Source organism: Pezoporus occidentalis, unplaced genomic scaffold (assembly GCF_034315485.1).
Source record: "Pezoporus occidentalis ecotype Australia unplaced genomic scaffold, CSIRO_AGI_Poc_V1 ctg124, whole genome shotgun sequence".
Lineage (NCBI taxonomy): Eukaryota > Metazoa > Chordata > Aves > Psittaciformes > Psittacidae > Pezoporus > Pezoporus occidentalis.
Genome location: NW_026913038.1, coordinates 758,634 through 830,722, shown reverse-complemented (window position 1 = coordinate 830,722; position 72,089 = coordinate 758,634). Strand labels below are relative to the sequence as shown.

At 42.4% G+C, this 72,089-nt stretch overlaps 1 long non-coding RNA gene across 1 annotated transcript; it reads right to left on the bottom strand.

Annotated features, from left to right (window-relative positions):
- Window positions 1–18,864: 18,864 nt before the first annotated feature.
- Window positions 18,865–69,884, bottom strand: LOC134157999 (uncharacterized). The gene is made up of 3 exons (XR_009962564.1): window positions 69,626–69,884; window positions 24,723–24,864; window positions 18,865–19,311 (listed from the first exon to the last, which is right to left on the bottom strand). It is a non-coding gene; the product is annotated as an uncharacterized LOC134157999 (long non-coding RNA).
- Between the last annotated feature and the right edge of the window lie 2,205 nt (window positions 69,885–72,089).

The following is a 72,089-nucleotide window of genomic DNA, read 5'->3' as shown; positions in this document are numbered from 1 at the left end:
GGCTGCCAGCGCCATCTAGCCGGGCACGGCCGCCTCCAGCCCCAAAACCAAGTCTCGCACCCAAAAGGCCGCTTTTTGACCTGCCTGCCTGCACTCCCGGCCAGCAGAACCCCCGGGCCGGCTGCTCTCCGGAAGGCTGAGCCCTCGGTTAAGGTGCATCACTCCGCAGCACTGCCACCGCGTCCCCCAGGACACGGGGGAATGGCAACGAGCCCATCTTCCAGCTCCAGCACCCGCGGGAGATACCTCACTGCAGGGACAGGTTTTGTGTTTGGTTGGTTGTTGTGATTGTCCTGGGCAGTTATAGGCACACAGGGGCCACCAGAGGGATCAGAGCTGTGGGGCTCAGTAGCTGGTTGTGACAAATGCCCAGTGTGTGTGCAGAGGAGGGATGGGCAGGAAATGTCAGAGTAGGCAAAAAAAACATTGCCTTTGCACAACGTTTTGCTCGGCTGCTGTTGTCCAGCAGATGAGCTGGACAATATGAGCTGGACAATATTCTATGAGAATAAGGAGATGAAGTGACTTGCAAATGATTTCAGACAAGAGCCAAACTGTCCCCCACTGAGGACGACAAGGTGGCTGTTCGCTGAGTTGGTGGGTGTTAGATTGGGCCTGCTGAGAATTCAACTGAATATTGCGTAATCCTTTTGCAGGATAATACGGGAGAATTTCATGGCAAGAAAGTTCAGGCCTCCTCAGGCTGCAGAGCCTGCTAAGCTTGGAGAAGAGCCACAGAAGGTCCGTCAGGTATTCCAAATACTCAATTGTTTCATAGACTTGCCTCAGAAATTAGAGCTACATTTAAAAGAAAAAAACAACCAGGAAACATTTGTGCAGGTAGTGCTATCCCCTTCATACTCCGGCTCTTCTTTTTGCCAATCATGCCAAGATGGGAGGTAGTACCTAAGCGCTGCAGTGAGAGGGCTGTGGAAGTGTCTTTGACATATGTTTGCCCACTGCCTTTCTTCCCTCATGACTGTAAGGTCTTAACATAGAAGCAGAGCAAGTTAGCTGGCCTGACCTCCCCTGCTCCAGGGAGCATTTATCAGGGATGCTGTCTCTAAGCTGGATATTAGCCACCAAAGACAGCTGATTCTAACATGCTTCTTGCATCATTTCTCACCCTAAATGAAGGAGTCTGGGGCAAAGATGATGTGGCCAGCACCCGTTTCCAAGCTTGTTACCACAGTACCAAGGTGGAAGTGATGGGTTGCCCACCTTGGAAGTGAGTATCTGCTCTGCCTGACTCCACTGTAAACCAGGTAACCCAACCAGTACACGTCAAGCCTGAAGAGGACATTTCACCATTGCTGGTCACACAAGAGAGGCACTGCATCTGAAGACAGCTGAAGCTCATGCTAAGTCTTGTGTGCTTCAGTCAACAGCACTGGATAAAAAGACCTTTCCAAAGTTCATCTTGACCCCTGGAAACTAAAGCTTCAGCAGCAGACTGAAAACTCATGCTTGCCTCGCCCCCTTCCCTTCTTGAAGAGCCCCAGTACAAAGTCCTCTGCTGAAAGAGTGCCTCTGAAGTTCTCTCCATCAGCTTCGGAAATAAAACACGCTCACTGTTTCTTTCCTGAGATGCCTGCTGACCTCTTCTCTCACGTAACATAAAACTTTCACACTTCAACTTCTCTGGGTTTCTTAAAGTAACACTTGGAAACACAAACCAGTCAACACCTTGGGGAGCCAGGGCACTTGGCTGAGGCACTGCACTGCTGCTGTTAAGGCAGAGCTCCACAACAGGAGCCAGATGACTGGGCAATGGAGAGTAGGGGTAAATGCAAATAAGGGATTCTTGCTAGGCAATACAACAAACCAGTGGTGCTGGCCATTGCTGCTTCTTCCAGACACCTTCCAGGTCACTGTAGTCAGGCCTTTTACCTCCTCTGCACATCTGATTCCTGTCTAACATTTTGCCTGCCTCTCTCCTCAGCTTGTGTCTTAAGCTGAAACACTGTAGTAACACCACTGGTAAGAGCTGCATATGACATTTGCTAAGCAGAGTATAACTGGAGAAGATGTTGGAATCTGAGTATCCTCACACAGTACTTGCTCACAGGGGAAATGTTGATTTCCATCTTAGCTGGGCTTGTGGTGAAAGCACCATTGCCCTAGAAATGGATGTGCCATGACAGATTCCTTTTGGTACATGGAAATTACCATCCACATTTAATTCTGGGGGAAACTGCAGTGAAAACATCCATTGCTCTGCATTTCTTCTTCCCAGCATATTCTGGGATACTTTTGGGGATACTGCTGTGTTCCTAGTGTTTAAGAGCTTGATAAAGCCATATATGCTCAGTGGAAAGAGGTTCCTTTCCACTTTGTACAGTGTGTGCTTGTTTGTGAGGGGCAGCTGGGGATGCTCTGGCTCTCCCGGCTTGCTGTGGTGTTTTGTGGATCACACACTGCAGCACAGGGGAGTGGTGGGCAGGTCAGGGAGCTGCCATCAGCACACACTCACAGCGTGCACACCAGGAGCTGAATATTGATTCCCAGCAAGTATTGCATCACCAGGCTCCGTTTTCTCCCACAAAGCCTGAACTGTAGCTCAAATCCCAGAATGCCCTTATCAGTATTTCTTATTACAGTGAAAGTGCAGTTTTGTTCTGAAAAGCTCTAGGAATGGTATTACGGGGTTCCACAGTTACTGTATCTTAGTGACTTCACACAAAATTGTCTTAGCTTGCACACAAAGGACTGCCGCCTTACTTGCAAATTAAATCTGAGATCTAAAAGGGACTTTGGGTTCTCTCCATTGCCACCAGGAATAAAGACTCTGTGACTGCAGCTTTGCTAATTGTTCTGTCAGTTACTGCAAGTTAATTTGCTTGTATTTATTTATCACGTTGCTATCGAAACTGAACTCAGAGCTCTGCAATACACCAATATAGACAGCCCTTGCTGGGGGAACCTCACAGCTTTATTTGTACTGGTTTGCTCAAGAAGTACTCTATGTGCTGAACTCACAAGGAAGGCAAAGCAGGTCAGGGTCTAATCCAGCATCTGCTGGGCTGGCATGAATGAGTGTTGGACCTGCTTACTGACAGGTGTTTGTTAGTTTAGCGTTAGTTTTTATATTATATTTATTTTGCTGTGGTCCCATCATGTGAAGCAGGCAGAAAACAGAATTATAAGCAACCTCCCTTCACTAAATGTGATTCTTCCTTTTACTGTAATTATGCAAGGACTGCTAGGTGAAGTCAGGTGAACAGTATATAAACCCAGTTAATATAATAATGACACATGTGATTGTGTGTAATGTGGCAGGCAATTGTACACTAAACAGGAGCATTAGTGGTCACTGCACATGATAAGTCACTGTGACACCTCTTATTTCCCACTGTATAGAAAGAAAGAAAACAGAATAATATCCTTCCCCATGGCTCCCCGTATTTTACAAAAAGCTTGTCATTAAAGAAGTGTAATTTTCTATTCCATTCTCTACAGACAGTTCTTTTGCATAAAATATTCTCCTGCTCTCTGCCCCTTACTCCCTAGAGCTCAGCTCCCAAAAGACATTAGTCCCCTTTACAAGAACCTCCATAGGAACAACACTTTCAACCTAAAATTCAGGGATATCGGGTCCAACAGCTCCTCCACGCTGAGGTCTCTGTGCTTTTCAGATTCCCAGCAGCTAACCTCTTCATTGAGAAATTCTAGTTGTTTTCAGATTAGAAAACTATCAGAATTTGTTAAGTAATACATTGCTATAGATATACTATAACACGTGTTTGTGCATAAATGAATCAGATATAAAATGTATAAAGCCTGCCAAATAAACATGCTATTATTTACAACTATAATCCTACAGATATCATTCATTTTACAGTGAAGAGCTGTTTCACAAAATATATCTAGTCCTTATGTTTTTCTAGACTGGTTGAAATAATTTGCACAAAATGCTCTTAATAATAAATAAAATCACCTTTTCTCCCTAAACAAAATTTGCCATTAAAAATTGTTAACTTAATTAACATAATCCTTTTTCCTTGGCATTCCCTCTGTCTGTTGCTGCTGATACTGTTATTACAGATTTGATCAGAATAATGTTTCAAATTCTTTTAAAATTCGTTTTCCAAATCCCATATTTTCCTCCTGGAAAGTCCTATAAAAAAAGGAAAGAGAAACTTGAAAAGGATTTTGGAAAAGGACTGGGGTTTTTTTGGAATATGTTGCAGAACATGTTGAAGTGTAAAATAACTGTACAAATCCAGGACTGGAATGAAGATGAAATCTTTTTATACTGTTTGCTTAAAATGGCTTCTTTAGTTTTGACCAGCTCTCTGCACTTCTGGATCTGGGGAAGGCATGATTTGTTAAAGCTTTTCGGATCAGCTATCACTTCATATGCTATTACATTTTACAATACCAAAGCTAGCTAGATTATCGCTGCCGAGAAAACACAAACACATTCATACAATATATGTATTTTAGTGCACATTATGGGTGTGCACATAGAAGAACATTCCATGGGAAATGTGCTCCCACAATATATAACTGTATAATCTGCTGTATATAAAGTAATGCTTACTCATAGATAATTGTACATAGGAACGATAGAGGCAAAAAACCTTCCTCTCTGTGCAATTTTGTTAGCGAAGGCTTTCCAAATGAAAGTTTAATATAGCCACCCTGGCTGAAGCACAGCACACATCTGAACTGCACAATTCTTATCTCACTGGTGGCTCTTGCAACGAAGATATGAAAGTCTCATTCTTTCATAAGAGGGCTGCGTGGAATTGAGGATTGTATGGTTCTGGGGAGACTTACTGTATAATATCAGAAATTGCTAGACATTTGAAGACAGAAATGTCTTTCTCCTTTGAGTATTGCATCCTAAGTGCCAGCCAGAAATGATTTATACATGCTCATCCTTATTATGGACTACACATAATAAGGGCATGATAGAAATCGTATCTGCATAGATTCAGGCAGTTCCAAGAGATCTGCTGCCAGTTTTGTTTGACAAGACACTCAATCAAGTGAAAAGGTTCAAAATATTTCAGGAGGAACCTTCTGCATTTTTAAGACCCAATATTTGTATCCACATAACAGAAATCCTAAATGAGAGTAACATTAGCCTATATTCGCCCTAAGTTGCATTTTGCAAAGAGGAAAATATTTTGAGCTTGGCTGCCAGAGTTTTAAAATAAACATTTATTCATTTCATCATTTCAATAAGATCCAACACATTCCTGTCCCTTTTTTCCCTCCTTGGAAGAATGTGGAACAGGATAACAATGTGCTGGAAAAAAAGGATCTCAGAACACATTTTGTATATTATTTTATTAATTGGGTTGAGGATATTCCATTATACTATTTAATGCCTCTACAGCTCTCTTCAAACCCTACCTGGTCTTTGAAATGCAAGTCGTTTTCCAAAGAATCAGATGCATAAAGAGAAACAGAGCACTTGAGAGAATTTTATACAGAGAGAAATTATAGTGAGGGAATTGAAATTCCTTGGAGTGCATCAGATTTTCCATGGAATGTTCCACTGCTCCCATCAAGGCCCAGTTCATCCAAACTTGAGCAGTCCCATTACAGTTAGTAAAACTACTCACGAGTAAAGCTTCACAGAGCTCACTTCTGATGGGCAAGGAAGGAGGGTAAGTCTTGTCCTAAAAAAAGACAAAAGCAGCCCCCCTCCTTTCCTCCCCACATCCTGAAAATCCATGGACAAGAAAGTAGTTAAACTGATCCTAGAAAAGCTCATTTTTCTAAGACAATGTCATGCAGCACAAACTGAGTCATGTGTAGGCCAAGAGGCTGTGCCATAGCAAAGCACTGAGGAGTAAAACAGTCACTCTTCCAGCACTTACTGCACTGACAGCTTGATAAAACGGTTCAAGGCATAATGTTCAAACAGAGGGAGAAAAAAATTAAAAATGTAATAATAAAGTTAAATGTAACTGTTTGAAAGTATAATTCTTTGGAGAGCTCAGTTTTATGTTGGGCCGGCATTTGAAGTAGTACTAGTCATTATTAACGGGAAGCACAGATAGAGGAGATTTAAATCACTAAAGTAATAAAATCTGAACGAGGGCTAGCACCTTGAAAGGCTCTTGGAGAGAAGATTGCATACAAATGCAATTAAAACGATGCTTATAAAATACTAAGATGTTAATTGGGTTTAGTCCCAGAAGCCCCAGCAGTACAGTATGTCAGAAGTTAGCTGGTTTGAAGTTTAAAAAGAGTGGTTTAATTTGTACACCTTGTCCTAATTACGAAGCTTTCTGCAGCCTGTGTATCGGCATGGTTTATTGTAGCTTAGAGCTTTGTAAAACAAACACACACCAGTTAATTGGGTTATTGCAATGGAAAATTGGGCTGCAGAACTGAAACCTTCCTTGCTAGTGTTTTTTTACAGCTTGTAATGAACGCTCCAGCAATGTCAGGATAGACTGATTTGTAAGGTGTGCAGTTTACAGCTTGGTTATACCGCTGGTCCGAAAAATAGGTGATACAGTGAAAACAAAGACCAGCACGACATAATGTTGCTGAGCTGGTGGGTTGAAGCCCCAGCTGGCTTATTTATATCTTGCAACCCCCCCAAATACTCCAGCAGGTCTGAACTCTGCATTCCCACATTTGAGAAAGGACCATAATAAGGCAAGGGGAGAATACCGTGGTTGTTCAAGGAGCCCATGGAGGCTCTGAGCACCTGCTGGGGGTCCTGTGAGGTCATGTGTTTTTTCTCATAATCAGTAAATAAATACTTAGAATAAGAACAGAGTAATGCAAGGAAAGGGGCATAACGGGAGACATTACTGTTCAAGTGCTGCTCAGGACCACTCTCCTTGGAGTTCATCTGTACCATTCAGCTGACACTTTATTCTTTGTATGAAGGAACACTTTCCAAAAGAAAATCTAGACTCTCCCCCCTGTCTTGCTTCAGTCTAGAATTCATTGAGGTGGGGGTCCCAGAACACGTCCCAGTGAAGTCCTTATCCACGTCATTAAACCTCTCCTATGTGGTTTGCTGTTATTTATTTGTTAAATAGGCTCTGATCCTGGCACCCCTTAAACTTGTACTATAGCAAATCAAAAGTTGCTTTGCTGAGGTCAGTGGATTCATCCTAATGGAAACCAGGAGATGAAATCTCAGTGGTGATCACAAAAACAGTGTGACCCAGACCTTCCCATTCCTGCCCCAGCTCTGCTGTTTGAGGACAGATACCAGGAAACAGCTTGGAAACTTCATGAACCCTCAAATGCTGCAGAGCATAGTGTGACAAATCGACGTGACTCTGATTTAGGTCCTTGATGTGGGGACTTCCTCCAACAAAGGGAATTTCTCCCCTGCCTCCCTGGGGAACTGCACTTTGTCAGTCACTCTGGGACAAGCTTCTGCTGAAAAGCAGCGAGCTGCACAGGCTCATGACTGCTTGGACCTGCCCCACTGTGGGTCAGATCTGTGTCTGTTTGGAGAAGCGTGGGAGCGCGCACGCCGGGAAAAGCTGGCTATACACTGGGAAAGTGGAAGGTTGAGTTTTCTGCATGTTTCTCAGAAGACTGACTGCTTCCAGGCCCCGGGCAGTGACTGCAACTGAGCCATGGCCAAAGTCTCTAGCTAAAATGCATGAATGATGCAGGGAGGGTCTAGAGAAACTGCACATCAAGGTACAAGTCAGAGCATAACAGAAATAATATGATGCTTGACCTGTCCTACAGTCAGCAGACTACAGGACAGAGGAAGGAATGCCCCTTTGCACATCATTATCTCCTTTGTATATATTATTTATGCTACTATGGGCACAGCTGACTAGTTAGGCACTACCAGATCACTTTAATTAGTCTTCAGGTAGTAAATAACTTTCTGATAGAGAGAAACGGTCATGCAGTACTAACTTTTTGCAGTCCAGGTGACATGACTAGCATCAATAGGTCATACACAACGGGTCTAACCTTCTGCAGTCTTGGCATACATCAGACACCTTAGAAATGTGTATGTACCTACGCAGATAAGTTCTTACTGTATATAAGAAATTGATGTTGATTTTGTAACTGGTTACATATGATGGGAAATACATGCTAAGAAAATCAGTGTGATCACTGGTAAATCCAGCTTTTCAGGTGGCCCCTTCCCACCTTCCCCAGTAAACAGCTGTCCACCCAGCTATCACCTCTCTCTGAAGGTCCACAAAGCCCTGCATTTCCCAGTCTTGAGTAGTTGCCACCCCAACTGCTGCATTTACATGCTACTTAAGATACATCAGGGCATAATCTCACCTCATTGAAGAGGGGATTTACATACATAGCTCCCATTAGCATTTATAGGCAATATGCATATAACTCACAGCCCAGCATAGAATGAAAATATAATTATCATAACCATTGCCACATTGCATGAGGTTGGAGCCATTCTGAGGCATAGGTCTAATTAGTTCTAAGCTGCAGAAGATTTGAGTGCAGTAGTTTCTTTTTGACTTACTGCTCGGTGCTTGGTCTGAATATTCAAATGTATGGTTTCTTTTTAAAGTAGCTCCTTCATGGTTCATTCTGTCACGTCAAAACTCCCTTATCTCAGTGACTTTTTGTAAAGGTCCCTGCAGGCACATTAAGATGCATTTTTAGCCTGTTCTGTTGATCTCTCTGTTCTGGCTTCATTGTTTATAAATGCAAAAGACCAATGCTGCACTGGTAACACTTGTATTTTTTATTCACCAGGATCTGCGAGCAGTGAAGTTATGCAACACTAAAAGGAGACTTACATGCACTGTTTCCAGATAAGTGTGTTTTGTGTGTGTTGAATTCACTTCAAAAGTTTATGATATTTGCAAAAATGGCAACTCGAGGCCATATCACATAGATCTGCCAGCTTTCATTGTGTGCAGTGTTCCCAAAGTTCGGAACAGTCGCTCTTGGCTTTCTGTGCAGGCAAAGAAGAGAGATGCTCCACAAGGAGACAACTGAGATTTTAGGGGGATTGAATGAAGCTCAAGTGGGTCTTATTTCTTTTTATTGAGATGAGAAATTTATCCCGCCTTATCCTAGGGACCTAGCTGACGTACCTAGAATCCCCTTTACGAAGTATTGATTTTAGGATGCTAGATCCATAACAATCCTAAGGTAAAAGGACAAGTCTATAAGAGCACATACCACAGAATTTCTTTTGAAGGATCTCCAAGAAAAAAGTGCCTGTAAACTTATTTCTTATAGGAGGCCAAGTCTCAAGATCCTGCTTTAGTTTCTACAGAATGAAGGTTTGCTTGGATACAGGATGAATAAGAAATAATGATGAAGATTTTCAAGGTCTGGTCCTTTCTCTACTAAAGGCCACCATGCGATTCTCAGCGGCTGCCTATATTCACTAGCTCAGCTCAAGTGGGCTGCACATTATGCTGAGTGTTCCCAATGCCACTTGAATTCTCCAGTGCATCTCCAACCACAAATACATCTGCCACCTCAAGAGCCTTCAAACAGGCTTAACTCCTGCGCTTGATGAGGGAGATCTTTGCTACTTCTAAGGGTGCATCTTCACATTACAGCCAAGTTGGTCAAACAGAAAGCCCCTACCAAAAGGGAGATCCCACCTCAGTCTCTATCTACAGCCACATGCCTCTGCTTCTCACTTCCTTGATGGATGTATTCAGCATATCATCACTGGGCAGCTCAGGCATCTGGTTGACTTGCAAAATAAATCAAGAATTTTCTGCTGGATCAGCCACTTGAATCAATTCATCCCGTAAGTCAGAATATGGCAGAAGTTAGTCTGCTTTTTGGGTGAAATCTCACTCTCAGGCTGGCAGGTCTGGGGCTAAAAAAAAGTAACAGGGAGGTGAAAAGGGGAGGTGACCTGCAGGTGCATACAATATTAATCATCACATTAATTTAGGGTTTCATGGGAGATACAAGTGGATGAAGAAATACTACCTTAATAGAATGGTATCAGGAACGGATTAGGTACAGACTGATGCTTAACTCTCTTCCATTCCACTGTTTAAGCATTCAGAAAGTCCCTCTGTGTGACATATGAGAAGTTTTGAGCAAAACACTAAGCAGTGCACGGCTTGCTTGTAATTTTGCATCACTTTTTGGCATCCAAGTCCAAATATTACTGAATTTTATTTCTATTTCCACGCAAAGTCCTCAGCTAAGAGTTCTGCTGGGCTATTGCAGCATCTTCAGGTGAATGGTACAGCTACAGAAACTTTCTGTATAATCACCCTTATTTCCAATTACCATCACATATTATTTCTGATGGTAAAAGACTGAAAAAATAGGTCTAACAAATGTTGGTTTTTTTTCATTCATCACTGTTTAGCAACATATTTTGCTTCTTCCATCACCACTGTTTTGGAAGGAACCATGCAAAAAGGCACATCAAATCTGAATTTAGAAATGAACTAGCTCCTAAAAGCTTCATCTCTTGGGCATTCAGTCATTCCATGAAAAACAGAGAACATACAAAAAGCAAATAATGTACATTTTTTTCCTAAAACTTTCTGTTCTGACCAGAAAGTTGACAGTTGGAGGGAACGTGCTGAGGGAGGGTTGAACGGAAAATTTTCAGCTCGCAGTTTCCTCAGCTGGCCCCTTCTTATAAGCGCATTGACAATTTGGAAACTGAAACCATCCATAAAGTCACAGGGCTGCCTTGCTGCTGAAGTTGCCCCCTCAGAGGTCCTGCTCCTCTCTCAGTTTGAGTTTCACCCTCAGGCCTGGTATCCAGCATGCAAGGGCAATGCTTTGAGGGCCAGGACCCGTCTCTGGAGAGAAAGAAAACATCAGCATCTCCTTTTCCTCCCTGGGAGTGTTGGTAAGCTCCATCACACCATCATGGTGTGAACTCATAAAGAAATCCCTCTGCCATGGCACCACTGCCATTTCAGTCTATGTCTGACTCCTTCAGAAAGGTGTCATGAGCCTGCTTTGTTCCACGCACTGTTCTGGAAGCAGGAGATAAGTGACATACTCCAACTTGCCAAGGGCTTTGGGAAAGTCATCTTGCTGGAGGAACTGTAGGAGAAATCTCCCTGGGAATAGCAGCTCATATTTAACCTCCCCTAGATCATGTCAATGTGAGTCTGGAGAGAACAGGTCTTTCATTTTTCTTCCTCTGTAAGCTACCATATGTACCTCATCCCCCACTTAAGCTAAGAGATTGATGGCTAAATTGCTTAACCCTGGTGTTTTTAATTAATTAGACCTACTTCGTAGAAGGTTTAATACAGTAGTTTAATTTAGACTTTGCTCAGTGCACGATATAAAATCCAGATTTATTACTATTTTTTATCAATTTTTATTTTTATATGATTCAGTTGTGTAAAAAGACTACTGTATGTTATAGACTTTAGAAAGTGATTCCCTGTAGGTATTGTAAAGTATAGGGTCTATTATATGACAGTGGTGTGTTTATAGCTAAGTTTTGGTGCATTGTTCAGGAATCCATTCAAAGATGGCATATAGAAAAGCCATTTATTCTGTAAAATAGTAAAGGAAAGTACCTGTTCCTTTTCAAGTATCATCTTACGGTGCTTTTACATAATATTGAAGTGTATGGGAGAACCACTGCTTTAAGAAACCCAATACTGAAAAGAAAATCGCTTTGAATCTTTAAAGAATAGAAAAGGCACAACATTCTGTTGATAGCTCTTTCGTAAAAGACCTGCAGAGCTGTGATCTGGTGAAATCCACTGCTACTCTTGGTTAACGAGCAATTTGTTAGTTAACAGATGTTGTTATTAACATGAGAGGTACCTGGTTTATAACAGCAATACTTAATCATGATGTGGGGTGGCAGAATCACTCATAAGAGCCAGCGCAGTGGCATTGTGGCAACTGTAAGTGCTGCCATGTGGGACCACAAGGTGAAGGGGTCGCATATCTATTCTGGTGCATGTGTTTGTGCTCTGGTTTGGGGGATTCTGGTTGCACTTTGCAAAATCCCAGCAAAAGTGGCTTCAGAAGAAATGCAAGCAAAGTCTGAGTGGAGACCATTTTAGACAGGGAATCAGCTATATTCCCTTGATTTTAATCAGATATATTCTGCCATGTAAATCCAGGCCCATAAACATGAAGTATAAAAGATTTCAAGGTACTGAGATGCCCCGGTGATGGAGGACACAAGGACCTTACCCAGCCAACAGACAAACTGACAGGCTCCTGTTTCTATAATGTGACACTGCCAGAGACTCTCAGAAAGTTTTGGGATATTTCTCTTCTATGGAGAACTCAGTTTCCAGACCCCATTTTTTTCAGACAGACAGTTTTTGCTAAGAGTCACACAGAAGTGGCCCAGGTTATTCAGGTATTTCAGCTACTAAAGGTATTTCAAGGTAAGAACCTAAAATCTTTATTCTCTTCTCTGAATTTTGACCCAAGGAGCCCAGGCACTTTGTTGCTTTCCTGAGGAAATGACAATAGCATATTGCTTGATTTTCCCTGAGTGCTAAAGAAATCAGGGGCGCTTATGACTCTTATGAAGGGATTGGAGGGAAATAGAAGAGAATGAAGACACTGAGGAACTTTCACAATGTCCCTCCTTCCCAGCTGCTGGCTCAAAGCAGTCTCTCAGACTGAGGTCTCTCACAGCACAAGGAAAATCGAGTAAACTGAAAACAGCAAAGCAAACAAGCAACTTCCAAATATGAACCTGACTCCCTAGATGAATATTTAGGTCTGGAAAGTAGGATTTTTTAGGCTAAGTTTAAACCTTTCTAGGTGTACAGCCACTCCAAAACACAAGTAGTAACTGTACTTCTTAAGAAAATAATGTCTTGACCCTGTGCCTGTAAGCCCAAATATAAAATGCTACCTAGGAAGACCCTAGGAAAGAAAACTGGGAAACTTCATATCACAAGATTTAACATCATAAAAAGTAGCAAAAAGAAAGGAAGGATACAGCTCCCCTTGTTGCCCTTTACTTCCAGTACAGCAGACATGTCCTCCTTCCTGTAAGGATTATCTGTCTGACCTGAACAGACCTTCACCCAGGTAGCCTTCATCCTTGAATCAATCCTCTTAGTCATTGCACAGGCTGTTCTAAAAGCAATGGGAGCTTAATGCAGGTTATTGCTAAGCTGAAGACATCAGAGCCCCTGGTATCATCAGCAAAGCACCTCACAGTACTGCAGCAGCAGTTGTGCAAAAGACAAGGAGGACTTGAAAAGGAGCAATTGCTCAGCACAACTCTCCTGGATTCCTCGAGGGAAAATGATGCAGCTGCCCAATGGTTAGTCCTTCCACCAAAGGCAGTGGATGATAAGGGTGTGAAAAGAGCTCCAGTTTTTCAAGTTAGCAGCTCAAGAATATCACTCTGTAGATTAAGAAGAGTGGGGAAAGATGTGCAGGTTTTATTTCCAACTCTTCCCTCAATAGTATTTCTCTTGCAAATGCATGCAGGGCAGTTGATAATAGAGGGACAACATGTGTTTTGAAAGAAAGCTCTATAAGAAGAAGGAACAAGAGCAGGTTAAAAGGTAAGCTTGCAGCTTAGATTGAAATCAGTGTATTGACTCAGCTTTACAGATCCCCAGCTCAAAATGAATTCCACACAGTAACTAAGCAGTTGCCTTCCAAAGGTGTTAAGCCTATTTGTGTTTTGTTTGTTTTGGAATGGCCAATAAAACAGCTTTAGATTATGTCAAACAGTGCTTAGGCTCACACAGAGGGAGACAGCTGCTCAGATAAATACTCAAACCCCAAACCATGTTCTGTTTTACAAGTCATCAAAAGCTCTTTGAAAATCCACTTGATATGTAGCTGGGAGCTAATGTGACTTCCTCACACCTGCCAAACCACTTTGGGCAGGTCAGAAGTAGGCAATAAGCCTGCCCACCAGTCTGAGCTTGTGCTATTATTTCTTTTCTGCTAGGAAAATTTTAGAGCATTCTCATACCATTCTGAATAGTAATCTCCATATGACACTGCAGTCCCTGAGACCAGGTGCTGCCACCGCATCTTGCAGCATAAAAGTGGCAGATATAGTCATGAGCATGTAAAACCAAAGGTGCCTGAAGGCACTTCCCATCATTTTACTGAAGACGATTGCTATTGCCAGGCAAGTTCCTCACACAGTTCTCTATACATTTATTCTTTTCTCCGTTGCTCCCTTCGACCTGTAACTTTAACCTCTCAGACTCAGAGTATGACAAATGTATACAGTACTTTTGGTATAATACATGAAAAGCACTACGTAAGCTCTGAAGAGAGAATCATTTGTGTGCTGAGGATGAGAGAAGACTCCAGTCCTTACCCATCAGTTCCACAAAAGCCAAGGAAATCACTAGAGCTAAGAGCTGAAGGTGCTCTGCGGTCTTACATTCAGCCCCAGTGACCATATGCAAAGCCAAGTGGTTAAGAAACTGCTAGTAAATCTATGTGCCAAGCAAAACACAGGAGGTGCTTTAGGGCCTAATAGCACTTACTTTTTTAATCCTGAGCCCTGGTTTAAAACCAGTCACTGTCAGAAATAGTAACTCAGAGGGACGTGTCCTGGTGTCCCATTTATCTCTGCTGTGAATCATAAAAAGGGAGGTAGGGCAAGAAGCACACTGCTGAATTGGTGTTATGTTTCAGACAGTCAGACAGGGCTGAGCCAGACTAATGTACCAACTATAGCAGTATTCTCCTGGGCACAGAAGGAAAAGCTGCTGAGAGATGTTTGAGAAAAAGTATCTGTGGGTGGGCTTTCTGCACATGCTTGATTCCAACACAGAAGCCAGAGACCTTCATAGGAAGACAAAGCAACGCTTCTGGGCATAACATACACAATCCTGATCCTAGAGTGCTCCATGTTGCTGGCTAGGAGGATGGGTGGTTAATGGAACTTTGTACAGTTTCATGTCTCTGCCTTCGCTTCAGGGGGCTTGAACAAATGCTTCAAATAAAACAGAAGCAGCAAAGAGGAAAAAATAAAAGGAAAAGACCGGTGCATCCTTTGTCTAAAGTGGTCTCTGTGCTATGACTTATCCAAAGTGTGGATCAGAACTGGTAGGATTCCTCAGAGTCACTGAAAACCAACACAGTGACTTCCTTCTGAAATGTTGATGAGGAGATGAAACTTTCAGAGAAGGTGAAAATTAAGGCAGATTGTTTGACGGCAATAATGGTTTCTTCAATGCAACGTGATCATTTGCTCTTTATAAAGAGGAAAGAATGGATAACATGGCCAACACCAATCGAACCATTTACAATGGCCAAAAGAGATGGAGCTGAGGCCTTCAAGTACTACAAAGAAGCCAAGTAGGGTAAGGAGAAAGATGACAAGAAGTTGGATACAAGTGCAAAATTATTTCCTTTCCATTCAACATAATAATAGACCTACAGCTGACCTTGAAACTTCCAAAAGGTGCCCTTGTATTGAGGCCTGGAAACAGTAGAAACAGCAGAGGGCTTCTGATCTCTAGGAACTTCACTCACTCACTGAACTTTTGAGCTGTCATTTCCAATAAACTTGGCTGCAGATGAACCAGAACTTTTTTTTTTAAAGGAAAACTATTCATAGTTTGAAAAAAGAATTGTGGGGATTTTTTCCCTTTGTCGTTCCATTTGACGTCCAAAAAAACTATAATATCCTTGTGGAGTAGAAAGCGAAATAGATGGAAGAGGAAAAGCTGCACGAATAATGTTACAATGAAACCACAAGCAACAGAAGAGGAAATGTTAAAGACCCCAAACCCAAAGAGAAAAATCAAGCTAAGAGCACGTCTTTAAAGCAAGTGAGACCCAAATGTGCTTAGGGAAATTAAGTGATTCCCTATATGAGCTACTTTCTCATTTTAAAGCGGGTTGATAATGATTAGCAACCAGCATATTAAATGAATCTCTCTTTCTACTATCAAAAGTTTTAACTCATCTTTACCAGACTTGACTCCTAAACCTGAGCAGTTCAGGAAGGTGACCTGAGATGACAGCCGAGGATGACACACTATTGACTACAGTGAAGAAGTAGGAGGACCAATTGTGCCTATCAATTATTAAACAGACAGAAAGAAAGGACCCAGAGAATAGCTAATACATGGAAGCATCCATCTCTATGCTCCAGGCAGACTTTGTAGCCTAGATTTATAAGAAGAGGAAGCTTTATTACAGGTAAAATTTAAGTTTAAAATGATCAAATGGTTTCTCTTTAATTAAACAGTTATTAAAAGCTTGTTTGTTGTCAATCTGATGTAAAGCAATGTAATCTTTGGGGTCCCCTACCTCATCCAGACTGAGGAGCACAGTGTCAGGCAGTGAGGAGCTGAGGACTAAATCCCTGAGTCACTGAAATCCTCCACAGAATGCTTGGTGGTACTGCTCATACAGCCAGTTAGGAAAACCTTGGCTGATGAATGGGAAGAGAAACAGTACAGCAATAAATTCCTATGTCTACTGTGCAGTCAATAGATTTGTCTTGTACTATATTCAAGCTGGGTGTTTTTCACCTTGTACAGAGAAACAATGCATTTAGGCTACATTTAAGTTTGAGTAAGCCAAAGCTTTCCAAAGCTTCCTGAGTACTTCCTAACTGTTCCCATGAGTTCCGAACATGGCTTTTCATTTTCTAGCAGAGAAGGATTTCAATTTTTAACTCATTCCAATCCTGCTTTCACTTCCTGTCATTCTGTGCCTGCTCTGCATCTTGTATATTGACCTTTCTGATGTAGCAGAGATTTACAAGCAAAACTACCTTGCTGAGGCCCTTTAGGTCCCAGAAATAGAAAGAACCTTGCCAGAGGTAGATGCATGCATGAAATGAGATAGCTTATCCTACATCTGATAAAGCTTCCTTGTCTTAACTGTCTGAAAATCATTACCTGTGTCTATTTCTGTAACCCATATTGATCAAAAAAGTGCATGCTTCTTACTGGCTCTCAAAACCCAAAAGTTTCAGCTAGATATGATCTGAACTGACATGTCTACGAAAATGGTGATGTGCTACAAGAAAGCCAAGGAAAAAACCTCCTTTAAACAATCCCTCTTAAAATAGAATAAACATCAAATGGCCCCAAATCTGTTTTCTTTAAATCCTAGAACTGCTTTAAGGAGTAAAAGTAGAATTTCCCTAATGACCTCTATAACAAGGAAGTGAAAAAAGACTTCCAGGCTTCATTACGATGGGATTAAGTCAGAACAAATCCACTGACTCCAGTAGCATTACCTCAGCCTTACACCACTGCATCCAGAACTCCCTCGGCATCAGCAGAGCCGCAGCAAGTTTCCTTTGCTGCCTTAGATCCAGATCCCACTATAAATCTCAGGTTTCATTTGGCTGGGAAGAAGGAAGTTTTATTTTTCAAGTCTACCATGAGTTGGCAGTGACAGTTTTTTAAAAAGGCTGTTGATGTTTGTATCCATCTTAGATCCATTGAAAACAATGGCTTTAGCGTGGGAAGGTCCAGATCTGTTCCAGACTTTTAGGAGGGAATTTTTTATCCAGAGCTCAATAGAATTAGAAAGAGAAGAACAACTGAAATCAGGGAACTTGAGATCAGAGGTTTTGCCTCTGACACATCCATGGTTACCAGTAACGTGGAGGGTCACCTTTGGCTGTACGAGATTGAACACAAAAGTTACCATTAACCTGCAACATACTGGGTGCTTCCAGTTGATTTTACACTTGGTGGGATGATGGCAGCTTGCAGAATCAGGCCCTGTGGGGGCCAGAGAAGAACCATAGCCCCTTCCAGCTCCTGCACAAGTAGGAGAGATCCTCAGCCACACCAGAAACCCTATGAAAGACTGAGCACAGGCAAGCTGGTGTTAAGTCATTGACGTACGGATGCTTCACAGAACAGTTGGGGTTTTAATAGGCTAGATATTGTCCCAGCATTTGGTGCTCATGGATAAGAATAGAATTAGATTTACTTAATGTATTTGCTATTTAGGCAGATGATTCATGTTAAGCCATCGGCATTCAGTGGCAAACATCATTAGTTCAAATTGTATGAGAAAAAGGCCCAGGAAGAGGAGTCACAATCTGGCCTCTATCATAAACAGCTGTGTTTTTAAATCCCCATTTTGAGGTTGTTTCCTGTAGTTGTTGGTATATACTGTACACTGAAAATTAGGCCTCAAAAACACTTATTAAAAATTTATACAGCTTATGACAGGCTCTTTCAGAAACATAACCCTTAACTAATTCATGTTCACTTACCCTGCAGTTTTCTATTTATAATACTTTACAATTTCTGTGTATTTGTACTATAAATTATTCAATGACATCAAGGTTTTTATTTTGATGAGAGAATTTTTGATGAATTTGACAGAGTAATTACTTCAAATCCTGTTCTGGATTGCTATGAAAATATTTAATTTTATTTACTCCAATAAATAATTAAAATGTGAGAGCAGCAAGCATACTCACAGTGCCTTATAGCCTGTGACTTCTGTTTGCTTCTCCCTAATTAAAATAGCAATGTTTATGTGTGCACTGATTTAAATTAATAATAAACTACCAATTGGGGAGAGGGACATCTAAAGAAGGAGGAAAAAGACTCTTGTAGCAACAAGCACAGTCTTAAATACCCAAAAGAAGTATTCTGAAGAAAGAGGAATTTATTGATCCTCTGACACTGTTAGAGGCACTCAGGACAGAATCTCAACACGGTGCATGTTACTTAAATATAGACTATTCCTTTTGTGGATTTAAAGTTTAAGAAAGGGCAGCTTTTTAGATGTTCCCAGCTGATTCAGCAACACTTTAAGCACATGCTTAACTTGAACCCATGAGTACTTCCACTTACTTCAAGAATGTTCATGCTCAGATTTAAATTAAAGTATTGAAGTACTGTTCTGGCAGCAACCTAAATCTTCTGCTAAATCAAAGATTAAAATCACAGTGTCTCTAAATGCTCTGTGATTTAATCCAAAACAGTCTTTGCCCCATTGAGGAAAGCTCAGTTCACACTGGTCACTGGTGTTCAAGCTGCAGCCCCCTATATTGCCCGAAGAATTTGCATAGAGTCAAATCTATTTCCAAGTCTCATACGTAATTTTACTGCCTTCAGATGAGAGGGCTCAAAGACAGAAAAACTCTATGTGTAAAAAACAAAGAAAGAAAGAAAAGCCAAAACCCTCAGAACCTCTTAATTGCTCTACAGGTCACAGAGAGGCACATACTCAAAGTTTTTAATTACATTGAAGCCATCAAGCATGCAAGTGCACAGTCATTATCATATAATAACTGGTTAATTACCTCATTAGTTGGCTTTTTCTTTTGACATTAAAACTTGCTCATTATTAGTAAGTACAGTGGTGATCTGGTTACCCATGGGCTGGTAACTGAGAAAAACTGACAGCTCTTGACAAAATGACTATTAGTATTTCACAGGGCTGGAGTGAAGCGGGGACGGGACATCGGTCAAACGGCTGCAAGGAAAAGGAGAAATAGTTTGCTGTTTTCTAAACTATTTGCTATGCCAAAAGAGGTAGATCGCAACAGATTCTTGCTTGCAGTGAACGACGGAGATTTTGGTGGTTTAGATGCAGGTAAGAAACCGGTAACAGTCGGCAAACTGTGGCTGAAAATCAGTGCCATCTGTCGGCAGTTTGCCGGATTATCTGAAAGCTGAACGGGTGATACCTCAGTGCAATTCCCGCTGGAAAGGTGTTCATATCTCCCCCAAAACACTAACAGCTTTGAAACAAATTGGCACTCTGGGTGGCAGCATCAGCAGAGAGGATGCAATGGGGATATTCAGAGGGCTGGGGAACTAAACAGCAAAGAATTTCAGACCCACCAGTATACCCAGTTACTCCCTAACCTCAACAGGCTCCGTCCGTGTAACTGAGATACAAATTGCACCCCTCTTTCATCCCCAAGTGCCTTCTAGTGACATAAATAGTTTACAGTCTAAGCACAATGGGAGGAGATTTTAACCCCAAGCACAGGACACACTGCAAAGGACGCGGTGCCACACCACAGGAACTCACTGCCAGACCCCATATAGCTCTGTCTCTGTCTCTCACAGTGATTGCACACAGACACACATGCACAAAATAACACATGCCCACAGACCCCACCATTTCATCATGAGCTCTGATGTGACTGGAAGTCATGACCAGTAATAAATCCTCACTGCTGGTATGGGGTTGGATTGCAGTTTGGTGGGTTAATCCAATAGCAGACCCTAATAAAACGACTTTCAGCTTGCTGCAAAAGCAATTTCTGTGCAACGTGCCATATTTCGATGGCAGTGCCTCAAGTTGCAATGAGTAACACGTTCTGTCACAGGCTGTTGTAAACACGCGGGCTGCTCGGCACGGACCGCGCGTGATTCGTCTGAGCGGAGACCTAAAATCTTACACCTGACTGTTTCACTCACTATCAAGCCAAAATAAAGCTTCAATGGCAGAAGCAAGCAGGGAACACAAACCAGCTGTGACTGGTGCTCAGAGCTGAACGCACAGGAGTAGGAGACATAGTGTTTGGCATTTTATTTGCTTTTTGTGGAGACTGTAGAGGTAGCAGCGTTAAGGGAGGATATAGCCCAGGGAGGGGCTGAGCACTAGTCAAGCACTTTCAGGCAATGGGAAAGGAAGAATTGGAGTTTGTCCTTTCTGGGACTAAAATCCAAATGTTTACTTGGCTACAGGTGCAGGTAAAATGTGATTCTGAGCTGAAGGAGGTCTGCTAGCTAAAAGGAGCGCAGAAAGACTATTTAACTTCTATTCTTGGTCCTCCTATTGATTTGTTTGTAACCTCAGGAGAGTCGTGTCTGGGCCAAAATGTCCTCAGATTGGAAGCCAAAAGTTAATTTAAGATAATGCATCTGTTAAATAAGCATTCTGATTTTCAGAGTTGATTATATTGAAGAATGGAAGAAGGGTGCAATACAACACTTTTCTTCTGTGACATTCTACTTGCACTCATTCGAAGACATGAGTCTATAGAACAGCAGCCTCTGTGACATGTAAAACCATGTTTGGCATCTGGTTTTCCCTTCATCTTTCCCCCTTTTATTTTTTTATTTGTGGTGCGTGCAGCTAACACTGAAGATTTTATTTTTCCTTTTTAATGGAGAGATTGTTATTGACTACCTGGTGCCTGTGCTCACAGGGTAGGAAAATAACCCAATAAAATCTACTGAGCCTAAAAATAAAGAATCCAAAACAACAACAGGAGCTCTCTGTATCATGTGCACCTGGAGGAAAGAGTGCTGTAGTCTATTGCACATTAGGAAATATGATAATGTCGTGGGCCTGTCTATATCCCACTAAACAAGACACCTGAGGCAAACCGCCTGCTTGTCCCACCACCACTGTGGACTATCCTACACACAGGATGCAGTGTATGAATAGTCAAGCTTATTCAGAGGTTTGCAAGTTCCTTGGTTCCCATGATGTTTTAGAGGGTTTGACAGCCCTTGCCAAAGGGCCTCTGTCTTGATCTAACTCTGTGACAATGCGAGAAACAAGTTATAGTACCAAAGCTGTATTAAAAGTCTGGACCGACTTGCAGGAAGATTAGGAATTAGCCAGGGCTTGAATATTTGCTTTGAAAGCTTAAAAAGTTTATGAAGCTTGAAGATCACAGTTTAAGAAATGGTCCTCAGTATTGAGCCTTTCCCTATGTTCTAAAAACAACAGAGTTAAAACCCTGCCTGCGACAGGCCCAAGAACTGATTTGGAATTGTTTAGCACTGCATTTAAGCATCTTCTCTCCTTTGCCAGGAGAGAAATTTACTATTTACAAATCATTGAATGTTGACTGCAAAGGAAGCAGGCGTACAGGGTATAGCTTCTATATGCACTCAAGGCCCTTAGTGTTCCTCCTTTGAGAATGAGGACCTTAACTACACCAGGACACAAATGGTGCTGGAGCGTTACCACCAGCAACAGTAAAGCAAATTTTAACTTGTGTAAAAAAGGGGAAGAAAAAATCCTTCCTCCAGAAACTTCTTGGGTGGGAAGTGACAGCAGTCATGCCACAAGGACAGGAGGAGCAACGGCATTATATTGGAAAATAAAGATGTGAGTAAATCTACTATGATGAATATAAAATGCCTCTTTTGGATTTAATTAGGAGTCACTCTTTTAGGTGACCACGAATTAAACTTCTCTTTTAAGGGCACTGCTTTGTACCTGACTTCACACAGCAAAGCATATGGCAAAAAAAGCAGGAAGTAAGGATTAAGGTACATTTTAACAGGCGGCATGTTCAGCCAGATGGCCTGCTCCCTGCTCCTCAAGAGCTGCATGCTTTTTTCCCCTCCAGAGTTATTTTGATTGAATTCCTTGCCCCAAATAATACAAAAAGGTCCATATTTTATGCTATTTTACTGCATACTTCTCAGTCTACCTCACATACTTCCCCATGCATAGGCTTTTTAAACAGAAATCATGGTGTTAAGGTAAGCAAGGGTCTTTCTGGCTTTGAGGACCACATTACCTCAAGACTGAAGAGTCTTTTCCATGCCTTTTCTCTCCTAATCTGAGTAGCAGCAGTAATAGCATCATGATGCTGTTATATCCATGATGACAGCAGGAAAGGAAGGCAACAAGGGGCCAGAGCTGGTGAAGTGCAGCACAAGTTTCTCACTGCCACAGCTATGGAGTTCCCAGAAGTCTGATGCAGGGTACAAATCAGGAGGGATTTTTTCTACCAGGTCCTCTTGCTTTTCTCTCTCACTCTGCTGTTGAAGCTGCCAGTCCCTCATTGATGACCCCCAACACCGCAGAGCTGTCCCAAAAGATTCTGCTCACTCGACAAGCTGAGCAGAGCCAGGAGTTCCCATGGTCAAGCCATCACTGATGGCACCAGTGAGTGACCAGGAAAACATAAAGAATGTTTGTTGAAATGGGAGGAAGATAATGGCAATTCAATAATCTGGATGCTCTTAAGAAAGCACAGCTAGAGAAGAACTCTAGTTCATACTGTTGCTACATCAAGACAAACTGTCCACCATTCCTTTTTGAAGCCAAGAACTAAATGCAGGATAAAAAGTCCTCCAGAACCGAGTTAACTGCAATGGAACTAATTGTCAGCAAAGAAGATTACTGAGAAAACTCAAGAAGAGAAAAAAAACAAAGGAGTGGTTCTGTTTGGAGAGTCCTCTAATGAGACATACGCACCACAGTTAGGTATTGGTACTCTTGGACAGTTTTCAGTAGCCAGATGAATTGGTCCAGTTTCATTGAGGCATTAAACAGCCAGATACCCAGGTCACTGGCAAGCAAGGGCTAGAGGCACCAGTCTTCCTGACACACTGTGCTGAAGCTGCTCTGGACCCTTTGGTCAGATGGAGAGAAGCAGATGGAGGAAGTGTATATATCCATAGTGCCTGGGAGCAGTACTCCAGGAAGAGCCGAGAACAAAACAGAGAAACACCCACATCCAGTCACATATATATCACAGCTATGGTTGTATATACCTTTGCCTGCATATACATGCACACATATACACGAAAAAGTATAAGGCAAGCAAGCAATCCCATTTTAAGAGAAATACACTATTTTTATGGCATACAGAAAACAGTAATGATGATTACACTTCCTCAGTGGAAGCCTTCATGAATATAGTGTAAATTGCATGACACAAACACAAGAACAAAGCTTCAGAATTGTGACAAATAGCTACTGGAGAAATTTGGATGAGACATCGAGGAGGGAGCAGTGGGGAACTTCCCCTGACTGGAGCTGGACAGTGTGTAATGAGAAAAATTCATTATCTTAAACTTTTGGATATGATGTGTAATTGTTAACCTCTACCGTTAGTTCAAGGCTCCTTTCAGTAAAATATATGAGTTGCCATCAAAGCTGATTTGGATTAGGAAGCAAGCATGTGCCCTCACTTTTAGGTTATATTAATACACCAAAATCAATAACATGCCATAGCTTTCAGAAGTAGCAATAAAACACCCTAAAATATTCCCAGAATACTTCTATAAATTATTTGTTCAATGTACTTATGTTAAAAAGGTTGTCAGTTACAGTGCTCTCAAAGACTCTAAAATTACAAGTCATCGTATTTGTATTTGATAAACCCCCTGCTGTTTTGGGTCAGAGAGGGCTCCAGAATGGGGGTTGGGGTGGAAATCATTATTTTCCCTAATAAATAAATTACTTGCCTATATTTCATGTATCGCTAAAACCTGCCAGTATAGAGGGCTTAAATAATAAATAGCAAATAGCTCCATTCATTTATTAATAATAATGCATCTTTTCTTCCTCTTGCCATATTTGCAGGCAATGGATTGAACGGTAGTCAAGTGGAAGGACAAATAGCTGGGCCACTGGGAACATTTAAAATTTTCCAGTTTAAGGTGAACATGTCAGCACTGACAACCCTTTTAGCTTCATCTTTGCGGTGGTGTGGTGCCTGGGTTGTGCACTGGCAGTGGTAGGAGCCTTTGGGCTTCAAAACTGCAAAACCCCTTGGAAAGCTGATTAGCTAATGGAGCTTGTATGTGTGCTTCTCAAATGAAAGCCCACTTTCAATTAGTCATCACAATACGTGTTCAACCCTATTCAACAAAGCATGGAGCCCTTGGCAGGTTTATGTTCATAACACCTCTGGTGGGGAGCCCAATCCCTGGCTGTACAAGTGGCAAACAAAGATGTTGAGCAGAAAAGGTGGCAGTAAGTAGGGGGCTGATTCAAATACACACCTCTCTTATCTTCAGCTAACAAAAGATATGTTTTATTTGTGACTGTTCTCAGCATAAACTGCTCATTCCCTTTCTGACATAATCCACATCTACATCACCTGACTATTTTGTAATAGTCATTCCCCTTCATGGCTCTTTGATGTAAAGAAAAATGAAACATGAGCAGTTTACCAGAGAGGTGCAGGATTATCAATCTCTGAAACCTCCAAACATCCTCGTCCCACAAGCAGGGTATTCCAGCTGACTGCAAGCGCAAGTGGTGGCATGAATGAGTCCTAGAAATCAAAGTTCTTAACATCACCAGCAGCCCAGCCTGTAGGGTAGGGATAAGTGGATGAGGACAGACTTCAACATCATGCCTTAATACCACACCTTCCATGGAGAATTAGGAGAACAAATGCACGTGCATGCCGATGACCGCATCCACCAATGCCTTCCCCCTAGAAGAAAGAGAGCTGGAACCCCTGTATTGATGTAGGTCATGGCATCATCATGCCTGGTGGTAGAGAATGAATTCCTTTCTTTGTCTAAACACCCAGAGGGACCAGATAGGATGTAAGCAGCCTTATATTAACCAGAAGGTCACCTCTGACCCCTACCTGGAGTGCTAATCTTTTTTTCAAGGGAAGGGAAGAAAGCACTTTGCATCCTCCGTGTCCCTTGAGCAGCCCACACCCCTCTCTGACAAAATAAAAGTCAAGAAAAGAGAAAAATGCATCACCTGCTACTGCATGTAGCAGACATGCACCAGACCATGTTGAAATCTGGAAGCTCACAGGCTTGGATAGGAGTGGCTGACAGCATTTCAGCTTGTCACTATTAAGAAGAACAAGTATGGAGGCACTCAGTCAGGGTGCAGAGTCTTCAAGAGCATGCCCTGCTACCCTCCAAAGGAATTTAATCACACAGCTGGCTACAGGAACTTCACTTCCAGCTACCTACAGTGTGCAGGTTTGTGTTTAAAGCAGACCATTTCTTACAGCCTTACCCACTGTGAAGTGCAGTTATGTTTTTCTACAAGATTTAGCTACAGGGCGGAAGACTTCAAGCATCTAAAAATACAGATGAGAGATCCAACATGATACTGCTGACCCAATCTAACAGGACCCTTGATAGCTGGGCGAGTTGGGTCACATCCTACCTATTGTTTCCTTTTGCTCAGAGTGTCACTGGCTCTTTTCTGACCGAGGTAAATTGCTTCTTTTCTTCTGGCTATTCCTTAAGCTACCCTAGGCACCAAGCAAGGAAAGTAAACACATGGCAAAGGCACAATAGGCAGAAGGGACTTGATCTTTGTTTAAAGCATGGGGTCAGCTCCTTGCTGTGAGCAGATTTTCCTCTTTGGAAACAGGTTCATGTTTATGTTTTAAGTTCCAACAACATGCTCTGGATTTTCAACATGTGCAGCACATCTGCTCCAGCCCAGATTTATGAACAAATCTGCATATAATTGTGCTGGGCTCGGGTGTTGTTGTTGTTGTATTCCCCCCCTATACCCACCCTTTAAATAAAATGGCTTTGTCCACGGCTGTATAAACCCCTGATTCCAAGCCATATAATTTTATGGACAGGAAAAAAAAGTTCTTTTGTATTGCACCTGAGCTCATTAAAACCCCCAAATTCCATAATTTTACACTACCATGTGCTGCATATTGTATTTAGTACCTAGCAGAGTAATTGCTTACAGTCCTCAGAGTGCACATAAGGTGGAGAAATGATGGAACAGGTGGGATAGCCACCCTGTGCTTGGTAATCGCAGGTTTACACCCCTGCACAGCTGACGTAAAGCCTTGTGGATGAACTGTTCAAAAGCCAGGATTAGGGTCTTTTGTTAACCCTGGAGTGGGTGCCAAGTCCCAGACTTCCAGTCCCAGCTTCCAGTGAACACAATGGCTTCTGTAAGTGACCAGATAAAACAAATAAGCATGTGGGATACATACTGGGAAAAAGGAGAAGCCAAGGGTAAGAGGGACAAGGTGAAAGATCCAAGATGCCAAAGCAACCAGCAACTTAAACAAGTTAATCAGACACCCCAAGAGAAAAGAACACTGGAAAATTCAAGAGAAAGTAAGCAGCCCAAGAGCAATTCTGTGGCATCATTCAAGGTTTCCTAACTCGGTCTGGAACAAAATCAAAACCTTTTGTGTGTCCTCACAAAGGGAATGATGTCAAAACAGCTGTTTCTAAACCAAAAAGTCTGCACACTCCCTGTCTCTGTGAGCAAATACTTTATGAAGCTGCTTTTGCCACCATGTCTTGAACACACAAACATCTTCTGAGGTGGGATGAGGAGAGGAAGGTGCAAGCAGATTTATAGCACAGTCACTCATGCTCTATCTTGGGTGACTGTTCTCTGGAGATTAAGTTCCCCTCACTTGACATTAAGTGCTTGCTCGAGTGCTGAATGGGATCCAGTTGAGAAAAGGTCTGTGTTCAGTGCTCCTAAGGGGCACATCTTAAAGATATTTGTCTCAGTCCATGGGCTACCCAGTTTGCTGTGTCAGGATGGATTTAGGTCTCCAGCCTGTAACAGAGACAGGTTTTTAGAAGCTATCCGTGCATGGCTTGCTCAAGGACACATAGGAACACTGTAGCTGACCAACTGATTTTAGCCATGGCTCCCAGGCCCCATCCGTGTGTCCTAATCGCTAGACTCGTATCAGAGCTGCTGATAAACTCTGAGTGATTTCCTTGTGCCTGGAACTGTAAGTGCGATCTGCTTGAGATTCTCCAATGGCTTATCCGCAGTCTTTAAGAGAGTTAAGACTGGGAAGAGAGAAAAAAGACAGAGACCCTGTGTTCACAAAAAACCTGTGAGCAGGGGGTGATTGAAACTGGCATATGCGGATGTACACCTACACAGAGAGGGGGTCTGTACGGGTTTTGCTTACTAGTCTGGTTTCCTAAGGAAGCAAAAAAACAAAACAAAAATCTCTTGAAGTCATTGAAACCAACGAGTAAGTTTTGCAAGGGTCAGGGAAGACTGATGTTTTGGTAACAGCAAAACAGAAACACACAAATATGACACATAGCTGTGCTCAGCCTTAAATGGTGGGAAAGGTGGAAGGCTCTAACCTCAACATCAGGAAACTTTTGACATTTAGAGTTTCAGAAGTCTCTTAGCAAGGAACAGCTTAGGAACAACTTGTTTCTTTTCTTTCTTTTTTTTTTCACTGTAATCCCTCCTCGTTTAAAACATATAATGAATGTGAACAGTCACCAGTCTGTAAATACTGGTTTTAAGTTCACTAGAGCTTTGTTGAGAGATTCCTCCTAGGTAACAAGTCTGTGGCTCATTAGTCCCTCATTAGCAAGATAGAAATAAAGATGCAAAAGGAAAAAAAAACCGACTTTCTCCAAAGATATTGTTGCAGTCTAATTGCCTGCAAGGAATTCTTAATAATGTTTACTAATGCCTTTTCAGCATTGCCAATTTTATAATGTTCCAGATGTGACGTTGCTGTTCCCTGCTGTGGCAGTACGAAGCCTGCTAAGGCACCTACAGTACTAAGTTTGGAAAGAGTTTAGCCCCATCTTATGTCACTGACATGAAACAACATCCACTGGGGCTTTCCAGCATCACATTTGTACTTTCAAAAAACATTATCAGAAAACTCCTTGGCTGATCCACTGTTTATACAGAACTAAGTGAAAGCAATCACAACACACACACTGGCTCAAGCCAACAGCCTCTTAATGGACATCAGCAGCACTATCAGTTACTCAAAGTTCAGTGACATTTGCTTTCCTTTTCTTGATTTTTAATAGATTGGTTTAGACTTTGTGACATTAATTGTTTCCTTATTTGTAGAGAAATATCTTTTGTTTGGGATATGATTTTATATTGTAAGCAGCATTTGGAATATAAAACTAGCAGATGTTAGCAAAACTCTGAAAGCAAAGCTTACAGCATCAACATTGTGCTATGCTCTTGCTTTACAGCTAAGGTAAGGAACAAAGCAGGCAGCAAACATGCAGATTTTGAAACAATACAGCTTTTAACCTAAATTACTCTGAGATTTCTTGGTGTTCTGGGGAGAAGTGGGCTCTCCACCTGCATCAGATTTGTATGCCCTTGGGAATACAAAAATAAACAATTTTTTGGCTGATTTTACTAAGAAAAAAAGCTTGTGAGATCATCACATATCTCTCTGTCATTCTTTCCGTCTAACAACTTGTGTACCTGCTGGCCAATTTCAGCCAAACAGAAAACAGGATGGAAATCTTTATGCTAGGAAATTCCTGGAAATAATTGGGAAAACTGCCAGCTATTAGTGTTCCCAGGAATTAAAAATCTGTGGTGGGAGCACTGTGTCCATATTTGAGAAGAAAGCTTTATATTGGAAAGAAATAGCAAGAACACCCCAACCACAGAGAAAGCCTGTCTTGGACAGAGACTCCAGCCACAACACAAAATCCATGACACAGCATGCTTTCTTCTTGTTATTCATCATGGACCAACTTGGGATTTTAATTACTTTTTTCCCTGGTTTTCCACATGATCTGGGTTGCTTATCTTCTCTGGTTTTAACATCTGGAGTGCCTGAGTTTTTCAGTATCACTTTAGACATAACCTGCATGGCCACCATTGCACATATCTCCCTGCAGCATGAGCATTTCCTCATCATCCAGATAAGTAAATGGTCTGACTTCTCCTGCAGCCCTCCCCACAGTGGTAACTGTCCTTCAGATTTGGTTGTATGCAGTGACACTCTCCAGCCTGGCTTTGTCAAAACAATCCAGATGAGCTACAGTTTTCATAATGGTGTGGAGAAGGAGCAGTCACGATCATTTCCCCAGAACTGGGTTAAGAAGGAAACACACAGCTATACCAGCAGATTTAAAGGAGACAGCTTCAGGGCAGCGCTAGCACCTGTGTAGCAGACTCAGCTCTAGCTGAAATGGTAATTATGACCATTTCCTAATGCACAATCTCAGGATCAAAGAAATGGCTGATTTTGTACAGTGAAGGAGACAGGAGTTACAGCACAGTCCTACAATCCCAAAATCTAAATCATCAGCAAGAACAACCTGCTTTTTGAATAGCTGTCCAACCTGTTAATTCAGAAAGCTTATGCAAAAGAACATACAGGGGTCTTGTGACTCTGTTCATCAGTTAATGGCTGCAAAAATCATTTATTTGTCCTAAATTTATCACCCTGCTCCTAAAATCACAGCTGAGTCAATTAATGCTAAGGCATCCGTTAGGTCTGCCAGACTGGGGTAATACCATCTGCAAGGGCACCCGGCACTCAGCTCTTCCCAATCCAAAGAAGATGGACCTGCTGCAGTCCGGCCACCTTGGCTCATGATGCTAAAAAGTTCTTGCTTCCAACTCTGAAGGTCCCCGGTTCATTTTCCCAGTATGTCAGCCAAGACGGTGGTCCTCACATTTGCACTCTTCTAATAGTTCCAAGCTTACATCACATTCCCCTTTATTTACTCTTTTTCCAAGTTATATATATATTCTTAGCCTTAATCACTATCCAGCCAAGGTTTCTTCAAGCAGACCCAAATCTAGCGATCAGTGGAGCCAATGGGAATCTTTCTAGCGACTCCAGCCGACTCAGAATCATAAAGTCCTGAACCCACAAACATCTGCAGGATCTGGAGGCATTCCAATATGGATTCAGATTGGACATTAGCCACTCAGGCCCATCTTAATGCGTAAATCAACATACCCAACAGACTTTCTCTTCTCTGGATCCCCTCCAATTTGTTAATACGTTTCTGTTAACGAGGTGCTTTAGAACTAAGCACAATATCCCCAGTGCAGTCACATGAGAGCTGTTACATTCCTACTTCATAATGTTATGTCTCCACATATCCCGGCCAAAACTGCACTGACTTCACTAGCTACCATGTTTTGTTGCAGCCTTGAAACCCTCATCCTGTCACTCTTATTCACTGAGAGCTGTATTTTGCTCCACAGGTAATTGTGGCGAAGTCAGCAGGATGCCTTGCACAGGACTGGCAATGCAAGCAAGGAAAGCAGAAACTGATCCCAGAGAAAGAATTCCTATCTAGATTTTTGAACTGATAAACTGAGACAGCAGAATAATTGTAACAATGCCATCCTGCTGCTTTCCTGAGCAATAATCTATTTTCCTCATTGGGATAAATGACTTGGCCATCAGTCTCTCGGTTTAGCCATTTGGGAACTGGATTATTGCTTCATAAACTGTGCAACGCACTCCTATTACTGTTTAATTGCATTGGGCAGAGAAAGGGGGGAAAAAGATTTTGCAATTTCTAACGGAAATCTCCCAGAAGCACTCTCTTTCTGTGTTACTTTCCTCAATAGTTGAGGCACTGAACTGCATTCCAACCCAAAATGTTCCTCTGAACAAAGAGCATCATTTTTCTTTATACTCCTCTGCCAGCGCAGCTCCTCTTTCCAGCACTGTTCCTTTCCTGGACCTGGATGCTCAGTGTTCCTTACCACCTCCTGTAGTGAGATTACACTGCCTTCTAAATAAACATTTTCTGCAAAATCTCTTCTATATATTCTGGCCTGAGCTCATATCCAGATTTCCTATTGCTATCAGCAGAAGCTGTCCTTGAACCTCTTCATTCTTTCCATCCTTTTTGTTTTGTTTGTTGCCTGCAAGCTCTGCAGAGCAGCGACTGCCTTCTGTTACCCAGAGAACCTCCCTCCATCCAGCGCTTCAGTTGTGAGGCTGTAATTGAGACATATCCTGTCTCCCAAAGCAAGAGCTGTAGCAGAGACAAAAGGAAAGGACCTGTCTGCAAGTTTTTCATTCTTAAGCAGTGCATCATTCACTCCTGCCTCTAGCATGTTTTCCAGCACTAATCTCCATAATCTGACACAGCATTGGAAAGTCAAGATGAGTTCAAGGAAGCTCTGTTTGGTGGTTGGGAAAAGGCTGAGTCCCTGGGTTTTAATTCTCTGACACTTGTTTTCCTTTAGGAAATTTCAGCAAATTTTGTTTCATATTATTTCTTTCTAATTTCAGGAGGTGGTTCAAGTGTTTTCATCAGAATGTTTCTCAGGAAAAATACCCTTCCAACAAACATGGAAATATCTGCTAGCCAAAGGATGCAACACGGTCAGTGCTTTTTACAGTTTTCCCTGTAAAAACCTGGCAAATTAAACAAACAAGGAGATTCCTGGTGAAATGTTTTCCCTTAAATAATGTTTGGTTTTCAAAATGTGGCTTTGTACAAAGTCTGAAAACTTGTACCAAAAGGTACGTTTTAAAATCGTGATCCCTATAAATTTCACAGGAAACTAAAACAACAAAAACCAAAGTTAGGAAACTTTCCTGATGAAACCAACAAAGAGGAAATGGTAGAACTAAATCTATTTTTTAATATTTTTTTTTCTCTGCAGGAAAAAAAACGGGAGCTTCCTGGGCTTGCAGTGTCCCAGACAAGTCTGAGAAGAGAAGCTGCAAGCCAACTTCTCCCTTAAATGTTGCCATGTGTTCTCCCACACTGCTCCTCCCATTCGTGCCAAAAACCTGTCCAATTACCTATCCTCTGGTAAACCATATCTTATCATTGACTTGTGCTTAGTGCTCCCAGATTGTTCCCATTGCTTTCTATTAATCAAGCAGCCAGATGACCTTTCTGTTAAACTCTGTGTATCCCATTGCAGTAAGTTCTTTCCAAATCACATCTGCCTCATTTGTCCAATTCATCCATCACTGCTTTTTGCAACACATAGCCTGTGAGCAATCTGGGGCTGGACCTGCCCCCTGCAGCACATGGCGAAGGAGCTCCTGGTCCCACAGGGCTGCACATTTTAACTGGGATTCCCGGGTGCTGTTGTAATACTGATAAATACACAACCAACCAACAAGCCACCAGCTAAACAGGGGGAATCTGTGGCAAAGGAGAGCTTTAGCAGAGGAACCAGTGACAAGTCATATTCTGATTTTCAAAGCTGGCAGTGCCATTCTACAGAATATTAAGTTGTTATCGCAATGGAAGGGAAAATGTTTGGCAATGGCAGCTAGTTGTTGGCAGGCACTGATTTTCACACACTGCTACACCTGGGAACCCCTTAGCTGTAAGCACAGTACATTTAATCATATATAATGTGTGGAAGACGACCCCTCTGAAAGGAGGTGCTTGTTCGTGCACAGCTCATGCTGCTGCAGGGTGACAGCCCACTGCACATGCTGTAGGAGCAGGGATCTCTGTGTGTTTCAGCTCCCCCCGATACCAAAGCTCCCTGGCAGGATGTCCGGCCAGCAAGGAAACACGCTGGTATTTTTAACAGGAGGTTAGAGGGGTGAGAGATGGGGACAGCAGCAGGTTGGATGAAAGGCTTGGCAGGCCAAGTGATCAGACATGCTTCCATCCAGTGAAATTCCGTCTGGAGATCTCCTATTGGACTCGCTTCTCCTCTCGGCCGTTTCTGGGACATGCACTCCTGCCTCCTGCACAACTTTGCCGTTTCCAAGGAGACCGCATGCTGCTCGCCCCACACCTCGACACAGATAACCGTGTGGCTTCACTCGGTCAGGGAGACCATAAAACACGGCAGCCAAAACGATAGCGCTGCAGCTTGACTCACTGCGGTATCGGTGAATCCTAAAGGACATATGAACCTAATGATGGGCTGTTGGGTCTGCTTTTTCATTAGGGCTGTTATGATGAGACCTAGACATGGTGTCAGTGCTTGGAGACAGCCTAAAGAAAAAAAACACTGTGGAATCACAGGCTTCAAAGAACCAATTCCAATAACCATGTTACTGTTTCCTGAAGGAAGATAAATATGAAAAGTCAATTTCATAATTGTAACTGTACAAAAATACACTAAAAATTCAACATTTATAACATCAAGTAAGTTCACACTGAGATCAAAGATTGAAAATTGGCTACATTCCTACAAGTATGAAATGCATCAATTAGGTAGTATGGCTTGGTGTCAGGAGATGTGAATCTGGTGCCTTGCTTAGTTGCAAGCTTCCTGAAGGATTTTGGAAAACTCATACAAGACATAAATTCCACGGGGTTTTTTTTGTAAGGTAATACTCATCTCCATCTGAAAATTAGGCTCTGCTAATAGATTTTCAGACCCCAGTCCATAAAGAGATATCAACACTTACATGCTCTTTTGGAACCAAATAGAAATTAGATATCTGAATGATATCTACTTTATGAGTGTAGCCCTTCCTGTGACCTTAACTGTCTGTGTCATAAATAAGCACACTAGCATTTATCCCACTGGAATGGGGTGACAATAAGAATTTAAAAGTAATAATGGAGCACATATAATGTGTAATGTGGAAAACAGCTCAGTAGTAGAATTTGTATTGCAGAAGTGTTGGAAGAAGTCCCAGTTCAGGACTGTAAGAAAAGGAGACGGAAATAGCACATATGCATGCAGCAGGGCAATTCACAGGTAACAGTTGCAACCCAGCTGATAAGGAGTGCTGTACAGTTGGCAGTATCCAGTTTTCCCATGACACCATATCAGCCATGGCTATAGCAAAGGATTCTATTGACTCCAAGCAAAACCCACAGCTGGTTAAAAATTAAATATGTGAACATTTCTTCTTGGAAAATTCATTTAAAAAAAAACTTTTAATGCAGACTTTGTCTCAAATATTCAATCTCTATACTCAACCCTCTCAAATATTGCTCAAAATCCCACTGAAAAAAAAATCCAAATTCATGTCCCAGACCAAGAGATAAAATGGAAAGAGCAAGAGGCAGAAATGTGGCAGAGTTCCCATGAACCTGCCTGACAAGAGCAGCCAATAAGTTATCTGTTCTTTAGGGTAATCTTCCAGTGGATTCCAACTGTTAATGTAGGACTGAAGGTGTGCTGATTGACTAAATAAGCAAGTATCATAGTTGTGGAATAACTGATTGCAAGAGGCAGGTCCCAAGAGCTTCCACTGGGTCAGAGCCGTTTGGTCCTGAGGAGCTGTTCCTAGGTCTTGTGCACGCACCAACCCTAAATGAATGCTTCTCCCCTAATTCAATCCTGCCTGACTTGTAGCCTAAAACATTTCAAGATTATGATTGTTGAACAACTGCAACAACTCACAGCAGAGAAACAGCTGAGCAAAGCATGTCTACAACAATCATGTCAATATCCCTTAACTGCCCTAGTAAAGGAGGTGGTTACAGTGAGATATTGAAGGAAAACTATCTACTTCAAACTGAAATTAATAGACAGCTGAAGAGAAAATAAGGTGAAGTGAATCTCCTGCATTGACATAAAGATTAGCCTGGAAAAAAAAACCTCAAAGTATTAATTTATTCCTTCCTTCTGAAAAGATCCACTTCAAAAACCTATATCCTATTCTAAAAGTAATGAAGAGGAAAATCCACTTCACTCTTCTGCCATTAAGGAAACAGTTAATGGGTTCAGCAAAAGGTGGTAGTCTGAGTACCAAGGAGCTCCATTTACTTTGTCAGTGACTGACACGACCCTCTCCATTTGCTGGATGAATTGGTTTTTTGAAGATAAAATACTTTTCTTTCCACTCTTTCAAATGCTGCTCCAGGAGCACAGTTTACCCCAAAAATGTGCTGGATGCATCAGAAATTGCAGCCCCAGGAAAACAGCCCTTGATAGAGCAGATTCGCTCTCTTACTGTTAAGTTTCCCACGCTTCTCAGCCAGATTCTGCTGGCCACGGCTCAGAGCCTGACTCTTGCTGTGAAAGTACGGGAAGCTGGTTCATCCTTACAGCTTACAAACCCTGGGCGTTTGAGCTGCACAGGTTGGAGTGGACATTAGAAGATAGAGACGCGACACAGAACAGCCCACCATAAATGGCTGGTACTCTAAAGCCTCCAGTCTCCTGGCATGTTGGCCACTTGACAGACCTGTAACACATTCATCCCTGTAATGCCGATGTGAGAAGACTTTACTGTCCAGATGGGGAATGAACGCAAGGTCACAATGGAGAAGGCACAAATGAAATATAACCCTGTGGCTTTCAAGTCTCAGACTGTATCCAGCTCCCTCTTTTGTACATCATCTTGCTGTTCTTTTTCCATCCACAGAAAAAAAAGACAGTGCAACTCAAAGGCTTCTGTTCAGTCAGCTCCATCCGTAGGAGTCTTTCTGCTATGGCAACCAGAAGTAATACACAATATATATTGTATTTTATGTTTATTCAGCTCACACTGGCTCTGGAATCTGTTATAACCTCATGGAAAAAACATGTCTTTTTAGGGCACTTACTGATACACCTGAAGGCCCAGAGATGGTTGGGTGCCTACCTGCCAGGAGTTCAGGGTATGTGAACCTTTTCCTGGGTCCTCTCTCTTTTCCTAAGCCAGCAGTTCATGTGCAGTGTTAGGTCTTCACTTCTCTACTTGCGAATTACAATTCTGCCCATTCAGTGGAGACTTGTGAAATTTATTACTTAGCTAATAACTTGCAAATTATTATGGGCATTCCTAATGTTATCTGTATAAGGCAGAACTGTCTGGACCCCTTATCGTGAATTGGGATCCCATTGTGCTCGGAAAACATAAGACCCTATAAACAGCAGTACAATGGAACAAACACTGGCACATCTGCAGATGCAGCAGTGGATACCGTTTCAACCTCGCTATTTTCTTAAGTCTCCCACACTGCCTTCAAAATATTCTGCAAAATCACACTTCCTGTCCTGACCCCAATGCAAGAGGGAACACAGAAACCAGGGAGAGCAGGAAATTCCTCTCAAATTCCAGCTGCAATCATTTCTGTGAACAGGAGGGACAAAATGCAGCAGAGATCGCGGTAGATAAATGTCATGTGCCCAAAGAGGCAACCAGTAAAGAATAATGCCTGGGACAGGGTGCAGGTCACACATGGAAGTGGAAGTAGACAGCCCTGATCCTTGCCCTATAGATTGTACATCAATATTCATTAAGAATTGACTTTATGTAAATAAGACTAATATTGCTAAAGGTGTCTGGTTGAATTTCTTGTTCCCAATGACAGCTGGATAGAACTTCACCCCAGCTTTTAGGAGGTGGGAGGAGAGACTGGAATTCATTCAAAGGCTTTTTTAATCATTATTGTAGATCTTACTGTTACAGTTACCAGAATGAACTTAAGAATGCAACCCACATACACTTCTTGAACAAAGAAAAGGAAGTATCACAGTTTTGCTTAATGTCTTCACTGGGCCTCTGTTGGACCATGAAGCTGTTCTGAAATACATAGCCTTCTTCAAAAGTACAAAAAGCCCAGGAGCTTGAAATGAGTGCCAGCAGATGTGTATCTTCTGAGCTTATTAGAAGCCTGATTTAACTTGGTGGATTGCTCCCTGATAGTTTAAACCTAGACTTACAAATATTTAACTTCTTTTGTAAGCATGTTTGTGCAAGGCTGAAAGAGAATTGTTTAACCCTTAAAGCAATGTCTGCATAGAGGTTTGCCATATTTTAAACAGGTCCTTTTTTTAAGGCAACTCATGGGAATGGTGCAAACTCATCATAGAGGCAGGTCTGAGAGTGAGAAACCACCCTGACTACACTGGAGATGATAAAGATCCTCTTCCCTACTCTTCCAGGGCTATTCCTTTGCAAACTGAAGGTCACCACCACCCTCCGTTCTATTTATCTGCAAGAAAGCAACCTTTTCCATTTGGTTGGGGATCTTGCCAGATCTTCCTCTGCCTTTTCCATTTGCCATTTTCCCAAGGGACTTTCCAAAAAAATACAAAAAAAAGGAGTCAACATCACTCTGACAAGTTGTCTCCTGCTACTATGCCAATAAAAATGATCTTCGTTACACCACACTTCTCTGAACCTGACATCTGTCCTAAATCTCAAGTCATACATACCATTCTTCCATTAACATGAGTCATCTTACAGACGTCCTTCTGCTACCCTTAGAGTCATGTCAGAAAGAATCATTGACTTACTGTCAGCAGATTCAGCCTACCATGTTAATGGTGTCTGCAGAGCTCTCTTCTCTGATCATCTTGTTCTTACTTGCTAAAAAAATGCTGGAAAATACTTGCTGAGCTGTAGGATGTCGGAAGCTGTCCTGTACTGCTACTCTGCCTGGAGTATAATGCAAAATTTGCCAAATTCAGGAGTTCTCTGCCTTGAAGCAGAGAAGATCAATAGCTTCTTTTTAGGAACTCACAAAGTCCCTATATGAAAGAATGGCCTGGTGTTAGTGATGCTCTTAAGAATTACAGGAAACATAATTAATTTCCTCTGCAGAGATTATGGGCACTATTTACCCCACTTCCCTGTAAGAGGAATGTCATGATGGCTATGCCCAAGATGGCCTTTAACCATCACATCATCCACAAGTGTTCCCTGTTCACAAACAACAGGCCCAGCGCGGCACCTTCCTTAGTTGGCTGTGTCAGGAAGTTCCACACACAATTAGGGGAGAAGCCCTAAGTCCTACACGACCAATCTCAGGTGCCTCTATGGTTTCTAAGACACCAATAACCCTTGTATCTTTGTTGCCGCATGGGTCTCCATCCCCTACCTGCACTAAGACAGCAGATCGAAGGAGCTCAGCAGCACACTGTCCCCCATTATACTAGTTCTCCTCTGAAATCTTTAATAGTTAAATACTGCTTTGGATTCTGTGGTTTAAGGCTTAACATCTTCATGATCTGACTGGGATTTCCTTTCTTTAACTGCAATGGAGCAAGGCCTCCACCAAAACTGGCTTCCTAGTACAGTAGGAAAGGAGATGCACATGTGGGCACTGCTCACATAGGTATCATCCTTAGCCCTTGGGCAAAGTGAGGCGGTGGTCAACAGGCAGAGGGGCCTCTTTTCAGTCAGTGTGTGCCTCCTTTTCCCCCAGTTCACAGTGTGTGCAACTGCCTCAGGTGCCAGCCCAAGATTTAGCTAACCCAAGCTAACCCAAGTTTCAAGTTTGTATTATACACTCTTCTACAACCTGTTTTCTCTGAAAAGCACTTGCAAGTCATGCTACATAGAAGTGACTTCCCTGCTCATGGAGGTCAGAAAAGAGATGATTGCAGAGGGCTGCTACCACAGAAGAGAGGCCAAGCAGACTCCTGGCTTGCAGAGCTTTGTATGTCCCCATCTCTCCCCATTTTTCCTGCAGAGCTACACTGATTTCCACCATCTTTTGCTGCAGCTAATTGCTCTGGAGACACAAAATGCAACTTCAGTAAGAGCTGGAAGCTACTCAGCAAAACATTTATGCCCATAATTCCTTTTAGTCAGAGCAATCTAAACACCAGAAGACTCCCATGCTTTATTCCCTCCCCAGCATCGGTGCTTTCTTTTCAGAGTGCTCGGTCCTTGGGGTAATGGAGTGCACTCACATGGTGCACTCACATGGTGAGTGCACTGGAAATGCATACAATAATCCTAGTGTATCAGTGAAGGGAGCTGCAGGAACCTCCCTGCCATGTCTTGACATACATAGCATGGAAAGCAGCTACCTGGGATCTCAGGGGAGCACTCAGATGTGGTAAAAGAGGACCCCCACTCAAAAAATAAAAGGTTAAGAGGGGTTGCAGGGAGGATGTCAGCTCTGTGCTAGCTGGGTAGGACAAAAAGAGTAGCACCCCTAGCATTCCTCTGCTCATCACAGCTCATCTTTGCTTAGGATGCAATGATCCCTCCCAGTCCCATCCCAAATGCAAAAGCATATGGTTGGAGCAATCGCTGCAGCTAATTGCACGCACACACACTCATGGCTCAGGCTTTGGGGACATGCCCACAACCCAGCATCAGCCAGGTGGGGGAATAATGTGTCAGTGAGGTGCAGATGAACCAGTTCATTCCATCCCATCATGACAGTGGACAGCAGGCTGCCATGAAACAGTCCCATTTCTGAGACAGACAACCACCTTGGCTATAATTAAAGATAATTATTCAAAGGCACCCTGTTCATGTAGCACTGCTCAGAAGCTCCCTGCATGAGCATGTAGGCAGCAGGGCTGTTTTTCTTCATAAAAACTTATGAGGAACGCTGCACAGATTAACAGCTTTAATGACAAAAATTACCGCTTACAACACTGACTTCAAATCAAAGAACAATATCTGCAGACAGATATTTTCATGGTTTTCATAACAATTCATTATAGGTGGCACCAAGGGATTATATTTTTATTTCCCTTGTGTCATTTCTCTCAGACTCAGGTTCATTTCTCTTAATGAGGCAGTGGAAGATAAAGGGCAGTGAAGGCTCCTCCAATGCCTCTGCAGAGTGTGAGGAGTTTAGGGGCAAAGTGATAACTGATCCTCTAAAGGAAGAGGGAGGGCTTGGAAGGGGAGGGGGAGAGGGAGAGTGATGGGGTGGGATGCTCTCTGCCATAATGAACTAAAATTAAGACATAAATTCTCCTACCTTTGTTCTGACCAGATCTAACAAAAGGGATTCAGCTTTTTTAATGAAGAATGGATCAGAGGCAAAGTTATTAGCTAATTAATTGTAAAGGGAAGGGAAAGAAAGAAGGGGGAAAAAAAAAATCTTTGCCTGAAAGAACAGGACTAAAAGTTTTACTTGTGGGCTCTCAAAATAGGAAGGAAGACCCTGAACCTGGAAGCTTTTACTCAGACAGCGAGCCCCTTCTCCCCATGTAGTTTAGGATGATAAGGCAAAGGCCCAAGCAAGAAGGAATAAGAACTAACCAGAGCTCAACATGGGATCCAGAATTCCCCTGGTAATACCAAGCTTGTTAGGACTGAGAAGAGGTTCCCAGTGGAAGTGGATGGAAAGAGCTTCCTCTTGGAAAATAATGTGGAGACAGCGCAAAAGGGTTCCTTCGAGAGGAGGACTCCTGGCACAGCCTCAGGAGACCAGGCAGCTGTTTTGTTTCTAAAACCAAAAACATCAACCCAAATGCTTCAAAGTCATCTGAAAACAAAACAAACTGAGAACTCGCATTTCCAATCCATGGAAAACCTTCTCATTCCTGAGTTTTGTTCCAGCATTTGTTCCAACAATTTTGGTTTCCCGTGAGTGAGGCAATCTGTGTTTCAGCAAGCTCTGCCCATCAGTTAGGGCCTCAGGGCTCCCAGCATTTGTGGCTCGAAGGGGCAAAAGAGAAAATTCAGGGTTTCCTCTATTTTGGGGATAACATTGGCAGAAAAGGTTCTATCTGGAGATTCCCAAAGTGGAACAAAACTGAAATTGGGGCTATCAAAAAACCTCCAGTAAAGGGAATTGCTTTCTTTGGGTTAATTCTAATTCACATCCTTCTTCTGTCTGCTTTAAGTAGTGCTTTCCTGAAATCCAGCATTTTAAGCATTGCTAGAGTTGGGCAAAAGCCTGGGAGCCTGGATGGGTAAATATATCTGACAAGCCATAGAGACAGGAGACAAAGGGGCTAGACAGGGGAAAGGAGAAACCAAGGATAAATGAGATACAGTTAGTGGCATTCATGTGTGTTTGGCTGTGGTAAAGGCAATCTTGAGAAAGAGGAATGAAGTATTTTTATCACAGCCCCTCTTCCTCTACTTATTCTTGGCTCCCAACTTTTCACCCTCTAAATGAAAAAAGAAATAGCCATCCTTTTGGGATGGGTAGGCTAGACTGAAATAGAGCCTTGCTTTATGAAGCAAATATCTATGGAGTATTTCTTCCTCCTTCAAATGATGAGGAATCCTTCACGTCTTGGCAGGGCCCCGAGTCACACAAAGAGGTGTTTCACACCTGCCTTCCTGCTCTGCACTGGCATCAGGGAGCAGACTGAAAACCATGGGGCTAAGGAAGGGCCAAGATCCCTTCCTGTCCTGTCTCCAATAAGTCAGGCTCCAACAAAGTACAAAGCTTACCTTCCAAAAAATTAAGAAAAAATTAATATATATGTATTTTTTATATATATATCTCAAGAGGGTGATTCTTTGCCTTCTGTTTCCCATATTTTCCAGTCTTTTCACTTGAAATCAACAGGGCTTGAATCACCTCTCTCTTTTAATGAAGGCTGAGCTTCTTGTGGACTCACATGACAGCAGGAGGTGCTGCTTGCTGAAAAGCCCGGAATGGTGGGAGACTTTGATAATATCACGAGAGTTGGTAACACGGGCAGAAGACTTTGAATAAAGCTGTCTGACCTCCTTGGCCCAAGTGCTTTTACAGCCAAGCAAAACAATTTCTCTGGACTCTAATGAATAGACTTCTGTCATTGTTCATCATAATAATGCCCGATCCTGGCAAGATTACCTAGATGCTACCATAATCCTGTTAATAAGTGATGATTATAAAACACACACTTGAGGAAAAAGAAAGGTAGAATTTGGATCTTTTGCCCCAGTCTCTTCCCAAAGGAAAACAGGATAATAAATGACTTCTGACTGTGATATACGACAAAGAGCCTTACCACATCAGAGTCTGCTACAGCAAAATTCAGCCAGCTCACTCAGTTTTGTCCATAAAAATACTGCTCTATCCAGTGTGAGAGGCCTGATAAATGAGGGGGACCATACTGAAGACATCTAGTGAGATTTTTTTTTTTTTCATTCTGGGGAAAACAGCTGGAGACATGAAAAAAAAAAAAAGATTAATTGTTTTTTGTGAAACAAGCATTTTTTTCAAGCAGCAAAACTTCCTCATAACACTACAGAAATATATGATTCTCCTATTATGTGTGACTTCCTATCCATTTTCAGCTAGTGACTTCAGTTTTCTGGCAGAGTCCAGTATTTTACCAACTGGCAAAACCAAGTTGCTTAAGACAGCAAAGTGTGACTGAGCAAACTAGAAAAAATAGGGAAAAATGTTCAAGTGGGCTAATTCTGGCGTTTATTTTTTTGGAACAGGGTATGTGTAACGTCCTTGCTGTCCCACTCCAACTAAGATGCTGCATTTTGACTGTGGAAAGTACTGCAGGCTACTTATCACAGGATAGGAGGTCAGAGCTCCATTTAAAACATGAATATGTTTGATTTGCTTCAGAATTTGGTCCATCATAGCCAAGGGAAAATGCGGCACAGCAGTCTCTTATCCTTTCTTTACGTCTCATTTAAGTGTAACTACTGCTTCCAGTGCTAACATATAAGGATTGCTTCATTCAGAAGCATGAATGTGTTAAGCATGTAAAATCCTTGCTGTATTCTGTAGCCTTAAAAGCAGTGGATGAGATATTGGTATAAGCAATGAATAAAGCAGTTATGATTATCTGACAGGGAGACCTCCGCAGGTACAGCTTAACCAGAGATCTTGGCAAATTCCAGCCCAGGCAACATTGAGGTACTCATGCAAGAAATGTATTTCTACTGCACCCGTTATTATTCATTCCTGCTAACAACACATGTGTCTCCCCATTTGCACACCAGAAGTAGCTGGTGTAAGCCTGAATCAATTCAGAAAACCCAATACATATCCTGATTTCACAATGAAGTTATCAGCAGCTCAGCTACCACCCGAGCTAAAAAAGCCTTCATCTTAAGATGAGAGCCTTTCTCTTCCCACTGGATTAGATTTCAGTGGGAGCTAGGCCAGGAAATTGCTTTTATTTATATTCTCCACCCCTGGCAAAGTCAATGGCCTCATTAATCTGCTGATGGGCCAGCACCATGATGGAAACTAGAGATGCAGCAGGGAAGACTGCCAGAGGAATTGCTGCTTTTCTTCTCTCCCCAGCCTTCACCTTGGTGCCGCACTAACCTCACCTTCAGATCCCTCCTGCCAGTCCTCAGAGCTCTTACCACCATCTCCTGCTTTCCACCTGGATCTCCACCCTTCTTGGAGACAGAAGGAAGGATATGGCCCCAAATTCCATGGACAAATCACATCTGCTAGGATGAATTGGAAAAGGTTGAAACTAGAACATTGCCTCTGGGATCAGGCCCAAATAAGCCTTCACTTTCTTAAATGTGCAATAAAATTGTAACACAGCCTGTAGAAAATTAATTGTGACACTGACTACGGTGAATCCTGGGAACATTGTCTCCCTTTCAGAGCACAGCTCCGATTCTTGCTGAACCCCTGTTGGAGGGGCTGCTGCCCTTTCACTTCTTTTCAGCACACCTTTTTATGTTAAAAGCAGTTTTAACCATGGGCTTTAATACTGTGACTGGCTTTACTTTGACTTTTATTTTCCATATAAGCTGTCTTGTAGTAGAGGGACCATTAACCTGTCAAACAATATTCAATCCCAATAACATTATCGCTTAAAGGGAGCACAGCAAGAATTTCTACTAACTAGTGGGCAGTAAATTTACGCTTCTAATAGGTTCATCCTTTATTAGGTATTTATTTCAGGAGGTTAAACCATAATTAGATTGCATTAGGAAGCCAAAAAAGAAAGGAATGGAGATTCCAGCCTGGGAATCTGTTTTATTTGTTCCTCCGATGTCCAAAGAAATTCTCAGTACAATCTGTATTCCTCCAGATAGGGGGTTGCACAACTAAACAGCTCCAATGTTTCTGCCAGGAGTTTGCATTTGTCTTTCCTGTACAAAAGTTATTGCCAAGCTGTAATCTTTCCCTGAAATACAGTGTGTGGAGCCAACGCTGAACCCAATTTACTGTGGCAGATGAATATAGCCAAGGTGGTGGTCTGAATGTTTGGCCTAAAGGCACAATCCAATTTTCAACTGTTTCAAAGCTATTATGTCAAAGGCTGTTTGCATAAACATAACAATAGCAGAGAGCGCGGGCAGGGAGGCAGGAGAGGGAAAGCCTGCCCTCTCGTGTCTGCTGCCTGCGGCTGCTCGGGACCGCAGCTACAGCCACACGGGAAGTTCCCTGCGTGGTTATGATGGAAAGAAACAGAATTCCCGGAGAAGAGCAGGTGTGTGCACGCATTGCTGCACCCAGACCCCATCTCTGTGTCCATGCTTGCAAGCGGTGACCTGTGCTAGGTACCATGTGCCTGTGTGGAAGCGGACACAGATAACGCACATCACTTTAGCTGCAGGCACACACGCACATGCACAAACACATTTTCACATGCACGCATGTCTACACTGCCAAAATGCTGATTAAAAAAAAAACAACCAAAAAAGTAGATTCTGCCAATGATGGAAACGGGAGAATGTTGATGACTTTTTAAACTTTTCTCAAGCTTGAGAAACAGATGTGATTATTCAATTCATTACAAGAAAAATGTCTTGCAGCAGCATGCTTGTGATGAGCTGACTGATGATGTGGGAACCTATGAGAAAGCTGTTTCCCTTATTAGAACTGGAGGGTTTTCAAGTCAATGTTCTATTTCTCTTTCCCATTATGTACACACATACATGCCTTTGTTAAAGAATAGAAATCTGGGCTAAACCTTTAAATCCATGAGGAACAAAAGCAAAATAGCAGACCCAAAGATTCTGTAACCTGCACGCTTTTACACATGGACTGGAGCTTTCCCCAGAACCACCATGTTCAGAGAGTGTTTGGACTCAGATGAAATATATAGACTGGACTCAGTAGTGAGGCTCATCTCTAATTTAAAAGATGGGAAGAGGATACACTTATCAGTTTTCTGGAGAGCTGCTGGAGCAGGAAAATCGTTAAATGACAGAAGCTGCCAAAAATAAACATCCGCTGCTTTAAAAAAATCCTCCTTATATAGAACCGTCAATACAGAGGGGCAGGCTTATTGAGACATCTGGCAAATTATCTTTTCTGATGGAGAGGAGTCTCAAGGCCTCAAACCCAGAACAATAGAGGATTTCACAGCAAAACAGATCTGCAGCATTAACGTCACACATCCCGTGGCCAGTTCTAGGAGTCTGAGTTCACTGGGGTCCCGCAGTTAAGATGGGGTTGAAGCCAACGTCAAGGGACACAACCCCACAGTCACCCTAGAACAAAGTCCTTCTCATCCAATATTTGATGGCCACTCAAAGCAAGCATTAGACAACACTCACAATAGTGTGCAGCTGGATGTGTGTGACAGATACTGAATAGCCAGGTTCCAAAATTAAAATTCTTTCTGAACTGGGATGTCTGCAATTTAGACAAAAACCAGATTTTACATTTTTCTATGTAAATTTCTAAGTTTGCATTTTGGTATTGACTACTGTTAGAAGTACCCATGTTATCTCGAGCTGTGACTGGATATCTCTACTGACATTTTACAACACGGCCTAGGATTCTACCTTATTTTTGGCAGATTAACAAAGTATGTCTCATAGAATTAGACACTTTAATATCAAAATATCAGCAATCTGAATAAAATGAAATCCAACTCATCATTATTAGAACTCTCTCAAACAGGCCACTGCTCATACAAATACAACAAACAAAAAAATAAATAAACCCATTTATCCGGTCAAACTTAATAGATAATGACTGTGGAATGTGAAAGGCCTGCCAGGGTTAGAGGGGGGTGTTAGAACGCAGTACATAATCACCTAACAGAAGGCAGGCCTTGCCCTAGGAAGCCCCAAAAAGATGAAGCAGACCAAAGCAAAGCAACAGATACACAAATAAGAGTTATGCTTGAAATAAGAAAATAGTTCTTTTTATCCCTAAGTAAAAGCACATCATATATTTCATCACATATTTCCTTCCAGAGACAAGGTAGGATTTATAAATCTTGTCTTGTGCTTTAGAGGCACACAGGCTCACTGAGCTCAACAAGCCATGGGTACAACACTGCAACGTGTTCCCAGGGTTTGCCTCGCCTGTGAAATGGGACAATGGCAAGTGAGATAATCACATTTTCCATAGGACCCTGTGATGGGAGGCGCAGAGCACACAGGAATTAATAAGTAGATATTTTCATTTGATTGGAAAAGGTTTTTAAATCCATGTAAACACTGCCTGACATTCAGAACTGAGAGCAGCGACTTCTTCAACTATGTCCAGAATAATCTCAAATGAAAAAGAGAGCTTCTGCCTGGAAGACCTGCTCTCAGCCTGCCCATGCGACCTCCTAACACCTTCCACACACATGTAAACGCACCAACTACAGCTGCTGTGACTTGTGTACATAAAACTAAGCATGAACTCAGGCCTTTGGGAGTCCGGGTTGGTAAGGAAAACATGACACTACTTTGCCCAACTCTGTAGCAAAACTAAGTCTTCCAACTCACAGCCTGGTGCTTCACCCACAAAAGCCTCCATCTTCAAGGGAAGGGCTGGTGGAACAGAAGGAACTGGGATGCACTGAAGCAGCAATAGGAATGGATGAAAGAGACAGCTGAGAAATGGTTTAATGAACACCGGCTTTGTTAGGTATTTTTCTGCATCTTGTTGTTTTAAAGATGTTATTCCTGTTTACATTATTTCAGTTGCTGCTTCGTCCTTGGCTTTCCTGGGCCCACCGTTAGATCCTCTTGCAGAAATCAGGATGTTGGAATTGCCGTTCTGCTGCTGTGACTCAGATGTTAGAAACCGCTTAGGCATAAACAAAGCCTACAGCTTTTAGAGGCACTCCTCCAAAGAGGGCTGTGACAGCCCGAGAAGGACATCCAAAGGCAGTCCTCAGCTTCACCATGACGCATGTGCGTCAAAAAGGGCATGTGTGTATTCTCAGTCATTCTCGACTAGATGCAAGGGTTTCTGCAGACAGAAGTTTCAGTGCTTTGCTGAGTAAGGAAAGCTCTTGCTGAATTGATGATTGATTGAAAGCAAAGAAACAAGAAGCAACTGGCTGCAGGATGGAAAAGACACAAAGTCGTATGTTGTAAGGCTGACGCATTATACCCGAGTCTCACATGTCTGAGACCCTACTGACAGGCTCCTGCTCTCACGCACATCCCTTGGGTGGTAGTTCAGCTCAGGGGGACATCTCCAGAGAAAGCAGAATGAAAGAATGTTGGTAAAGCCACAGAAGTGGGACTGGTTCTGTATAATCAATAGTTCTGCTACAATTCACTTCACACTTGCTGCCAAGTCCCTTCACTTTACAATTTTAACACCCCTCTGTTTTTAAGGACCCAGTTTCTAGCTCTCTGAAGGACAACTATGTCTAGACTGGAGGAACCAAGAATACACTTGAGCTCCTTCATCTGCATGGGCCCTGCTCCAGTCTCACTCTCACACCCTGATTTTCAAGAGAGTGGGTCAATCAGGAGTCAAGACACAAAACAACAACCTCCTGACCTAGACAGTGGAAGAAGCAGCCCCCCAAAAGCAGTGACCAACACCAGGAGGTCAGTTTAAGAATCACAGAAACTGGAATGGGAAAAGTGGAAATTAGTAGAAACTCAAGGATCCTACAATTCCATGATACAAACCACTCTAAAAATGAAGATAACATCTGCCAATGAGGTACAGACACTACAGCATCCTGTGTGAAGCCAGCAAGTCTTAGCTTTGTCTCACGCTGGTATTGCAAAGCTTCCTTAACATTTGTGAAATGTTTGGAGAGCCTTGGATGTAAGATGATATTGGACAGCAAAGTAGCATTGTTCATTAGTGTTAGAATTAAGTCTGTGTGTTGACAGCAAAGTAGATGGAATGAAAAATGTCAAAGGCTCAAAAAAACTGCAGACTTCAAGCTGCATAAAGGGAACAGCCTGTTTTTCCCCTTCCCCCTTCTTCCCATCACACTCAGATGTAATAACTTTCTCTAGTTCCGTGGCTCTCACATAGCTAATTCTGTGTTCGGTTGCTGGAGTCTTTACAGATGCAATGCATTAGCAAAGCCTGCCAGTCGGCATCCTGTTTTTCCAATCACTCTTCTGAAACTCCTCCACTTTTCTCAGAGGTTTTATCAGAGAGATGTTCCTCTGAAACATTTCAGCTAGGGGATTTGACAGCTCTTCAAACACCAGCTGAAATTCATTTGTTTTCCACTGCTTCCTGTTTTTACAAGTTCATTAGTGTTTCACCAAGATAGGCCGAAGATTAGAAACTTTCACCAGCCATGCTGAATCCCTGACATATAAAGTCATGGGAGACTGCCTAAACCTCCACATTACATATACAAACACAAAAATACATAGCCCATATGCATGTAGGTTCATACTGTTTACATAGGTCTAATAATACATGCAAACACGTGCCAAAAAACGTGTGAGAGCTGGGTATTTAAAAACCCCTTAGACTGTCTCTGCAAGTAGCTATGAGGTGCACACGTGCACACACCTCTATGCACACATAAAGAAAGCAAAGACCCCATTGCAGGCAGCCTGACTCTGAGACACTTTTTTAAATGGAATTGCTGAGGCCAACAAAGTAAATAAGCACCTAAAGTATCTCAGCTGTGGTCCATAGGTCAGGGCTGCTCTCAGAACAAGCAGGAGGCAGAGAGCATGTACACATACATTCCTGAGGACTCACAGGGGCTGAGTGTTAGAGCTCGATGAAGAAGGCACTGTGTGTGCTCAAGCATCCAGGGTTTTAGCTTTATCTCTCTGGTACATTAATATGCTAATTGTAAGAGAAGGAATGTGGAACTAATTCTATGTATCATTCATGTAAGAGCATCTAGGTAGCAGTGAGATAGGGTTGTATCAAAACAGACATAATCACATTACTTTTGATGCATTCTAGACCAGGAGTACACAGTATGTTCCCCTATTTAAGGAAGTTAACAGGCTGTTTAGTTACAACAGCAGCAAGAAGACTGAAATCTATTTCTAATTTTCACACAGAAGCTGCTCTTTCTCTTGTAGCCCTGAAATGCAGGCAGACAGATTCTTATAAATCACAGTTGTGAAGCAAACAGCAAGGAGCAAGAGAGAGAGTTTTCAGCTTAGCAAATCTGTTTATTTCCAAAGTCATAAAGCACCATCCTGTTGTTAATAACAGTGATTGAACAGTTGGCACTTAAACTGTCCATCTTCTGTTTGGTTCTTGTTTTGTTCTTGTTATGCTTTTTTTTTATTACTACTTTCTCAGAATCTGCTTTAATTGATGAATTCAGAAATTTTGAGGGGAAAAAAAGGTGAAGAAAAGTATGCCTGCTTGGGTCTAGTGATTTTTAAACAAGCCTGATGTGTCAGCAAACAAAAAGTGCCCTTGATAGAATCATGAAAGGCACCGGGTAACTTACTGTATTTTCACATTAAACTAAATTTGTATGATCTGGAAGCTGGAGCTTTCTAGTTGACTGCGAAGAAAATGTCAAATAACATCATATTTTTCAAGTGGGTTCTGAGGCTGGTGGTGATTTACAACCAAATGTTTATGATAGGCTCAAAAAGCCGTCTTTTTATTTGCTTTTGTTGCAGGTCAACTCCTGTGATTTCAGGGCTCCATCATGTGAATGAGACCAGCCTCATTCTACAAATGGTTCCCTGGATGACCAAAGTATCAGATTCCTTTAAAATTGTCCTGAGCCCTTAACACCACAGAGCCATTATTAACTTATTGCCAGAGACTATGAAAAAGAATATTATTGCTTGGTTACACATTGTATTTGTTGGTTTGTCTTCCTTTTTTAAGGGAAGTAAAGCAACTGCTCCATATCTGCCCACTTAGGAACTATTTGCCATTTCATGCTATTATTGAAAGTTTTAATTACTTTTAATGACTAATGAGCATTATTATTTAGCTCAAGCTTCACTACAGTGTTTGGTGTCTCTTCGTGTTTCCTTCAAAGTCTTTTTCACCTGCCAAACAGAGCTGGAAAACATAATCAGGGGGTTTCATGCTGTTTTCATTACTTCTCTCTCTCTGCCTGAACCAGCACTACAGCAAGAGTTTATTTGGTGTGTTTCACCTCCACCTTCAAGGTTTTGCCGAGACCACCACAAAAGGACATTAGAGGGGAAAGTGTTAAGTAAACTAGCAGAGGTTTCCTAGGCTGTGGTAAGGAGAACACCTACTGTCAGTTCAAGCAATGGGCAAAGGTGCAGATCATCACCAAATTTATGATAAAAGATAACAGCCACCACCATCATGCATTAGTGTGACCTGCTTTTCACCTGACATCACTGAAAACTTTGGCCTAACAGCACAGCCATATAGCAAACAGACTGTAAGATCTTTGGCACACCACAAGCCACATAAGAGTGTTGATGTTTTAGTTGGTCACCTATTCTGTGAAAGTGTCTAGTCTGCAGAGGAAATAGCAAACTTAACCCTCCTACCTGTTGCCTTGTCTTAGTTCCAGCCAAGCTATTTTATTATTCATGACCTACATAATACAAGTAGCATGTTAGATTCTATACAGACAGGTGGAGAAGAAAGGAATACCAGAGGAAGCCAAGTTCACTGTTTACCTCTTCCTGGCTTTTTAGGAAATTCTTTGCAGAAACAGTGTGTTCCCTATTAAGACGAGGAATAGGATGCGCTGCCTTTTGCAGAATGTACCAGCATGGTTACTAAATGGGAAAAAATAGCCTTCAGCATTGAAGTAGGAGATCAAAATCTCTTCTCAAGTCAGGTTGTTAAGATAAAACTCTACCTGGCAGTTTCATCTGTTCATTAGCTCTTGTAAATGAGCAATGCATCATATTTACTTGAAGATAATCTTTTTCAGTCTCCCAGGCTCTTAAGTACCACCCTGGGGCTGGTATTGTTGAATCTGAGTAAAACCAATAGAAACATGAGGGAAGGGGAGAGAGAACAGTAGAACTAGAAATGATAGCAAACTTAGCATGTTTGGAAATTATTTCTACTGTTTCCCTTTGAAAATCCCCAGATATTTAATGTGGAGTGTTATGAGTGTATAAATTACCCTTTGGAAGGAATGAGTTTTAATGATGTGCTTGACGGAGGGGAAGCACAGGGGCATGGAAAACCATCTGGGAGCAGAGCACAGCATGACTTCAAAGGAAAAAGCCAAGAGCTGAGAGTAGGAAAATTCATCAGGCAAGTTGGCCAAGGCAGCGGAAGGCAGCAGAAAGAGACGAGAGAATGGAGACAAGCTTCAGCAGATCTTCTTCCTTATTGTTTTTCTTTAGCTACTGACCTCTCCATCTCGTTTCTCTCCAAGCCGCCCAGGCAAGGTGAGACCGTCTGGCATCTGCTGCCCAGTTTCTCCCCCCCTCTCAACACCATGTGGAATCCACACTCCTAATGGAGTTTCCAGATGTTTGTGTCATTCTGGTGTTTGTGTCATTCTGGATCTGCTCTTTCAGTTCTAATCTCCTGTGACTCTGCTGTGGCAGTGCATGTGCATCAAAACTTCACACCTCACAGCAGGAAGAAAAGTATCTTACCTAGACAAAAGCATGCTGTAGGTAGGGATAACTGAGCCTTCATTACTGATGTTATTAGAAATAGAACAATCTCACAGATTGCCACACATGTGCTGAAGTATCTAATGGGTCCTTTGCACCTACAACTTCCATGCTGTAATCAGCAAAGTTACTCCACATAATGGTATTTTAGGGATTCTCCCTGAGTTTACACTCGAATTGCTTAAGCCAGAGCTTCTCCAAGACAGAGCACAGCCCTGATGTGGCTCTAATTAACATTTAATGGGTTTAAAACCAGAATAATTCTAAATCTGTTTCTCAGGCTTATGAAGACTTTCTGCAAGTGTCATTCAGGTGCATGTTCCGTCAAGACCTTAACAGGCTTGCTCTGCTCAGAAGCAAAGTGCTTTCAGCCTTCCTGTTTTCTAGGTATTGCCAAACTGTTTTGGCAACAGGTTTGCAGTAGACGCTGCCTACGAGGCAGGAGCCATAGGAAACTGCCCTAAGAAGTCTAAAATGTCTCACTGTCTGTTTGACTAAATGAGAATAATGTTATTGACTTTATACTGGCCTTTTAAATGAGGGGAAAAAAAATGCAACCTGGTTCTCTGCAGCCACTCTAAGCAAGTGTCAATGCTGTTCTAGTAAGGATTTGACTAAACAGCAGAGGAGCACAAAATAAAGGTGGATGGAAATTAAAAACACAGTAAACATTCCACAACCTCCTGAACCACAAGTACCTTTTCTGTAGTTTACATTAATCTATTTGCAAAGCAGATCAACTGAAGTTGCACACAAAGGCACAGAAGAACATCCGTTTGGGGAGTTACGGAACAGTTACAGTGCCTAAAGCATATCCCCAGACTTACTCTGTACTAACTTCCTGCTCAGATAAGCCCCAAGAGTTGAACTTTTTGCTCCTGCTCTTCCCTGTGAAGCTGTGTGAAACCCAGGGTGGTGGGAGCATGTGCCTTGGAGAACAGTTCTCACTTAAATGACAGGGGAAAAAAGTTCCCTTACACTCCCAGCCAAGGAAGAAAGTAACTTGGCAAACAGACTTCTTCTGAGTTCTTTTACTGGAAAGATTTATGCTTTGCTCATCACAAATATACAGAGCAGACATATAGCACACTGCATATTTGCCTGTGCTCCTTGTAGCAGAAGTTTTTGGCAGTCTTTTCTAGCTAAGGTTTAGAAAAATCACCCTGCTGGGGGCAACCTGGGCACTGTAAAAGCCAAAACAAGCTTTTAACGAGCTAAGTTACGGATTGAGGCAGTTGTGACTTTAGGGCAGAAGGTTTTACTGATCACTGATCTAGTCTCCTGCACAACACTGGCCATAGGGCTCCTCTAAATTAAATTTCACATAAAGTCCAGTATCTGCAGCGGAATTCAAGTATCTTTTACAAAGATATCCAATTGCAATAGAGAAGTTTCCAGTAATAGAGAACATACCATATCACACAATACCGCATTCTGCATGTGTGCTTTTTACACCCCATAGTCAGAAACTTCCAGAAAGTTTCAAGCCTGCTGCTCCCATGCAGAATTTACTGCAGCCCATGCCTCTAAGAGGTTAACCTGCCTTTGAATGAGAACTCCTACCTACCTAGAAGTCTTAGACAAATTAAGCCAACCCTCAGATGTAAAAGAATTAAGGTAAATTCCCTTCCTGTGCTCTGTAAAAAGACCCTCAGAAAAGCAAATGAGTTACACAACATCTGAATTATAGCCCCTGGTGCTTCTAAAAGGAAATTTTCCTACCTGTTTAAAGCATCTTAGAGACACCTTGAGGAAAGGCCAGTAAAAGCAGAAGAAGGGAAAAATGCCCTCACCATGGTAAAAGAGTTCTGACAAGCCCCTGACCACTTTCCTTCTTTGTTTTAGGCTGTCTCTCTCACAAAGGGTCTCATCTGCATTGGGCAGATAGTGCCCTACAGCTGCTGCATCCCTCCACTCAGCTGTATGCAGGTTGTCTATGCAAAGGAATAGTGTTAACATTTTCTCAACTGACCTACTGGGCTAATTCTTTTGGGTTTGGGGCACATACAAATTGCCATAAAGATTGGAAGAAGTCAGCTGAAAGCAGGAAAAAAATCAGTTTCTTGAAACTATGCTGCTGGTGGCAATAAATTTTGCAAGTTAAGGTACATTTGTGTGCACTGTGGATTACTGAAAGGAGGGAACTTCAACTGCACGACTGTGATTTAATTTGGTTCGCACTTCGTCATGCCAAATTTTAGTGCCTCTCCTGAGACTTCATGTTCTGCCTTGAGAGCAAGGACCTAATTATTGTTGAGCTTTACCTGCTTCATATACTCAGAAGTTTGACAGGGTAATGACCACCAGGCTTTCCAAAATGCCTGGTGATTTTGAGGACTTCTGTTCTCGGAGCTCAGACCACACTCAGGGAGTTTTCAAGCAGAGGCCAGCACCTACTTTCTGAAATGCAGGCGTTTTTTAAGTATTCCAGCTGGACAAGGAAGTCACTTTGGATATTTCTTCCCAAGAGTCTGTCCTCAAGATACTTTGTTCAAGGAGGGGTGATTCCAATTCTGTTGGTATTGGCATAAAGCTACCCTCTGTGAGAATTGTTCTCAGTTTTCAGTGAGGGCAGAATAGAGATGATTTTGAAAGGTGCCTGCAGTGAACACATATCTTGGCTCTTGTGATAATGTAGTAGCAACACAATTGTACAACCTCTTTCCCCTTCATATTTTGAATGCACCCAGCCCAGAGAAGACTTCTGATTTGTTAGTACTCATTTTTTAGGTCACTACTGATGGCTACCAGGCTGCAAGTGTTTTAGCTTGCATAAAACAGTGGCGTACCTAATTTAACTACAGAAAACGAGGAATTCTGTGGCCCTGCCATGAAGAATATCTTTGTTTCAGCCTAATGCAGTAAGGAAGTCTTTTAAAAACATTGCTAGGTAAAAGTTACATTATACATGTTAGAGTAGAGTAGTATTAGAAATATGGACAGAAGATCATGGTTTTTTTTTCTCTCTTTTTATCCTGTGTTTAGAAAGAGAATTTCACCGGACAACCAGCCAGCTGGTGCAACATCCATTATTTACTCCTGTTGGACTGGGAATCTCAACAAGACCCAGCACCAGTGACCTGACACTGGCAGCATAGAGAGTGGAGGCAAGAAAGATACTCCCCAATGCCCCCAGCAGCCTGTTCCTGCTGTCTCAGCCAGATGAAGAGCACTGTATGTTGCTTTTGTTTGGAAAGTAGAAAAAAAAGAAAGTCTATTTATTTATTTATCTAGCAGCATCTTAGAAGATTCATTCCCTGCTCAGTGGGGCTGATTTTCCATTGCTGCCCTGTAAGATATAGTTTCTTATACCCATGTTGCACTCTTTTTGTAGGGATTTAAATGTTGCTATTTTATAAAACAGAGTCATAGACTCATTCAGTTTGAACTCTCATTTACACATTCCTGATGGAGGAAGCAAACCCTCCATGCCTGTGGATACCATAGACTTCTTTTTTAACCTTAATATAGGTGGGCCTGGCCCTGCAGCTGATCAGGAAGCCATAGTGCAGAAACTGCATCTTGCAAGACAGAACACATGGGAGTTACAAGACTATCTATACCATCTTCTATTTTTCCTGTATTTTATTTCATTTATCTTCTCCTTGAAGGCTGTGCACTCTGTGATATGGTAGTGGAAGTTGTATATGCAACTGAACACAGTATAATCAATGGCAAGATACATCGCTGGCCCCAAGAGTTCAAGGAACCAAACATGCTGCCCAAATTCTTCCTCTGATTTCTTGTTGCAAGCCCACTCCACCCATAAAACGTCCAAACTCCTGCTGGTTACAACCACACTTCAGGGTTTTTTTCATTTCTGAAATGCAGAGGTTTTCTTTAAGCAGCAGAGTTAGCCTGAGAAGAGAGGGAAATTCAGCTTCTAGTCAAAACGCTTTCATTCACCCTCTAGTCTTCAGACCTGGCTGGGTCCTAAGGGATCCTCAGAAGTTAACAACCCAAATTCCACTGTCCATATATTAAATCCAAAACATAGTTGTTTGCACTTCTCCTGAAAAAAATGGAGAGGTTCATGATTCCAAAAGCATTTAAAGCTTGCTGCTTTGGGGAGAAGGTGGTAAGAAGCAGGAAGCACAGACCACAGGCATATACCTCCAATGGCTAACACGTTAACAAACATGAGTGCCAGAGTAAATACTCTCTTTCCTTTTACCCTAAGATATTTTGCCTCCCAGCCCCCATCCCACAAGGGTTTTCTTGCAGAATGTGTCATTTGTGACCAGCTTTGGGTATTTAAAACATTTATAAGGGTAGAAAGACAGATTGATGCCTTTAGTGCAGCCTGCACTCATCAGGTCTAAAGACAGGTCAGGGAGATGACAGGAATACTAAGCTTAAGGTGACGAGCTTGGCGCCATGCTACATTTAAGCCGAGACTGAGAGTCCAGAATTTCTGGACATCATAAAGAATCTATTATCATTGTGGTCACTTTCAGCAACGCTGGTTTCATTACCATCTGTCTTCATCCACCGATGCTTAGGGAATAAATATTAAATATGGAACTTTTCCTGGATTCAAGTCACAGAAGGCAGAAGGCGAAGCTGCTCTCTAGTAATATGGTCTCAGACCACCTTCGTGGAGGTGGAGGAAGATAAAGAAATCAGACAAGATCATTAGCTCTGTCGAGTTGAAAATAAGGGTTCAGTTTTCAGCTGAGCAATAATTCTCTTTCCAAGGTGGGCAATATTTAAGCAATCATCCCTAGAAAATTGGTCATTACCACTGGCTAATAACCGATTTGTTAGTTAATAGCCCAAGGTGAAACCAAGGGCACTAAATGCTCTGGCAAACCACCACTGACTGCAGTATTAACAGATTTCAAGGGCATCATTGCTATTATAAACCATGTTCATTGATTTATAACAACACTAATATGTTTTATAAAAGAGCTGTGCAGTGTTCTGGAAAAATTAATCATTTCTTCCTAACCCACAGCTGACTGTCCACTGCTCTCAGTCCTGCAGTGAACTGGATGCCATCATGTTTTGTTCTGTTTAGATTAAGAAGCACAAGAAATGGACTGGAGGAAGCAGGGGAAAGGAAAGAGTAAGGCATGTATATCTGTGCCATTGTGGCAATGAGATACACGGCTGCCCAGTCTCTACCATACGCAATTGCCTGTTTTTTCCATGGTCTTCCCGGTATCATGCTCACATCCATTTCATCCCCAAAAGCCACTCACAAAAGGGGTCTCCTTCTGAAAGCTTTCACAGTTATCCCCAAAAGACAAGAGAGACACAAGGCTCAGATACACATTCATGCCATAAATTACTGCATTCTGCTGCACTACAAGCTCAGCACACACAAACTCGCAGCCAATGTATTCTGTGATATAATTTGACTTCACTTGACCTTATGGAAAGGCATTGACACTAAACTGTACTACTTTGCTGCTGGAACGTGCTAGAAGTGCATGGGTGGATGTTACTAGAGCTCAGCTGATGGGTTATATCTTGTTAAGTAACCATAACTCCGGCACATCCATGAATCCACAGATTCTGCAGCTGAGGGCGGTAGCTATCACAAAGCTAATAAGATCAGAGCAAAGCCCAAGCACACCCACAAGCAACACAGGGCCAGAGGGCTGGAAAAAACTGCAGCTTCTACTTGATCTACATTGCTATTCCGCCCGCAGCACCCTTTCCATTTCACCCTGGGTGACATACATAGAGATATATTACATATTCTTTCCTATCCTTACCATCAGCTGAAAGGAACCGACAGACCGGTACAAACGTCCTGCCTGGGGATAATCCACTACTCCTGTATGCACTTGACTCCTGTGAGCAAGGTGAGGAATTCCAAGAAAAACATTTTGCAGGAGTTTTACCTCTGGATTAGTGTTACCACCTGGCACACTGGTAATTCCAAGTGCTGCTGCAGGCTTGGTTGAATCTTGACAGGACACACTCAGACAGAAGAGTGTTAAAAAAAGAAAGAAAACTTTCTGTTAATCCTTCCCTTTTGGCAAAAAACAGGATTTTCCTAATTGCTGCAATGCTTGAACTGAAACTAGCTCACATAAGAAAACTTCAGGCAGGGCTATTCCTCATTAAGAAGGATACTGAAAGTTCATTCATCCCTTCTGTCAGTAAATCTGTTCTTCCTGCCAACAATGCCCATCAAGCCTGAAGGAGCCTCCATGCTTTCAAGGGCAGGACATGGCAGTTCATGCAAGCTTTCCCAAGCTGTAGTATGAAAGCCTCAAAGAGAAAAACTTCTAGGAGAATGAGCTCAGCTTCCAGATGGTCAGGAAAACTCCTGTGATCTCTAGTCAAGTAGTACTCTTTAAGTAGCTAAACTACTTGAAGCTTCATTAGAACTGAAGCTGAAATGCCCAGCTCCTTAGCTGGATACTCTTGAGCTAATATTTAATCTACTTCTGAGAGTAGATACCCTTGAGCTAATATTTTAGTGGGAATTTGGTGCCTAAATACCATTGAGTTCTGGAGCAAAACCTCCAACCAGAGAAGGACTTTAACAAACCCTGCCTGTTGTTTTCCAAAGCAAATTTGAATCTGAACCCAGCTGTGCCAAAAGAGACAGACAGATGAGCCAGAACTACTATATATACATACCTGCCTGTATATAGATTAATCATAATAAGGATCTGGTGTGGACATTTCAACCCAGTAATTTTAATGGAAATGAGGCTCTAAATCTGTATTATCGCACCAAGAAAAATGGAGCTATTTTCACATCTCAGTTGCCTAATGGACTAGACACACATTTTCCTTTGTCTTGGGGAATGAGCTGTAAGTGACAGGCTCTCCCCTGGCTGTTAATGATGCTTTCTTCTCTTGCCTGGCCCATGACAGCCTGCTAGGTGCTGTTGCCATAAGAAGTAAAACTTTATCCCCCAAAGCAGTTTGTGTGCACGTTGGTGCATGTGGTGTATGCAATAAGCATGCACAAATGCACACCTCAGTGACCAACCCCTTCTACTTCTGAAATGAAAATGTCTGGTGGGCTGATACTGAATTAAATGCAGGTGTGAACATTTACTTCATGCAATAGTTAAGGATCCCAGGACTTGCTCAGAAGTGAGGTTTTGTCACACAGGAAACCTATTGATCTCATAATAAGGACCTGGCAGAAACCAAGTCATAGTTTTGGGATCTGCCCCAGATTTACCAGTCTTTGGACCCTGCAATACATGGAAACATGTTTTACATATATTATACAGGCTCACTCCATGACACGTTCTGAAGCTGGCCCTGCCCAACAGACCCAATAAAGATTGTCAACTGCAATAAAACTTCTTTGACAAGTTAGGAAAAACAATTGGAAACATAAATTCATGCTGTGGATCCAGCACCTCAGCAAACATTTACTGCTGCTTTTTTTTTTCTTACTTTCTCACAGAATGGTTTTTTTTTTAAGGAAAAAGAGAAAAAAAAAGGCAAAAAAATGACAAAGAATTATCTGCACGTTTGTGGATTATTGGTTTTCCTAGAATTTATTGCAATGCCAGAAATTAATTTATGAATAATAGCAAGCATGGGATCACAGCAAGCTTCATGTGAAGGAAAAAAAACACCTAAAGAATGTTCTAGTTGGCAAGAAAAAGCCCCTGCGTCAATCTGAATGCCAAAAAAGGAGGGTAAATCTTGCATACCAGCTTTGGCAATCATTAGGGGTTTGTAAATTATGAGACAATGTTACATTGTCTTCCCAAACATTTTTTTCCCATTTACTGCTCTCTGTGTCTAAGCTTACAGCGTCCTGGAATTTTATTGCTTTATGGCCACCGATATGCAGAGATTTAGGAAAATGTCACTTTTTTTCCCAACAGTTGTTCTTTCTTTTCCATTGAATGGAGATTGCTATGTATTACTCATTCCTGTGTCTCTTTGACAAGGATCATTACTTATGTTTATCATAAAAAGATGCTCTGTATTACTGTCATATGGTTTCGGGATTTGTTATTATAATGCTGCAGAGTCCGGAAATGGCACAAAACAAAGGCCAGTTTTATTTGGCATATTTGGGATAGTCTTTCACTGCCAAGTTCCTCCTTAGTTGCTTCAAGACAAGCATCTTGAAGATCTAAAATAGAAGTACTCATTTTGCATAGGGAAATAAAAAACGGGCTTATTCTCATCTAGGAAAAACAGGTAAAAAATCATAGAAAACACATACAGGAGTTTACATTTGTTTATAGTATGGTTCACATTAGCAAGATAGGGCCAAATACATCTAGCTCTCCAGGGTTTATAACAAGTTAAATCTCACAAGTGCTATGAAGCTTCACACTAGGACTGGCACCCTTAGCAGTGCTCAGCAGAGACAAACAGCAGGAGGGCACTGCTTTAACCAGCTTAGAAAAACACAGATAAATTAGGGACACCACAGGGAACAGCACTGGAAGTTACATTGTGCAGATTCCTGCACAAGAGAAATTTGCAGCTACATGGACTATCCTCCACCCCTTAACCAGAAATACACCATGAGCTGTAAGACCCTAAAGGAAGAGGAAATAGAGAATCCTTAATGTTTCCTTCAACCTAGCAAACTCCTCTCAGGGAAAAATTCTCCCATCAATGTGTAGTTGCAGAAGGACTGGAAGCTGCCAGTGAGTTGCACAACACTGTACTCGAGAAAAATTTGGGGAAAACACAAGAATTTGCCAAGCGCTGATGTCTAAATTCTAAGCAAATGGCGAAGGAAAGGCTGCCTGGCTAGATAGATTCCACCAGTGTTTCCTTCATTGTGATGTATCGACTCCAATTTCACCTAGTCAGGACTCGTGATACTGGCACAGATAGTGGATTGACATGAGACCTTTTGTACAACAGATTATCCATTAGATGAAAGTAATACTACTCACTTGCCTCGCAGACACGTTGTGACTGTTAGTCAGGCACTGTTTCTGGGGATCGCCACTATCCAGGATCGTTGTTACAATCCATTAGTTAAAGTGGAGCTTTCTCATGTATTTCAAGTAAAAGCAATACATTAATTTAAGGACAATCATGGTCCTGACCACTAGGAAAAACACAGGCAATAACATCTTGGCCACTCAGATGTTAATATAATGAACATTTGCAGCTCTCGGAGAAAATGTACACTGTTCACATCATTAAAAAGTGAAAAGGAATGTCCACATTTTGAAGCCGTGTTTAATTCTGAGATTGGAAAAAAACTAAAACCCCCTAAAATTTCTGTTGAAATATTCTTCATTTATGTTGCATAAAAATAACTCCTATCAGAAAGGTCAAAATGTTTTCATATTGTATTTCCTTTTAATTTCATTCATATATTGTAAGAAATCACACTAAAATTGAACTGAAATATTTTAACCATCTTGGAATTAGAGATCTTCCTTTTCTCATTAAAGTGAAACGTTTCAGTCTTATCTAAGGGAATTCTGAAATATCTTCCCGTGCACATGATAATAAAGCTGTTACATTTGTGAAAATATCTCAGTTTTGTTAAATGGGCATTTTCCAGTGGATTAATTCAAGTACACTTTCCACAAAGAATTATCCTGCAGAGTAAACCAGACACAAAATTCAAGTTCTTCTGCTTTTATAAGAATAAGAAGTACCCAGTGCCTCTGATAACTGTTGATGTGAGAAACATTTTATTATCTTCAGCAGAACAACAAAATTTGTACTGGACAGCAAAAGAGAAAACTCGTGATGTTTTGCAGAAGCCTAACAGCAACCTCCAAACAAGTCACACGAAAACTGTCTTGCAAACTCCCTTACACAAATCCACTTTCAACATGGTACCCTTCAACAAGACATTTCTAGACTGCTTCTACAAAATGTTCTGAATATGGCCAAATATTGACTGCACACACAAGACCAGGTGAAAACCAGCAAGATTTCAAGCTCCACAAGGGTTGTACTAGAGAGCTTTCAGCTCATGAATCAAAATTAGGTTTCACAGGCTTGTAGTCACTGAATCCTGCCGCAGCTCTGCGGATGGCTGCTCTGAAAGCCAGAGGTGCTAATGAACAGAAAGCACAGTTAAGACTTCCTGCATTGGAAGTAAATGACAGAGGTGGTTTATCTTATTGTTTCCAATGGGTGCGTTTGACAGGAGTTCAACTGGAGCAGAGGAGGAAAAGAATAAAAAGAAGAATGTTAGGTCTGGACCAAAATAATAATGACTGAGGATCACAGTACTTTCCTTTCAAGTGCCTCCAAAGAAACTGTCATTTTAACCAGGGATATGTCTTATCAGAAATGGAATGACAGCTATATAGGTGGCTGTAGTTATAAATACTAGCTATAGGGTCACTGGAGTATAAAAAACACATTGGGAGGATGTTTTCATTACACATTTGCTTTTGTCTTCCTTTGTCAGGTTAGCGTTGCATTTGCTCTGTTGTGTAGGAGCAGTGGCTTTTATTGATTTGTATTTTTCATACTGTAAATGCTCCTGGTCAGGGACTGTCATCATTGCTTGGTGTGACTACATTCTGCATAACACTTAGCATGAAATATATCAATAAAAATGGTGAAGCCCCAAAAGGATACAGCTGTGGAGTGCTGAGCATGTCCCTGACACATCTCACCTCAGGCTCCATAAAATAAAGGCTCACAAAGGAATTCAAAAAAAGAACATTTTGCTGCATGTCCCTTGCTCAATGTGTCTGCTCCTCTGTGCAGCATGGACAGGCACTGGCATTTGGAAAAAGGGAGCCAAGTCCTCAGTGATTATATCATGGGAGGTTTTAATCTTCAAGAATTAGATGGCTTTTACAGATAGAGATGCAGAAATAGAGGGGTTTCTAAAATCCCAGGACCACAGAGATTAATTTTCAGGGAAAAAGATCCATTAGCCTGACTGCTACTAACATAATGGAAGCCAGCAATGATCTGTTCAGGGCTTCCCTTATGAAACCTCCTTAGAGAAACTTTTCATCTTTACTACTTCCTCATGACCCAGTTCAGGATTTTCACTGTTATTCTCTGGGGGCCTTTACGCCACTGCTACTTGTCTAATTCAGGTCCTGAGTCAGCAAGATGCTTACATTTCTGCCTAGTAGCCCCACTCACTGCACTGGGATTACTCCCATGTTTAAAAGTAGTATCTTGCCAAATTGAAATAACATGCCCTACTTAAAAATCACGTAAACTAGAATCTACTGGGCTCAGACCCCAAAACCATCAGGTGTCTTTACTTAACTACTATCTCAGATCTCTCATACAATCAGCCAGAACCCAGGAATCTTGTATCACAACCTGGGTGTAAGAAATGCATGTATTTAAGGCTATCACTTTTCACTTTCAGGTCCTTGGGGTACAGAAGATGACAACATATCTCTGTCAGAAAGAAGAAAAGGTCTTAACTGCTTTTAATTTAAGAGATTTGAATCCAGTTATTTGTTAGAGTGATGGAAGGGTAATGGAGCAATCCTGTTTTACCCGGATGAATTTCCCATGACAAATGATATTGGCTCATCATCTGTGGTTATGATTAAATTCCAGTATTTTCCTTGCTCTAAAGCATGGATAAGGCTGCAAAGAGCTCTTGTTTTCCTTGGGACATTTGTTTCCAATTTTGCAAACACTGAGAATGTGGTTATTTTTGTAGTCCTGTTATGAAAGCCTGGCATTTTCTTCTTCATGTTGGAGTCAATTATAAATCATTGGAGTTGCACTGCCCACAACAAAGTTCTCAGACCCAGAAACCAAATCATTGCTGATCACTGCTCTCCCACCCCTGCTCCCTCTCTCACTGTCAGTTACTCTTTGAGGAAGGGAGGGGGCGTTATTTTAAGATGTTTTTATTGGCTTCGGAATATAAAGTGTCAGTTCCAAGGTCTTTTTTTCCCAGAGCAAGATAAACTCCTCTGGGCCATATATCATGGAGCTTTCGCATAACTTGACAGGACCTCACATTTAAATGCCTTTGCAATACCATATCTGATGACTTATGGGAGGACTGTAGTTTTTCAGGGGATGCATCATCAAAAGCCCCTTTCAGTAGCATTGGGCTTAGTCCCAGGTTTGTTTCTTTAACACTTTCAATAGCAACTTTTCTTCCTTAAAAAAAAAAAAACAAGAAAAATAAAAGCATACACACAAGCACACTTATACACACACATGCACAAGTAATATCATAACAGGCTGGCTGTGCATGGCTCCAGGTTGGGGGATTGTGCTTGTTGGGAAGGGGGCAGTTACTGTTGTGTTGTTGTTTCAAATTAATAGCTTAGCTCTTTGGTGAATTTTACTGTCTGTTTAGGTTCAAGCACATTCTTTAGAGCAGATTAAGCCTGAAAATTCAGGTCAGAGGATCACATCAAGTTCTGTTAAAGGAAATTTGTTAAAGCTCTCCTCCCACTAACCTACTTAGTGTCAGGTCTCATTTGAAAGTAGGGCACTTATAAGTGTAAGAGTTTAATCAGGCTTCCTCTTTTTTTATTAGAAAAAATGAAAATCCAGTTTCTCTTTAAAATACACTGCTTTATTTTTATTTGAGTCTTGGTAGAGACATTTGTGCTCATTCCTAAGGATGAATGCATTTGCAGGAGCTGGATGCTGCCGACTTGTGAAAAGGGATTGTCTCTGGAAACAAAATAATCATATTTAACTTAACTGGGCCCTTGTTCAGCAAAGCACTTAAGCACAAGTATAAATCTAATCTTACTCAAGACAAGACTTATACAAGCACTTCAACCTGAAGTGCTTTATTTCCAGTGGAGTCAGCGGAGCATTCCAAAATCATGACTCAGGTGCTAGAATCATTAGACTGGTATGACACTGGGGAAAAAAGCTTACCTAGATGTTATCTTACTCTGTCACTACGGTGGCTAGGAAGTTTCTTAAAAATAAAGCTCCTTCCTTCAATCTTAACAGCAAGCTTAACTACAGGACTTGCGTTCTCTGAATTAGACACAAAGCACTACATCAATGCATTGCAGTATAATCTCCCCTCAAAGATCTTTCAGGGACCTGAGAAACGTACATGTCATCAGAAGATGAATGTGGTGGTATAAAGAGATGTTTGTAGAAGACTTCACTGGAGGTGGGGTCAGAGACCAGAACCATTACATGGAGGTTACTGTATAGCACAATCCCCAGTGGTGATAGTGAAAAAAATGCAACCTCTCATGTTTAGACTGATGTGGATAGCAGCTGGGAATAATCTACAAATCCTGTCACTACCTCCTTTGGAATAAAAGGGAATCAATGTTGAATGCAAATACCAGAGCAAAATGCACAGCTGTAAACGGTGCATTAAGTTCCCTTTCATTTAAATGAACAGCTTTGTGTTTGTAAAGAGGAAAGTCTGAAAAGATACATCTATTTTGCCGGTTTGGGTATCCTAGTACTAAAAAATACCTTTCTGGGAAACAAGCCTGTCAGCTTGTGTGCATTGTATATTAAGGAAATAATATATTCAGTGTTAAATTACATCTGGTATAATATTTGGAATTCTATTGCTGGCCATAGAGCTGCACGCTTATTTACACTAGTGGGCATATTGGCCTTAATTCTACTATTCAGCAAGCAGGCCCAGTTATTCCTATTTTAAAAGCCCAAACTCATGACACTAAACCTGTGGTTCTAGTAGTTACGTCTTTTCCTCACTTTTCCATGAGCCTAAGACATTTAACATTTCAGGCAACACCAATATGCTGTTTGCATCTGGGGTAAATCAGCTTGATTCCAGTGAAGACAAAAAGGCAATGGCAAGTCCCTCTAGCTGAGAATCTGGCCCACAGTGCCTTCCAATTTTTCTATAGAGGCTAATGGGGAAAATGCCCGTCATTTTGCGGCTTCTTTCTCTCCACAAACACATTTAAGACAAGTTTGGTCAATTATCCCCATGTCTCCTATATCCATTTAGTGTAATTCCTATTAAGTGCAGTTCCACCTACAGCACTAATGGGAGAAATACTGATCAACCACAAGTCTCTCTTTGCTATATTTAGCAAACGTAAATGCTTGTGATTCCAGTGCATTGCCAGGGGAATGAGATCGTTATAGACTATAGCATTTCCATTTCACTTCCCAGGAGGATAGACCAGCATGGGTGAAAACCAGAAACCTACTTCAACAGACATACAAATAAGAATATGTGTGTCTGTAGGCTCTGCAGCCACAACATCCTGGAAGCCAGGCAGCTGAGCTGAAATAACACTAAACCAGGTATCCAGAAAGCTCAGTTCAACTTCTGTTGCTATCCTATTGTGTGACCCTAAGCAAACCACTTTATCACTTTGAGGCTTTCTACCTTATTTTTTCCCTTCTGTGTTTCCTCTTCTTGCAGAAAGTGTGAAGTGTGTTTTCACTGCATAGTTAGAGCTGGGTCTTGGTGCTCATCTTGGCTTCACCCTCAGCTTTGCCTGGCAGGAAGCAGTTTCCAGTTTGCTTGCCTGCTGCCCCTGTACACAGTGCCCTGGCAGACAGTTGGAGGTGCGTGGATAAGAGGGGTGCTGTTTGCCCTCAGGAACACATACTGCCCTGTCTGAAGGCTCTGCATGCTTGCCCAGGGAAATGTGGTCCTCTCTCACAGTGCTCTGGGACCTTATTCTTTCTGCAGCCACTGGTGCCCAGTATTTCCTGCAGTTCTCTGGGCTGAGCCACTTTGGGGTTACTTCTCTGATGCTGGTAAGAAAGCTATGATGGAGCTTTTGAGCAAGAATCAACACACAAATGAGTTTGCTCCTCCCTGGAATGAGCTGTGGCATGATCAGAAGCACAGCTTGTGTTTTGACCCCCAGAAATTTGAGCAGACATGGGTACAAGTTGCAGACAAGAACCTGCCTGAAGGCTTTGTGGTGCAGAGAAGTATGATCTCGCTGCAGTCCACACTCACATCACAATCACAATCAGCTACTCCATTACTTGTGATACCCAACTGTGTCAGGTCTGCCAAATGGCAGGGTTCTCCCATAAGTGCAAATAAATAAGAATATTAATTCAAACAACAATCAGTTAAATGTGTGCTTACACCTAGCGATATGTAAAAAGCTTTGTAGAGGTCAGCAGTCAGGCACATATGCGCATCCAGCTCCAAAAGCAGGTTTTTATTGGGCAGGAAAAGGATGTAAGAGATAAGCATGCAAACTCAAGCCAGTGGGCAGGAGGGAAAGAGATAAGGAGTCAGAACTCTAGAGGGAGTGCAACAAAACTGTGTTTTCAAAATCTGTTCCTGTATCTATAGAACAGTGGAAGGCCTGAGCAACACACAGACACCAGGAACCTGCATACTCATTCTACTGCAGAGCCCAGATCAGGGCAACAGAGATTATCAGCCTAGGTACATTTCCTGCTTCCTTCCCACACTGAGCACAGCTAGTGTGATTCTCAGGACTTAAGTACACCCACAGTCACACAACCTTAAGTGTACGTTCTCCTTCACTCAAACCCTCACACATAGCAATTATCCTTGCCACATGCTCATACACTCCTGGACGCCTTCACAATGTTTCCTAATTCACAGTGGGTGTAGGGTTAGACCAGAAATCACCAGATGGAGGAAGTTGGACAACTTTGGACAATGTGTTGCTGCTGCTTGATCTCTCTTAAGTCAGATCTTCTGCCAAGCAACTAAAGAACAGAATCGTTAACAGACAGCATAGAGGGTGGGCAAGACAAGCATGGAATCATAAACAACTTGTTAGAGCAGCTAACAAAGCTCAGTTCCCTCCAGCTTGGTGTTCCACATCCCCTAAGACCTTGCTGTGATTCTCTCCCTCCTGTCCAGTCCAAAGTTACCTCCTCCATCCCATTAACTGAGCACAAGGTAGCACAAGCTGTGGGTGTTTCATGGCTCCATTTGTGCCCAGAGGTTGGCCATTACTTGTGATGACTGGCCAGCTGGCTGCTGCCTCTCTGAATGACTAAGATGAGCTATAACTGCGTTTCTCAGTGCAGGCACTAATTTGGGTCTTTCTTCTCTACCCAGCTGCTGATTTTCCTGAAGCTCTAGGAATTCAGTATCTCTGAGTTCAAATGTGCTTGAAATTGGCCACCTGGCTCCAAAACTGTTGAGGAGGGGAGGACAGAAAAGCAGAATGGCTGTACAAGTACCATTTCCCCAGGAAATCGGTCTCAGATGAGGGCTGGAAAGGACCTCAAGAGATTACCTAGACCTGCCTGCCCCAAGGCAGGAACAGCTCAGTCTACATCAGTCTTGACAGATGTTTGTCTGCCTTGTATCAGACATTGAACACTGGCTTGGGAGAGTGCCCAGAAGATGAGCAAACTGGCTACCTTCAAACTACCTGGCAAGCTCTTCCATGAGTTTAACACAGCATTTCTCAGCACCTGGAAGCTCGAGAACATCTGCTTTCCACACGGGGAAAGCAGAGCTCAGTTACATCAAATCCTAGCATTCATCTTTTAATCTTATGCGGCTGACTACACTGCCATCAGCATAGTTTAGGAGGGCTGGAGTCAAAGTGACTTGACATCCCCTGCAAACTTCCCTCAGTTCCTGCCCATGTAGCTGTTCTTCCTTACACCAATGACCAATGAACCCTGATGCATCCTAGCAAGGGGGTTCATTGCAGGGTAATGTCCCTTCTCTCACACACACTGATAGAGTGGCTATGGTCTAATGCATCTACTTGCTCCATTTCATCCACACACTTTGGCCCCAACTCAGTTCAACACACCACCAAATCCTGTAATGGCCATCAAAGAGTCTTTTAAGACATTCCACCTTTCTCCTGCCAAAACAGTAGGAAATGGAAGTTATAGCTGGAGGAAAGGAGGTTTGGCTGGGCTGTCGCTGAGCTGATGTTGGGTTTTCAGCACACGCAAGACAGACCACACAGGAGGCAGCCCTGATCCACCAGATGGAAGTGGCATCAGGACTAATGTGAGAAGGAGCTTCAAATCCTCCTTTTCCAGATTACTGATTTGCCTTCTAGATTTTCTTTTGCACCCTCAATTACAGCTCAGTCTATTTCAGTACTTGACAATTAAAACAAGAGGAGTTCAGGACGGAGTAGTGACCTTTTATTTCATGAGCTGCTCTGCAAGCACAGGTCCAAACCCAGTCACACACTGAGTTAGTTAGGACTCCATTTCAGTCCCAGAGTCCTCATTATACACATGGGTCACTGTTGTCCAGAAGTGACCTGCATAACATGAGTAACTCAGTACATGCCAGAAATATTCTGACCTCATTAAAGAAACTCTGTGCTTGGAAAAGAGGTTTTCACTCATCAATCACCATTTTATTCATGCACGATAACAGCCTCATTAAATCATATGAGAGTTGCAGGAGATTTTTATATGCTAATTTAATACCAGTGTAACCAATTACACAAACTTCACATAATATTTTTAAATAATCAAGTGGGTATTCAATTAGCATGCAGTGACCATTTATTAAAATCTCAATTAATTCCTTGTTTAAGACTTGTGCACTGATCAAACTGTACAAATCCTAAATAAACCCACCAGGAGAAGCCATGGCCCTGAGGCAGCAGCACTGCCCAACACATTAGCAGCAGAGATGCAGGAGCTCTCTGACACTGCCTGTCCCCCTACACCATGAGCACTCCACATATCCCCTGGCACTGAATGTCACTGCCCCATTTGATGGAAAGTCAAGTAGCAGCCTCAAAGAGTACAAAAGCCTTGGCTCCAATTCTGCTTCAGCTGTCTCAGATCAGACTCGTAGAGTCTGGACGCGCAGCCAAAAGCAGTTTAGTAAGTTGCTAAGGATCAGCACAGCCACAGTAATCAACTCTGTTGGCATCAGTGATGAAGTAAGACATGCCTCACAAGCAGAGTCAGATGACAAGCAGTAACTTCTTACCACGGTTAGTTGGTTGCTTGACCAGGCACTTTGAAGCATGTCTCTGAGGAGTACTCCAGCCCTAGGCTGGAAGTTCCTGGGGCCATTTAAGGCATTCTTGCCCCATGCTCTGTGCCCTGTTGGAAGCCCTTGCCCCCAACCAGGAGCTAAAAGAATGAGCTTTGGCTTTTGTAAAGATGTGACTTGCATGCCAGGGCCGCTGCCAGCCTGTGTTTGAGCAGGCATGAGCCCCTCAGACCCCACCTCTCACAGGGCTGTCTGGCCATGAGAAACTCATTTTGCTTGTGCTGGTGATCAAACACCACAAATGCACAGTCTCTAAATGTTACAAATAAAGATTTCTTTTGTACCTCACCAGCAGCTGGTCATCTTTGTCGTCACTGTCACCGTAATGCTTTCAGCTCCTACACAAACGGCATAGCAAACATTCAACAGCCTTCCAAGAGCTCCAAACCACATGTTTGTCCTCTCAGCTGAGAAGAGGTATTTATGCAGTTCCTTATGAAAGACAATTACGTGCATCGCTTCCAGCTGAGCAGCTGAAAAATCTGCTTTGTGTACACAAAATGTTTCCGTGCACTGAGAGCTCCTTTCTCACCTGTGAAAACAGAGCGCGGGTCGCATGTGCAAACAGTTGTACTTACAAGTGGCACAGCTGTGTTCTGAGAAACAGGGTGGAAAATTTAGCCCATAGCAATTTTGCATTTTTCACAGGGTTTATTATGAGCTCTCTGACAGTTTTACCCTATGGTCTCATGGGATTGTGTCACAGTTGGTTTTCATTTAATGGTGTTAATCAAGAAGTAACTGTGAAACTGATGTTTGTCACTGCTGCAGCTATTAGACCATTCACCTGGCAGCAAAAAGAAGTTTATCTTTGGAGGAAAAGAAAGGATTTGCCCTTTGTTCATGTCGGGGCCTCCTCCATTCTTCCACAGCAAATCCTCTGGCAGTATTAAGTGCAATAAAAGAAAGCAGCATACAGATGGAATGATTGCTCCAGTGAGCCTTGCAGCGAAGCAAACCCTGATGTTTTCTGCTCAGCGTCTTAAATGCTTTAGTGCGATTGTCCCACTAGATGTCAGAGCCGAGCACGAAGCGACCAGAAAGACCCAGCTCCGGGTTCAGCCCGTCCGGCAAAACTGCTGCTCCTCAGCACCGCACCGCTTACAGACAGCAATGTGTGGCCTTGAGGGTCAGCTTGGAAGGCGAATAGTTCTGCATGCTGCTGAAGAAAGGCGCAGGAAACAGGAGGGGGCCCTTCCCAGTTGGTGTGCTGCCTTCATTAATCAGCAAGAGGAGATTTGCGTGCTTGATGGGCTTAGTGGAGAGAAGCACAGCTAAAAGTGAGACTGGAATGTGCTGATGTATTGCTCCCTGGTGTGCAACCTGTGAATTCTTCCAAGGGTCCCTGGGGGGGTGCAGCTCTGCAGCAGCTTAAAGCAGAGCTAAAGGAGGAGGGGGAAAAGCTCCTGGAAAAAGCATACTTGGCATGATGGACCATAAGGATGGTTCATCCTACTCACTCTGCCATAAAGACCAGCCTGTGACCCATCACGCATGGGTCACAGGCTGACACACATGTTGTGTGTCAGATCTCCAGATGGGGAATGAACAGAGCTCTCTGTCATGGTGCAGAAAAATACCCCTGACAGGGATTTTAGGGTGCATAAATTTCACCTCCCCTCTCCTGACCCTGAGCCGCCATTCACATACTCAGCTTCCTGCCATGGCCACCAAGGTGAAGCTGGAAACCTACATGGCAATGAGACAATTTTGCACTGGCCTGCCTGTGGGAGAGCATGACAGGGCATTCTGTCATGCGATTCCAGAGCTCAATGAATGAGGTTTTGGAATATCTGCACTGGAGAGTTGTGGCTCAGGGAGCCAGAGAGGTGTTGGGAAAGAACCTGTGAACACAGGTCAACTGTGTGTCAGACCCTGGGCACTGCAGCTCCAAGGTGCAGGACAAGAATGCATCTAAAGAATGAACCGCAAGAAAGATTCACACACTAGAGCTGTCTGCACTCCTAACACAGTGCCTTTAATGTGATGGCCTTTTACAACTCCTGGCTGGACTGGGAGGTACTGGGCTGCCAAATGGAATGAGCAGACATCCCACGCAAGGGTGTGCATTTCATTTCTCCTGCTAATGGGAGGGAGCACAGGGCCCCCAGTTTCAACAGAGATACTTGCCTACAGTGTCTGGGTCAGGCCTGGGGGTAGGTGTGTCTGCTCGGATACATGAGCTTCTCTTGAAAGGAAAGGCAGAGCCACCCTGACTGGTTCAGCTCGCTTTCCTCTGGATTTCTGACAAATGCTTTGTATTCAAAAGGTCAGGCTCGCAATGGCACCTCACGCCCTGGAGCAAAGAGTCACTCCTCACTGTTTCACTCTGCTCACGGCTGGCTGCCCAAGCTTGCTCCTTCTCCCTGCATCTGACATCCAAACTCCTCTCAGTGCAGAGGAGATGCAGCCAAGTCCTGGCATCAGCTGTCAACTCAAATAGAGGGGAACAGCACAGTGACATCAAAAACATGTTGATGGGTATTAGCCCTTTACCCAAGCGCTGCCTGTAACTCGCATGCAAGGGAGTAAGATTTTTCTCTTTCAGCAAGGGCCTTATTCTTTTGCTGGAGCAATATTCTCACAGGCTTGGGTTTTTTTTGGAGGGGAAACAGGGAGGGTGTATTACTTTCCTACACAAATCTGGTAGGGAACAGCTGCAGTTCTTACGAAAGATACTTGTCTTTTGCAGACTTGTAAAACCGGTAGCAAGAGGAGATAGAGTGCTTAGAAAGTGGATGTACTCCT